Below are 72089 nucleotides of genomic sequence, written 5' to 3' on the forward strand. Positions count from 1 at the left end.
TCAATACGCTTATTGGTTGAGTCATTGATCATTTGCACAAAGCCCTTGAAACTATTCTCTTGTTGCGTGATAAGATCTTTATAGTAGGACTTTTGTTGGTCCAAAAGCTCACAAACAACTGAGAGAGAAATAAGGTCTTCTTCATTTTTCTTAGGTGGCATTTTATCAGATTGTCAATGCCCCTCTAGACAGTTAAACAGTTACAACTGGCCTGATGGTGACGCCTGGGCCTGGCCTGATGGTACAGCCTGGGCCTGGCCTGATGGTGGTAGCTGTGCTGGTGGAGCCTAGGCCTGGCTTGATTGTGATGCCTGGGCCTGGCCTGATGGTGGTAGCTGGGCTGGTGAGGCCAGGGCCTGGTCTTATGGTGAAGCCTGGTCCTGGCCTGATGGTGGTAGCTGGGCCTCTGCTGAAGCCTGGTCCTGGTGGAAGTAGGGCCTCTGCTGAAGCCTGGTCCTGGTGGAAGTAGGGCTTCTGCTGAAGCCTGGTCCTGGTGGAAGTAGGGCCTCTGCTGAAACCTGGCCCTGGTGGAAGTAGGGCCTCTGCTGAAGCCTGGTCCTGGTGGAAGTAGGGCCTCTGCTGAAGCCTGGTCCTGGTGGAAGTAGGGCCTCTGCTGAAACCTGGTCCTGGTGGAAGTAGGGCCTCTGCTGAAGCCTGGTCCTGGTGGAAGTAGGGCCTCTGCTGAAGCCTGGTCCTGGTGGAAGTAGGGCCTCTGCTGAAACCTGGTCCTGGTGGAAGTAGGGCCTCTGCTGAAGCCTGTGCCTCGCCTGGTGGAATTAGATCCTCTGCTGAGGCGTGGGCTTGGTGGAAGTAGGGCCTCTAGTTCAGAGTTAGCCAAAAACCAGGGCGTATTTATTTCCAACAACAGGGAATAGCAAAAACAACAAAAAGTACAAGTGGGGAATGTTCTTGGCAGAGTTGTCTGCGGCTCTGCAGCTCGTCTCAGAACAGAGACGGCACGGTGGCGTTGCGCCTCTGACTCTGCGGCTCTGCAGCTACTTGAAGATCCACTCGGGGAGGAACAGAGAGAGAGAGAGAGTTGTCAACAAACAAGCGAACGGAATGCAAGGCAGTCCAGTCCTCCTTAGCTGAGTCCAGTATAAATACAAGTGACAATCTTCAGTGTCTACCAACACACAAGTTTAGCTGAGTCCAGTACAAACAAAAACGGCACATCTTCAGTGTCTACCAACACACAAGTTTAGCTGAGTCCAGTACAAACAAAAACGGCACATCTTCAGTGTTACCCAAACACACAAAAAACGGAAAGGTCACGAGTCAGGAAGATGCGAGGAAAACAGAGTATCAAAAAAATACGTTCCAAAACTCACCAAGGCGCAATTGCGCAAAGCGGGCAACGAGGCACAGATCCAACGGATCGCAGAGCAAAGCAACAGCGGCGACTTCCATAGACGTCCTGGAGAGAAACAGACGAGGAACAACACGGGAGGGAACAAGCAGCAGCCAGTGGTAATCCAAAACGACCCGACACAGAACGTTAGGAACACCAGAGTATATAAAGGGCTCCACCGAGCTGATTAGAACTCACTTCAGGTGCGCGAAGGTAATTGGTACCTTGAAGCGTGTGGAATCGGACCAATCCTCACAGTACCCCCCCCTCCACGGGAGCCACCCGGCGACCTGCCCGGCCTCGGCTTCCCCGGATGGGACCGAGGGCGGCTCAGAATGGGAAGTGGCTGTAATAGCCCGGAGGGTGCCTGGTGGGAGGCCTTGCTGCGGGCGCAGACCGTGCAGGCCAGAACAAACCCCTTGACGTCGCTCCTCATGGTGGGCCACCAGAATCGACGAGCCAGGAAGGAGAAGGTGCGGTGAACACCGGAGTGGCAGGCAAACCGGCTGGTATGGCCCCATCGGAGAACCAGGGACCGGACTGAGTCGGGGACGAAGAGGCGACGAAAAGGAACGTTGCTGGGAGCGGGATGGAAACGTAGGGCACGCCTGACCACGGTTTCGATGCCCAAGGTGACCACTCCCACCACCCTGACCTCTGGGAGGATGGGAGTCGGATCCCCAGTGGTTGGAACCCCCTTGGAGTGTAACCGGGACAGAGAGTCGGCCTTCTCAGGGACGGTCAGACTGTAGAGGCGGCTGCCGGGAAGGGGGGCCCCTGAGCGGAGGTTGACGGCACAGTCGTAAGGCCGGTGAGGAGGAAGGGCCAGAGCCCGGGACTTGCTGAAAACCTTCCCGAGGTCGTGGTACTCGGGGGGAATAGTTGAGAGGTCCGAGGGCGGCACACAAGGGGAACTCCGGCGTGAAGGACTGGACGCCGCCTGAAGACACTGGGCATGACAGGAGGAGCCCCACCCCCTGATGGTGCCGGAGGACCAGGCGATGTGGGGCTCATGCAGCGCAAGCCAGGGCCGACCCAGGACTACTGGGACAAGAGGGGATCTGGTAATAAAGAACTGGAGTCTCTCAACGTGGTTACCAGCAATGGTGAGGAGGACAGGACAGGTGCGTTGGGTGATGTCAGCCAGGTGGTGATGATCCAGCGCGAAAACCTCCAAGGGCCGCTCGAGGTCCTCAAGTGGAATGTTGGCCTGGGTGGCAAACTCAACGTCCAGGAAACTCCCCTCAGCACCAGAGTCAATGAGTGCACCCACCGTCGCCCGCTGGTCCACCCAGGCTAGGGTGACGCTCGTCAGACGGTTAGGTGGTGCACGGGTGTGGGAACAGGAAAAACGGCTCACCAGGATCTCCCGGGGTCCCGGCGAGCCTGGTCCTTCTGGCCGGGTAGGGCAATTGGAGATACGGTGTCCATCCCGGCCGCAGTAGAGACAAAGGCCGGACCTGAGCCTGGACTCCCGTTCCGCCGGGCTAAGGCGGGCGCGTCCCAGCTGCATGGGTTCCTCCTTGGTCACAGCTCGGGAGGGAAAAAAGCCACCAGTCGCGGAGGGGGCAGGACGGTCAGCAGAACAGTCACGAGTACGGGGGGTCTGGGGAACATCTGGGGGTCCCAGTCGTGCTCTCTCACGCCTTCTCTCCCGGAGGCGGCCGTCGATGCAAATGGCGAGGCTGATTAGGCCCTTGAGAGAATCGGGCTCCTCTCGGGTCGCGAGCTGGTCCCTTACAGCGTCGTTGAGCCCCTTCAGGAAGGTGAGATGAAGCGCCCGATCATTCCAACCGCTCTCGGTTGCGGCCAGTCTGAACTCCAGCGCGTAGTCGATGACACTGCCACTGCCCTGCCGGAAGGTGCCCAACCGAGCTCCCAGGTCCTGGCCACGAGCTGGGTGGTGGAAAACCCTTCGGAGCCACGAAGTCTGGGTAGGAGAAACAAAAATCGGCCCTCATAGACCAGGAAGCAGTAACCCACTGTGCTGCTCGGCCTGTGAGCAGGTTAGTCATGTAAGCTAATCGGGCTCCCTCTGACGTAAATCGGCTGGGTTGATGAATGAAAACCAACTCACATTGCATGATGAATGTGGCACAGTCCTCGAAGTTACCGTCGAACAAACGTGGTTCGGAGAGACGGGGCTCCCGAGGTGCGAGGTCGGGAGGTGCGGGGTCTGTCGCGGCGGCGGGTGGTGATCTGGCTGGGACTCCTGGCACAGGTTGGGTTAAAAACAGGGTGTTAAATGCTGCACTGAGGGCCTGTAGCTGGTGCAGAATATCAGCCTGCTGAGTACCCTGGGTAGTCTGCTGGGTGGCCAGAGTGTCAAGGGAATCCAGAATAAGCTGGACCTGGGCCCGGAGGTCCTGCACAGCAGCCGCAGCCGCACCTAACTGTTGGGTGTGGTCGTTGGTCAGCTGGATCTGGACTGCCAACGCTGCTCTAACTCTGTCTGTGTCGGCTGGGGTCGACATGGTCGGGTCGTAATGTTATGGTTTGTCACCAACCCCAACAGCACGGCACAGACAGGTAGTTCAGAGTTAGCCAAAAACCAGGGCGTATTTATTTCCAACAACAGGGAATAGCAAAAACAACAAAAAGTACAAGTGGGGAATGTTCTTGGCAGAGTTGTCTGCGGCTCTGCAGCTCGTCTCAGAACAGAGACGGCACGGTGGCTTTGCGCCTCTGACTCTGCGGCTCTGCAGCTACTTGAAGATCCACTCGGGGAGGAACAGAGAGAGAGAGAGTTGTCAACAAACAAGCGAACGGAATGCAAGGCAGTCCAGTCCTCCTTAGCTGAGTCCAGTATAAACACAAGTGACAATCTTCAGTGTCTACCAACACACAAGTTTAGCTGAGTCCAGTACAAACAAAAACGGCACATCTTCAGTGTCTACCAACACACAAGTTCAAGTTCAAGTTCAAGTTTCTTTATTAGTTGACATGCAAAGATACAGAATACCTTCACATGGAATGCTCTTTTCTGTTATGCTCCTATGAGGATCATAGGACGCTTGGATCATACACATACAGCTCATTACAGTAATGTTCCACAATTATTACATTTTAGATAGTAATAATGGTACAGAGCCTTGAGACAAACATAATGCATATTCACCACCGCAAACAGACTGGCAGCCGTCATAGGCAGCGCCATTTACGGAAGGAGGGGGGAGTGGGTTGGGGTTGTTACAGGGCTGTAGGGGGGGGGGGAGTGATCCCTCACACGAGTGCAGCGTCAATGCAGAGGAAGGGGGGGGGGGGGCGGTGGGACTGGAGGGGGGGGGAAGGTGGGGGGGAGTGCACAAGCCAAGTCCTGGGTGGGGGAGGTAGGGATTGTGGGTGTGGGAAGCCGCTCGCCACTCTTATCTCCCAGAGGGCCTTCGACTCCACAGCTCTCTGGTTCGACCTTGGTCCAGGAATTTGTTTTGGCTGACTGGCACAATTTATCCCAGCCACGTCACTTTAAATTTGATTTGAATAGAGTGGAATATAACTCTATTGATTTGAGTGGAGTGAGTTTTAAGAACTCCGTCCAAATGACTGAATGCATTATTAGTCCAAGTGTCCAAGTGTCTTATCAGTTCATTTTGGTAGATCCTGTGTGCGGTAAACAGATCCAAAATCTTCTTATTGCAGTCCAAAAGCTTCGATAATCCAAAAATGACCACGTCTTCAAGTTGGTAGCCCGATTATGATGTCCCAATAGGCAGAGAGGGTTAGCCTTATTCTGCTTCTTGAAGAAAATATGCAATCCACTGATTAGATCCATTTAGAGTTGATTTGAGTATAGTCCGGCCACCGGCACGAAGCAGAGCATAGCAGCGTCGGGCTCCATGGAGCAGTAGAGGCGGCGGTAGGAATGGCCTTGAAGGCCTAGGGAGAGAGGAAAGAAATGCGACTTGTCTCTGCAAGAGGTGGGAAGGCAGTTTAGCTGAGTCCAGTACAAACAAAAATGGCACATCTTCAGTGTTACCCAAACACACAAAAAACGGAAAGGTCCCGAGTCAGGAAGATGAGAGGAAAACAGAGTATCCAAAAAATACGTTCCAAAACTCACCAAGGCGCAATTGCGCAAAGCGGGCAACGAGGCACAGATCCAATGGATCGCAGAGCAAAGCAACAGCGGCGACTTCCATAGACGTCCTGGAGAGAAACAGACGAGGAACAACACGGGAGGGAACAAGCAGCAGCCAGTGGTAATCCAAAACGACCCGACACAGAACGTTAGGAACACCAGAGTATATAAAGGGCTCCACCGAGCTGATTAGAACTCACTTCAGGTGCGCGAAGGTAATTGGTACCTTGAAGCGTGCGGAATCGGACCAATCCTCACAAACACTTTGCAACTGTGATCTCCTCTGGCAGTAGTTGGATATTGTAATGTGTGGCGAGGGGTTGCAGCAATTCCACTGAGATAAACTGGTCTGAGGCTGGATAACATGCCTGTATGCGTTGTTCTCCAACTCATGAGAACCTGCTCTCAAGCATTCTGCTTGCAGCATTCTGTCGAGGACTGGATAGAACAGTCTCTGTCTCAGCTGATCTCCTGAGCTGAGGTCTGAGCTTGTGCCACAAGATGACTCAACTACATACTCATCCATCCTTTTCTGCTTCCTCCTTTGGCTGGTAGTATGTTCCTCAATCCCAAGGCCATTACATATGGCCTTTGTCCTGTCATACATGTCCACTGCAATCTCTGAGGTGCGATAACCTTTGAGTGTGTCCTGCACTGTGCTTTTAAATAGTACAAATAGGTATTGAAGATGTGCACTTTAACGCAGCAGCACCTGGAGCCATCCATACCCATGTCCAGTGTCCACTGACAAAGACATGCTCATGATACTGTGATAAACTATAATAAGCTTTAATCTAACCCTGGTGTGAGGATTCGCCTGTCCCTGGACCTCTGTCCCTGTCTCCAGCCCGCCTCTCCGGGCCTCTGTCCCTGTCCCCCTCTCCAGTGCCCCTAGTCCATGGGGTCGGCAACCTGCGGCCTCGAGGCCGCATGCGGCTCTTTAGCCAATCAGTTGCGGCTCCCTGGCCCCCCAAAAAAAAAATTTTTTCTCTTATTTTGGAGATCGATGTCATACTGTGACACTGAAATGAAAAAATATTTCATCAACTAAGATATTTAGTCAACAAAAGGCTTGCCTGTATGCCTGATATGTGGTGCGAAATTTGCGAACAACGAAAAATTTACTTTTAATTTTATAGATTTTCCACAAATAAGGGAAGGACTCTAATTGAGCTGCATAGTTCAGGGTTTTATTTCAAAGTCGGTCTACAGATGTCAGTGTTTTTTCTTCTTTTCTGTGTTTTATTTAAAAGTAGGTCTACACATGGTAGTCTTTTTTCAAAGTGGACTACTTTTTATTTGATAAATGTTCCACAAATAAGGGAAGGACTCAAATATACCTGAATAGTTCAGGGTTTTATTTCAAAGTCGGTCTACAGACACCAGTGTTTTGTCTCCTCTTCTGTGTTTTATAAAAAAATAGGTCTACACAGCCAGTATTTTTTCTCCTCTTCATAAGAGTTTGAGGTTTTCCTTTGTTATAACAGGTAAAAACAGCAATTAAAAAGTCAAAATGTTTCTTTTTGTTGCTTTATAATCCCATTAATGCAACAAACTGTGTGCTATAAGTATAAAGTAGGGATGCTCGATATTGGCTTTTTTACCGATACCGATATTCCGATATTGTCCAACTCTTAATTTCCGATACCGATATCAACCGATATCAACCGATACCGATATATGCAGGGTTTCCCACCCCAAAAAACGGAATAATTTCAGGTAATAATTTCACTGGATATATATATAACAAATATTGTTATTGTTTTTTGTTTTTTTTTAAACCGATACCGATATTTTCCGATATCACATTTTACTGCCGATATCGGCCGATAATATCGGTCGGCCGATAATATCGGACATCCCTAGTATAAAGTATAATAAATCGCAAATTACTTTGGGTATGCAATTGTCAGGCATTTTATGCTAAATGTGGGGTATGCTTGGGGATATATAAAACGTTATACACTGTGTTATCTTCATTTTAAGGGTAAATAGGTTGTGCGGCTCCCTGAGCATTTTATTTTGTGGGACGGGGGAAAAGTGGCTCTTTTGATACTAAAGGTTGCTGACCCCTGCCCTAGTCCCTTAGCCTGTTCGCCTGTTAAAGGCACAGTGCCGCAGTTTTCATATTTCATGGACTCATGTGTTTTTTGTGTTCTCCCTTAAAGGGACTGTGCCGCTTTTTGTTATATAATAAATATTGCCCTGTTTTGGCTTACTCTAATACCTGTCTTGTGTTGTGCTACTGGGGTCGGTTTCAAACCATAACACCTGGTTCATTTCCTCGGATAGTCCGGTTGGTTTGGGGTGGTGTGAAAGCTCATTCACTCTTGCAAGTGAACCCTGCTGCGGTTGATTTGAGATGTGAATGCAAAGCGGACCAAAGGCAGGAAAAGACCCCAAAATCTAATATTTTTTTTACGAGAAGACTGAAACATTATTTATATAATTTTTTCGATTGCTTAAGCATGATTTTGAAAACAGGGCCCGGTGTTTCAAAACACTACACACAACTAGCACAACCACACACACAATTATCAGAACACCTCAGATCCTTTGCTAAATTAAACACAAACTATACACTAATTTATAAAAACTACATTTTGTTACCACATGTGTAATTCTGTTTGAACCAGTTACACACTGCTGTGCTTAACCTAAAACACATTTAGCAATTCTACTTCTCAGTGATTAGAGTACTGTAAGTGAAGTACACAGAGAATGTGCAAATATACAATGAATTCACCAAACACTACACAAGACCAATGCTGTAGACTGATGAAAATATAATTTATTTATCTCCATATACCCAAATCAATGATGCAGACTGATGAAAATATAAATGTTCTCTCCATATAACCAAATCAGTCAACATTTCAACATGGAGAATCACAACAAAACATGTCCCAGTTTTCATGCTACTACAGTGTGCATAACACAGTAAGCTCAGCAAATATCAGACAAACATAAAATACTGTATCCAGTACAGGTTAAAATTACAGTAAAACAAAAATAGAAACAATTTAAATAGAGTACAGAAAATACTAGACATTATCTCTTTGCCTAGCTGGATCTGGCAAGAGATTTTTTTGTTGTGATTCTCCATGTTGACATGTTGACTGATTTGGGTATATGGAGAGAAAATTTATATTTTCATCAGTCTGCATCATTGGTTGTCTTGTGTAGTGTTTGGTGAATGTATTGTATATTTTCACGTTCTCTGTGTACAGTACTTCACTCTCCTTCCATTTTGGTTGAAGACAGGTGAACTCACCTGCTGCATTTTTATAGTGCTTAAACCTGATTGGTGTATCTACAATTGAGCAATGGTGTGTTTGTGCAGTGTTTAACCAATTGGCTCATATGTGTGGTAATTTGACATTCTATGTGTAATGTAATGCAAGTGTGTTTAGTGTTTTGCAAATCACTGTGTGTATTGTTTTGCAAAAGGTGTGAGGCTGACTTTGTGCTTATAGGGGTGCAAATCTGGGCCTATGTTTTGCTCCTTGAGTGTAAGGTTTTGATAATTGTGTAATACTTTTGATTTGAGTGTTTATGCAATTGAAGAAAACTGTAAAGACTAGAGATTAACTGTTTATTTCTTTTGTACATAATGTTTATTTGCTTATGTGTATGATTCTTAACTGTGTTTTTATTTTGTGATTCACTTTAAAAAACTCTAATCTAGTTCTTCAGTATTCGTCTCTAATTACTTTAAAATTGCGTATTTCTGTGTGTAAAAAAAAAAGAAAAAAACGGGGGGGGGGGGCCCAATGTTTTCTAACCCTAAAAACGCCCCTGAAATACAGCCTTTGCTATTTGAATTCAGCCTGTATGAATGGGGTATTTGTTCGTCACAACATCACTCTCAAGGGGCGTTCTGTAAATGCTGGGCCACAGAGCCATGTGGTTATTCGTTGGTATCTACTGCTCTCTACAGGACAACAGAGCTCTAGCATCCTTACATCACACACATTATGTACCTACTGTAACTACCACAGACCAGTAATAAATAATAATATAATAAGACATTATTTGTATAGCTCTTTTCATACAGAGTGCTTCACGGCAGTAAAAGAAAATACAGGCATAAGTGAGCATAAAAAAGATAAGAGGTAGCAAGGTAAGGTAAATCACAGTTTTTCACATTAGGATCTAACATCACAATAGGCCTCTCTGTTTACGGTTTCATTCAGTTTAAAAATAGGCAGTAATCAAAATAATAAAATAGAATAGACGGAGTAAAAAAGTGCAGTTTGATTCAGTTTAAAAATAGGCAGTAATAAAAATAATAAAATAGAATACAGAGTAAAAAAGTGTGATAAAATTATTCAATAATAATATACAATAACATTTACAACAGAGCAGTGCATCGCTCATAACAATTAATAGAACAACAGAGCAGTGCATCGCTCTTAATACTTTGAGTTTCTTTACAAAGTTCAGTTCTAAATTACCTTATAGAACAGAGCTGTGCGTCGCTCTTAACTTAACAACAGAGCAGTGCATCACTCTTAACACTTTATAGAACAGAAGTAAGTACGTTTTTATTTATATAGCACCTTTTTCAACAATGTTGCAAAGTGCTTCACATAACACAGAATGGCACGGTGGTGTAGTGGTTAACACTGTCGCCTCACAGCTAGAAGGTCCAGGGTTCGATTCCCGCTTGGGGACCAGGTTTCCACGTTGCCAGGTACCCAGGTGCGGTATCTCCCGGGCCTTTCTGTGTGGAGTTTGCATGTTATCCCTGTGATCGCAAGGGTTTCCCCTCCCGATAAGATAAACCCAATGGAAAAACATGCACAACAGATCGCTAACGCTGTCGCGTCCCTGACGAAGATGGACAGGAGCACTTGGATTGGTCCCTGAGGCGCGGCCCCACGCCGCAGCCCCTATCTGCTCCCGGCTGCCCTTGGGGGGGAAGGACGACGGGATGGGTCAAGCGCATCGGCGACCCAAAAAACAATTGCATGTGTGTGTGCCGCCCATCACATGCGTGTGTCACTGCATGACGAATAAAGACTTCTTCAAAGTCCAGTTATTATTATTATTAATAGTGCATCACATAACACAAGAGTACAAAAACAGCTAAATGCAAGAGAATAAACACATTACAGGTATAGATGTTTTTCTTTTTTTATAAGCCTGCTAATCTAACAGAGGGTGAGGGAGTTCCAGAGGGGCGGGGCCCTAACAGCATTAACCCTTTCACTGCGACAATACAGAAGGTTAACGCAATCACCTTGGATTTGCAGAGGGAGCTGGGTATAAACAGGAGACCTTGGTTGGAGAATCTGAGTGGCTTAGAGGTGGAATAAGGTTGCAAGAATTCAGTGAAATACGAGGGGGCGAGATCATCACCTTGTATGTGATGAGAAGTATTTTGAAGTCAATCCTATACCTTACCAGTGAAGGGATGTGAGACTGGGTGTGATGTGGGATCTACGGCTGGTTCCAGTGAGCAGTGTTTTGTACGAGTTTATAGTATGAATATGATAGATCAATAGAAAAACAGATTACAATTAGTTGCCAACCACAAATGAAAATTACGACATGGAAATTCAATGTTACATTTTCCATATATTAATTTAATTATTGCCATATTAAAATGCTACATTTTGTTTTTTTACCCAGTACTTTCCTCACATGAAGGTGTGGTGGTGCAGACTAGAGCCTATTCCATGCCAACATAAATAGATATGTACAAATCTCATCCTGAAGGGTTTGTGGTTAAATCATATTCACAACTGAAGAGGCATATGGGTTATTGTCCCACCATGGCTAGACGATATCCGCATTTCGTTGAAAAACACAGAATCTTCCACAAACACCACAGGAGGCTTGTTACAATCATAAACACTTTATTCATCAAATACAGTGAATATACATGAATTTGTTGTGGTCACACTAAAAAACAACTTACAAAGTTCGACCGTTATTCCAACAGAGGCCTCGCACGGAATGTGTGGGTAGTTCTTTCTTCCAACATGGCCGCCTGTAACCATTGGTAACCGTTTTTTGAAAGAAAACACCCGCCTTCTGAGCAGTGGTAATGTACAGTAGGTAAAACACTAGAAAAGCATATTACTGTTCTACTGTGACTCGTCTAGAAGCTCATTTATTTCTCATGTATTGACACATAGCAACCGTTTCTTCCAATATGGAGGACAAATAGTCATTGTAAACATTCCGTGAAAGCCCTCTATTGTTGCTGGTCCACTGGTCCATGGCGTCGTCTACAACAGTAGTAATGTGATACTAATACTAATAGCAGTTAGTAATGCTAACTTCTAGTGAATAAAATAGTAGTGAAATTAAACTATTCCCCATTTCTCCGGGGACAAAACTGGAACCCTCTCGAGGGCCCCTGGTGGTCCCCGGACCCCCACTTTGAGAACCATTGGTCTACCGTACACAGAGATCAAATAAATATGAACAAAGGCAGAATAATCTAATTATTTGTCCCATAAAGGGACAGTTCATGTTTTTTTTAAGCAGCCTAGTCTTGATTTGTCATAAACCTGGGAGTCATGTCACTCCCTTTAACTGGAACCGCTGGTCTAAAAAGCACTTACTTTATTTTATTTGATTGGTAGGTCAATTGATTAAAAAGGAAAAAATTAATCTTTTTTCTTTAGAATTTTTATTGGGGGTCTAAAACCATTTCAATGTGAAGGACCCCGAGCTGATACACGATCAGCATGGACCCTGTGTGATGAGACGTTGTGCCAGGGAGCCCAATCTGAGATGATTCCAATTCAAGTCCAATTCAATAGCTGTGAAACCTATGATCAGAAAACCTCCCTCTTAGGTGCGGCCGGGTAGCGCAGCGGACTAAGCGTCTGTCTACCACCACACAGACAGTGGGATCGAATCCAGCTGTGGTGCCTCCGGCTTGGCCGACCGTCCATACTAACACAATTGGCAGTGTCAGCGGGTGGGAAACCCGGCGAGGGTGGGTCCTGGTCGTTGTAAACGGCGACTCCTACAGTTCGGTCGGGGAGCCTGCACAGCAAGGGAAGGATCTAGGAGAGGTAGTGTGACCTTCCACACGTTACACTCTCAGTGAGAGTCCGCGCTGCCAGGTGAAAAGAAGCGGTGGGCTGGCTACACATGTGTCGGAGGAAGCATGTGATAGTCTCAGCCCTCCCAGACCGACGGTAGGGGGTAGAGTGCGCAACGACCAGGAAGGGGATTGTGAATTAGCATAACGACTAACATTGGGATGGGAGAAAAACATGGAAAAAGAAGGGGGGAAAAGATAATTAAATTATTATTATTATTAGTCATGCCTCCGTGTGTGCGTGGGTTCTTCTACCTTCAGGTCACGTTCTGCTGTTGACCCGGAGCCTACTGTCAATCTTTCACTAGAACTCACTTTACACCAGTGGTTTGGTTTTCTGACACAATGGAAGCATAAAGATGAGCAGCAGAGCGGAAGCTGGAATGACATCACCTGACATCCCCTTTAGGAATTAGAACGTCAAAATCGATTATACTGAAATTCAAGACCTGTCAAGAAATTCAAGTCTATGCTTTTTTCTGTTTTTAAGAACATTATATGTGGAGGAAAATCGTTGATCTTTCGTTAAAAGACCCAAAATAGTACAGTGAAATATAGCACAATGCTGGCCCGCACGTTATCGATGCTGGCCCGCACGTTATCGATGCTGGCCCTCAGGTTATCGATGCTGGCCCTCAGGTTATCGATGCTGGCCCTCAGGTTATCGATGCTGGCCCTCAGGTTATCGATGCTGGCCCTCAGGTTATCGATGCTGGCCCTCAGGTTATCGATGCTGGCCCGCACGTTATCGATGCTGGCCCTCAGGTTATCGATGCTGGCCCTCAGGTTATCGATGCTGGCCCGCATGTTATCGATGCTGGCCCTCAGGTTATCGATGCTGGCCCGCACGTTATCGATGCTGGCCCTCAGATTATCGATGCTGGCCCTCAGGTTATCGATGCTGGCCCTCAGATTATCGATACTGGCCCTCGGATTATCGATACTGGCCCTCAGGTTATCGATGCTGGCCCGCACGTTATCGATGCTGGCCCTCAGATTATCGATGCTGGCCCGCATGTTATCGGACATACAATGATTAGTGATAGACCTGTTTTGAAATCAACATTGGCCGATAACTGTGCCCACATTAACCAATTAACATTAAAAGAATATTGGTTTACATGTAACCTGTATTATTTTCAACGGTCCTCTCCACACGCAAAAACAATTGTTTTTTTCTCTTAGTTATAACAAGATTGTGTAAGATGTGTTGTATTTTTGGGTGAAAGAAATCTTTGGCAAACTGGTTTAGGTGGAAACAGAGAGAGTTAACCGGTGTGGGGGAAGGCAAATTAATTGTTATTCAATATACAGCAAGTGTTGAAGTGTTAAGAACATGTGTGGAGGGGATCTTCAAAGTTTTCCAAACGGTTCAAAGGGACATGTTACCAGATGGCTCTGTGTAAACGGGCTCGATATCCTCCCCCTCTGCGGGGGGGGGCCCAGCGGTGAAGACTTTGTGCGAGGCCATGTGAGCGGTCAGCTCTTCCACCGAATCGAAGCGCTGCGTGCACTCGCCGCAGGGGTGCGGTTTCTCGGCGCTGTGGGTGCGCATGTGTCTCTTGAAGTTGGAGTTGTCGCTGAACCTCTTGCCGCAGATGCCGCAGCAGTACGGCTTCTCGCCCGTGTGGACGCGCATGTGCTTCTGGAAGCCGTCCAGCCGCGTCAGCCTCTTCCCGCAGATGTCGCACTTGTAGGACTTGATGTCGAGCTTGCCCAGCATGTGGGCCCTCATGTGCCGCACCCAGTGCCCCCGCTGGACGAAGTCGATGCCGCACGTGGAGCAGCCGTACGCCCTCCTCTCCCCCTCGGGGAGTGCCTCCTCGTGCCAACCTTCGACCAGGGAACAGTCCGGGGAGGTCAGCCGACCGTCCGACAGGCCGCAGTCCTCCCCGTCCGCCTCTCCCTGCACGTGTTCCGCCGAGGTGCCGGGTTGAGGGTCGCCTTCTTCTTTGATCTGGTAGAACGGGTACTCGTCCAGCCCGTGAAGGAGCTCCTCCTCTCCCTCCTCATCGTCCTCCTCCTCCCCTTCCTCCTCCACAGCCTGAAGCTCCTCCTCCTCCTCCTCCTCTTTGACCCGGGGGGGCTCCACGTCCAGGTGGGGGCTCCATTCCTGTGAGGTGGGGAGCACTGGAAAAACATAGAACATAACAAGCTCTTCATTACAGAGTATTTTTACATGGACGAGGAATTCATCCTCTGCACTTAACCCATCCTAATTATTTAGTTAGTAGTTATTTTGAAACGTCTGGTAACTTGTAGAAGACGACAGAAAGGCAGACTTTGGTCCAGAGGAAAGGTCAAACTAATTCCATCGTCATCATAGGATGTTCTCAAATCAATTAGTGTTTAATAATCATGATTTTCAATATCAATCAAAATAACCGTAATTATGATTTTTGCCATAATCAAGCAATCCTAGTGCCAGCCCAGTTGGTCTGTTTATACAACCTGCGGCCGCAGCATGAGTCACTGAGTGAGAACCTTGTTTTCAAATGCCAGGAAACTCAAAGACCTGCTCAAACTACTGCTCCACAGGAGACTAGTCCAGGAAACTCAAAGACCTGCTCAAACTACTGCTCCACAGGAGACTAGTCCAGGAAACTCAAAGACCTGCTCAAACTACTGCTCCACAGGAGACTAGTCCAGGAAACTCAAAGACCTGCTCCAAACTACTGCTCCACAGGAGACTAGTCCAGGAAACTCAAAGACCTGCTCCAAACTACTGCTCCACAGGAGACTAGTCCAGGAAACTCAAAGACCTGCTCCAAACTACTGCTCCACAGGAGACTAGTCCAGGAAACTCAAAGACCTGCTCCAAACTACTGCTCCACAGGAGACTAGTCCAGGAAACTCAAAGACCTGCTCAAACTACTGCTCCACAGGAGACTAGTCCAGGAAACTCAAAGACCTGCTCAAACTACTGCTCCACAGGAGACTAGTCCAGGAAACTCAAAGACCTGCTCAAACTACTGCTCCACAGGAGACTCGTCCAGGAAACTCAAAGACCTGCTCAAACTACTGCTCCACAGGAGACTAGTCCAGGAAACTCAAAGACCTGCTCCAAACTGCTGCTCCACAGGAGACTAGTCCAGGAAACTCAAAGACCTGCTCCAAACTACTGCTCCACAGGAGACTAGTCCAGGAAACTCAAAGACCTGCTCCAAACTACTGCTCCACAGGAGACTAGTCCAGGAACCAAGGGGTTCGGGGCAAAATAATTACACCAAATGTAGCAGGGTCTGTAACATTATGTAACAAGTAGGAAATAGCATAGACCTGTTCGCCGACGACGTCATGACAAATATGCGCACAGAAAAAAACGTAATCCTGGTCAGAACAACGGGACAGACTACAATATATTTGCATTTGTTAGCCATGCTAGCGATCTAAACAATCAATCCATGCCAAAGCTAGATGTGTAAAAGGTGAAAGACTCACACTCACAGCCATGCTGATTTGGCTAAATGACATCCAGCCGTTTTTGTTTGAAACAACTATTAGTCAGGGGAGTGCCATGGTTTCTCCAGAGCCCCATTTGTACTTATTTTGGTGCAGCAGCTCGCGCAGGTAGGGGGCAACTTAGTCACGTGACTCAGTTGGTGTTGCTGTATTACAAACGCTGTATGTTTGTAAACAGCGAACAGGTCTATAACACTGTCTTATGTCTAGGTGTTTGTTAATGATATGTAGGCTAAGGCCTACTTAAAATGTTGAGAACAGTAACTACATCTACCGTAGTTGCTGTACCCGAATAGATTTGTTTGAATCTTTTACGTATGAAAAGTGTTGTTAAATGTTTTACCTTCCTGTTTAGGCTTGTAGAATAAACTTCACAGTGAAATTAATTGAGTGTAAACCTTTTGTTATAATTGACTCTCAGTCTACGTAGCTGTTTTCCCTCCTAACACAGAAGCAGCAGCTATGAGGAGAGTTCTGCAACGACACTCAAACATTTTCAAAGTTGTACAGACTGTACGAATATAGGCTACATTTCCTGGTATCCCGTTTCCACTTTATCCAATCAGGAGAGAGAACCCTAGTTATATTTATGTATTTCAAGTAAATCTTGCCAGGTAAAATTTGCTTACTCCACTGGCAGATTAGTTTACTTGTTTCAAACTCATATTTGCTTAAAACGATTTGCTTCTTATTTTTGCAGTGTGGAGTTCGCTCTCCTGATTGGATAAAGTGGAAACGGGATACCAGGAAATGTATTTTCCGTTTACTGCAGGGTGGAGGGACTGGAAGACCCATGTTACTGACCAAACACTCAGTGATGGCTGTTAGAATGTAGAGATATTATTTTAACATGTAGACAACTTATTTTAACAACAAAAAACACAACAACAAAGCACCTTTAACTACCTACCTCAAATTATAGTCGACCCATATAACTGTAACTGTATGATATAATTAGTGCTGTCAGGCGATTAAAAAAATTAATCTAATTAATTACAGGATTTGTAATTAATTTATCTAATTAATCACATTTTAATCGCATACCCATTTTATGCCTGATATTCTATATTCTATAATCATATTTCAAATTGCATGTGTCCGGATGGCAGAATTCAGTACTGTATCTACAAAACCTTCCGTTTAATCATCTTCCATCTATTAATTTGCTTAGATTTTTCAGGTCTGGTCAATTTGAGCATAGTGTTATTCACAGTCAAAGATTTAAAAAAAAAAAATGATATTCTCATTTGGTTCATTACAATTTACTCAAGCCTAGTAACAGACACAGTATTTCTGACACTGGGAATACATTCCCTGAGATCCATCGATGTCCCTAGAATCAGATACCAAGAACATGCAAATGGACCATATAAGAAAAAAAGTCTGTAAATGTGTATTATACGTTCTTATGGAATGAATGAGATAAAAATAAGTTTTTAAATATATATATATATATTTATTTTTGTAATACATTTTTAGTTAATTTTCATAACGCGATAATTTGCTGTGTAATTAATTAATCTAATTAACGTGATAAACTGACAGCCCTAGATATAATGTACATTAGTGCTGTATATATACATTTATATATTTACCGCATATATATACATATCTTTCTGAATATAATACTTTGCATATAACCAATAAGCCTGTATGATAGCATGTACAATAATGCTGTATATTACTGTATACAGTACATAGTTATCAACATTTGTTTGTACATACCTGCCTGCATATAACCCTTGTTACATGTAGATACTAACTATCTGTGTATATCCCTTACCTACTCTTACTACCTAGGCCTCTCCTCTGTCCTGATTCTCCTAGATCTATCTGCAGCCTTCGACACAGTCAACCATCAGATCCTCCTCGCGGCCCTCGCAGGAATGGGAGTGGCTGGATCTGCGCTGACATGGCTGACATCATACCTCAATGACCGCTCCTACCAAGTGTCATGGAGAGGGACTCTGTCGGCCACCCGCCCCCTGAGGACGGGTGTCCCCCAGGGCTCGGTCCTAGGACCCCTTCTCTTTTCCCTCTACACTAAATCACTGGGTAACATTATCACGTCTCATGGCTTCACATATCATTGTTATGCCGATGATACTCAACTCTTCCTCTCCTTCCCTCCCTCCCTCAGATATCCACGTCTCTGAGCAGATCTCGGCCTGTCTGTCCGACATCTCCGCCTGGATGACGACCAACCACCTGAAACTGAACCTAAGCAAAACAGAATTGCTCCAGCTGCCGGCCAAATCCTCCCCCCTGACCGACCTCTCCATCACAGTCGAGAATGCAGCTGTGACCGCGTCCCCGACCGCCAAGAACCTTGGTGTTGTCCTCGACGACCAGTTGAACTTCTCTGCTCACATCGCAGCGACAACCAGAACCTGCAGATTCCTCCTGAGCAACGTCAGAAGGATCCGCCCCTTCCTGACAAACGAAGCCACCCAACTCCTCGTCCAATCAACAGTCATCTCCCGCCTTGACTACTGCAACGCACTGCTAGCTGGCCTCCCGGCCACTGCCACCAAGCCTCTTCAACTCATTCAAAACGCAGCGGCCCGCCTGATCTCAAACCTACCGAAGTCGGCCCATGTCACCCCACTTCTTAGGGACCTGCACTGGCTCCCCATTGCTGCACGTATCCGCTTCAAGGCCCTCGACCTAGCATACCGTGCGGCAAAGGGAACCGCTCCCGCCTACCTCCGGTCAATGGTCTCTAACTACACACCCTCAAGACCCCTACGCTCTGCATCTTCTGGCCGCCTCAGACCTACTCCTATCCAAGCTCCGGGAGGGTCATCAAAGAGAAGCCGCCTATTCACAGTCCTTGCCCCACAATGGTGGAATTAACTACCCCACCCCAGTTAGGACAGCCGAATCCCGTCCAATCTTTCGCCGTCGACTCAAGACGCACTTCTTCAACCATTATCTGAAATAATAATAAAAAATCAATAAAAATAAAAAATCTAACCCTAACTAACCTTACTGTCATGCACTTGTCCTAATAAACTAACCTACACTGTAACACGCAACACTTTGATGAATATTGTTACTCAGCTGATAGTTGTACCCTTCCTGATGACCTGTCGTACAGAACTTGTAAGTCGCTTTGGATAAAAGTGTCAGCTAAATTACTAAATGTAAATGTACTACACATACAGCTGGCCAGTGTCTTTATACCTGTATCACTGTGCATAATACTATACCACTGTACATACTTACTTACTTACGCCTTTTACCCGGTTTGGGGCATAGGCCGTCAACAAGGGTTCTCCAAGCATCCCGATCCTGAGCCAACCTCTCAAGCTGGCCCCAGGTGTGTCCCATCTTCTTGTACATACATCTGATACTATTACTCAGTAGTTTATCACCCGACTGTACATTGTATATTACTACTGCACTTTACTGTTACATTTGCACTCTGGTTAATGCAAACTTATTTTCGTTGTACTGTATAATGCCAATACATTTGAATCGAATGTATTTACCTTTTAATCTAATCTACGCTTGTAATGAAAACGTCTCCCCGTGGGATACACAAGCATGCGTGTGTCATGTTGTCATTCACACGCACGAATAATCAGTCAACCCCGAGGAACCCAAGGAAGCATTACTAGGACAGGACTGCTACTGTTCCTAACTTATGCAAATGACATGTCGTCAGCTTGTGACTGCAACTTGTTCCTGTTCGCGGACGACTCAGCCCTGCTGGTCTGTCTCTGACAAGAACAAGTTACAGGTTGAAAAAAACCTCAGCTCTGAACTAGGCAAAATCTGTACCTGGCTCGCTGATAACAAACTAGTATCATTACACCTGGGTAAAACAGAGTCCATTCTCTTCGGTTCAAATAACAAACTCAGCAAGACAGACGGCTTCTCAGTTACAGTGGGTGACAATATTGTCACAAGGAAAGATGAAATTACATACCTAGGTTCCATCCTAGAGGCAAATCTTTCCTGTGTGACAAAATGGCATCCAATGTAATAAAAAAAAATTAAAAATCAATCAACGAACTAGATTCTTGTACCGGATCTCCTCTCTGGTAAACAAGAATACCCTGAAGACTCTGACAGGAGGACTCATTCAAGGGTACTACGACTATGCTTGCACATCATGGTACCAAAGCACCTCAAAGGCGCTAAAAACAAAATTACAAACATCACAAAACAAACTGGTCAGACTACTGCTTGACCTTACTCCTAGAACCCACCTCACCCCTGCCCACTTTGACAACCTAGGATGGCTTAGAGTAGACGACAGAGTACAGCAACTTGCAATGGGCCTGGTCTACAAGATACACTACACCACTAAGGTACCCATGTACATGTCAAAATACTTCCCAAAGGTCAGTGAATACCACAACCACAACACCAGAGGGAGCTCCACAAATCATGTTAAACCCAGATTCGGCTCAAACAAGGGACTAAACACTTTTCGCAATTATGCCACAACAATGTGGAACGCCCTACCCACAGCTGTAAAGTAATGTGAATCACTACCCACCTTCAAAACCGCTCTCAAAGAGCACCTACGGGAGGCTGCAATTAGAAACTGGCCCTTGTAAATGTCCTAACGCAACCCGCTCAAATGTACAATAAATGTCCTATTAAACCCGATAATACACAAGACCCTCTTCTTGGGACCAAGTAAGGTTTCGTCAATAATCGAATGTACAGTTACCCCCCCCCCCCCCCCCCCTCCCCTCCAACCTCCTCCAATGTAGCTTCTTCGTCAAATGTATGTACTCTTTTTTAGACTCTTTTGTATCACAAACAGTACTGTATTTGAAAAATCTGGTATGTCATAAATGTATAGATGTAGCAGTACTGTCTACCTGTATGTCATGTATGTCATAATATGTTATGATGAATTGAAAATAGGGGATCCTGGTGTAAACAAGACAAACGTCTTTCTCTGGTCTGCATCCCCTTAACAATTGTGTGTATTGAGCCGTACTGTATTGTACCCATTCTGCAATCTGTTAATACAATGCTCAATCAATTTCAATCAATCAACCCTGTTGCCCCTGACATGCGCACTGGGGCACCGCCGCCTGGGGAAATAGTCCTAAGGGGGAAACAAAAAAACACAGCTAGCGCTAGCTAAATGTCCTCGAAGAAACGTGTAGCATAAGATTACAAAAGGATAAACGTATGAATTTACACACCGGCTATATTGTCTAACTTTATCTCAGGTTTCCGAGACATGGCCAACAGTCTGCGCTGTCGGGCAATCTCCAGCGTTGACCGGCACAGTTCCTCTTCATATTCCACTATTGTCCTCCCAAAGACCTCAAATATCTCCTCGGCGGCCGAGGTTAGTCGCTCTTTAATCAGCTCTCTCAACATTTCTATTTTAGACATTTCCTAGACGATGAAATCCCACCGTTATTTAAACGGCACGGTTCACGATGTTTGTTTCGCTTGTTCGATTACTTCCGGATCAACAACGCGTCGTCGACTCGTCGGGAGCATAGATATCTATGGTCGGGAGCAGCGCGTTAAAGGACAGTCAGAAATATTTTTGTCGCCACCTGCTGGAGTGGAGTCTGCCGGTACCTGTATTATGATCTCTAGGAGGCTAGAGATCCTAATGTAATGCTGTCGTGTTGCATCATTACATACATTGATACTATATCAATTAATCAAACTTTATTTGTTTAGCACATTCCATACAGTAATTGCAAATAATTGTGCTTCAGACAAGAAACAAACACATAATAATAATAGTAATAATAAAATGAATAAAAGCAATGCTAAAAAGGTGAGTCTTAAGATTTATTTTCAAAATGTCCAGATTCAGAAACCCGTAGATCATCCGACAGGCTCTTCCAAAGACTAGGACTATAATAGCTAAAAAGCTGCCTCTCCATGCCTTTTGTTCTAGCCAGGCCACAGGCCCCCATTTGATAAGATGTAGTTATTCCATGTCTATACTGTAGGTGGGCAGAAAACAGTTAAGAGAGTGACCAACCCTATGACTTGTGTCTATATTCTCTAACTTCTAGTGAATCTAAACCATTTTTCTGGGGGTCCCGTTGAGGTAGATTGTCCCTGACAGTGAGTTCCACTAGTGTCAACAACCAACAAGCAAATACCAACTGATTCAATATTTTATTTACAAATAAAAAATATAATATTTGGACTATCACTGATAGTCCACAGACATGGTATATATTTTTATTGTAACAGACTTCCGTGGGTATGCATGCACATATTCCAGAGTGTGTTCTTTGGTATGTGGATATAGTGTAGATTCTAGGGGTGTAAACCACAGCCATGGGAAACTGACAATTTTTAGCAGCCATTTACCCAGTTGCTGTACTCCATGTACCAGTGTTGTAGTACTGGAATCCAAGTCCTGGACTGATTTTCAGGACTCGTGACTCGACTTGGACTTGAGCACTGATGACTCGGACTTGGACTCGACCATTGACTGCATTCGGACTCGGAAGGTGCAGATGAGGACTTGTTAATTGATTAATACAGTTATTTATTTTCATTCTTTTTGTAATAGGCCCTATTCATTTGGCATAAGATATTGATGGTTAGTGTATTAGTTTGGCTATTGTGTCACAAAGTAAATAAACTATCTTTGAAATGGTGACCGCTGTGTTATTTATGTTTAATGTAGACCTATTTTTATTTATATTGTATGTCAGCTTTTTGACTGCCAGAGTGGAGCGGACTCAACCTTGTCGACTTGGGCTCTTCTTTGGTGACTCAGATTTGGACTTGGACTCGAACACTGGGGACTCGAGACTCGACTCGGACTTGAGATTTAGTGACTCGACTACAACACTGCACTGTACACATGATCTCTTACAATGGTCTTGTTGTTGATGGCAGTGACCCCCCCCCCATACACACACACTGACTTATTTCTTAATCGTTTTATTTCTTAATCGTTTGTGTATTTGTTTTGTATGTTATTTTATCTAATTATTTATTTTATTTGCACGTCTGTCAGTTTGAATGTTTATTGTGAAACATTTGGAAAAATTGGAAATAAATCATTATTTAAAAAAGAATAATAATAATTCTGTGGCAAGCCGCCACTTGTAGTGGGTCGTTCCCATTGACTGTGTGTCGACGGGTGGATGTTTGGATTAAAAGATGGCTTGGAAGTCACGCTGTGTGAAAAGCTGCTACAAGAACCTCTCACCACCATCACCTCGCTCCACCCTTCTTTTTCTTCATCCCTTCCTCCATTTTGTAGTTTTAGTGATTCCTCAATACATGTTGATGTTAAGTGATTCTCCCAAAGATGGTGACCGGTGTCCGTAACGACCATCTTAACTTCAGAAGGAAGGGTTGCCACGTATACCAGCGGTCTATGCTCTGCTTGGTGCCAGTTCTAAAGTTTCAAGTTTCAAGTTTTGTTTTTATTGGTCACATATAAGGTACATTACAGTGAAATACTTGGTTCTATATGAGCTTATATTGTGCTTCAGTAAAAAAGAATAAAGACCAAACACAAAATATACAAAATGCAAAAATGAGGTAGAGGTAGTGCAAATATCTTTGTAATAAATATATCAAATATAGTGTAGTGTTAAAATGTGTTTAAAGTGTCTAGAGTGAATGTTAAAGGTGAATGTTTAAAGTGAGTGTGTGCACGTGGATGTGTGTGCAATGAATGTAGAATGGATAGGTTAGTGTCGCATAGAGTGATAGAGTCCACATTGAGCATCATGACGGCCTGGGATAGAAGCTCCTTTTGAGTCTCTCCCAGATAGCAAAAAATGAGTGAATCAACGTTGAAATAGGGTTCAGCAGAAATATTGAATCTATGTTGAAGCCTGACATCTAAATTATATAGATCGCTGTCTATGACTTACACGTTGAATCAACGTTAGGTGTCAACCATAGCTGATACTATATCAATGTTGATTCAACCATCTAAATGGTAATCTACATGCACATTTTAGTTGATTTTATATTGAATCAATGTTAGACATCAATGTTTATTCAACCATAATCTAAATGGTAATCTACATGCACATTTTAGTTGATTTTATATTGAATCAATGTTAGACATCAATGTTTATTCAACCATAATCTAAATGGTACTCTACTTGTACATTTGTAACTTGTACATCTACTTGTAACTTGTAAAGTTAAGGAATCAATACTGATTAATGTACATTTTACATTAAAATATTGCTGCTGATATGTATACATCATAACATTACATGTTTTTTTCCTGCTGTTAAACACACTATTGTTAAATAAATAATAATACAATTCTTATATGACCATATTTCCAAAAATGTGTGAACAAAAATGACAACATGGCTTTAATATGAAAATTTATTTTTTTCTAGGGTATCAGAACTTCCAGTGACTAAAACTTTTTACAAAAAACAAATAACAGACCTTATAACAGGCTTTCATTAACAATATAGCCACTGCCAGAATAGTGACACACATATTGTGTGTGGTGAGCACACGCATTCATGCACAACGAAGACAAGATTGCGTTGTCTCAATCATTTTAACTATAAATTTATGAGCTCAAAGTATGAGCTCACTACTGACTGAAATGTCCAACAAAAAGCATCAATTGTCAAATAATATTGATCACATTAACTAGACTAGATGTTTGAGGAAATTAGAAAGGGAACAACAACTTAACCCTTGTGTCTGATCAGATTCGTATTTGTTTGATAACTTTGCAGTGATGAGCCAACATAATATGTGGCATAATCTTTTAATTATCTTGTATTTTTTTTTTTACTCTTCATAAATTGTTTATTCCACTTCAGCCCGATCATAACCACCACATATTATTTTTTTTGTCATATTTAACAACTCTTTTCAGAAAAGTGGGAGTATTTCATTACAAAAATAATATAAAAAATGGTTATGATCAGGGCTGAAGTTGAATAAAATATTTATGGAAAAGAAAGTGGGAAATTATTTCAACATAATCTTTTTATGGAGTTTTTCAATTTAGTCCCCTAATAAGAGTATAATACTTTAGTTTTCAGACACAAGGGTTAAATAACAATGGCATAGGATTTGAATTTAAACACAGTGGAGCTTAGATGATCTACAGTTGTCCACGACTTATCCTCCAAGGCATCTGCTATATAATAATCTTCAGATTTACTTAAGTGTTATTAGTAGGTTACAGCAGTAAGCATTAGTTTGCTCAGTCAATTATGGCCAATTCGTTTTATATTGTTTAATACAGTTAAATAAATAGATAAATGAAAAGCAATTTTTTTTGGATTGACTCTGGTTCGCTTGACAAGTTTGGGTCACTTCGGTTCCAAGAACAGGCTGAAGCAGCATGTCATTCAAGTAGATGCCGTCCATGGAAGAACAGTGTCCATCAGGGTAATTCCTTGTACTGTATGAACCAGGGAAACAGTGTGTGCTGTGCTGTGCTGGGGTACCCTAAGTTTGACTCTGGTTCGCTTGACTTAAGTTTGGGTCACTTCGGTTCCTTGAGATGCCTCCCTCCCGGTCTGGCGCATAACGAAGCCACTTCTTGACAGTTTCGCTGTAGTCCTGGTCGGTCAGCTTGGGGTCAAACTGTCGAGCAGCAGCTGATAGACACAAAAATAAAAAAGGGAGGAAGAGAGGTGGGTGAGATGATGTACGATGATAAGAGCACCCCTCACTTCACACGAGTGCGATTTTTTTTAATCACTCAATTACTCACTCTGTAGGTCTACAGTAACAAGCTACAGTCAGCATCCAGTTAGACTGGACAGGAAAGAGAATTAAGCAATCGCCTAGCCTGACACCATCTAGGCAATACAATGTGTATCCATGCACCTCTAAAGCTCAATTACGTTGTCCATTTCTTATAGGTTGCACTTTCATCACTTTATTCCAACATAACACTTTTTTTTTAAGTTTTTGCAACAGCATAATTATATTCTGAATCACCAGCATCACCAGCATCACCACCTCACTACCTAAACTTAACCTATGAAGTAGTTTGCAGGGGAGGAAGCTCACCAAACATGCAGGCTTGTAGTGTGGTGTGCTTGAATGGCTTCTTGCTTTCTGAACAACGCTTGTCTTTCTTTCCAGCCCAGTTGAACCCACTGGCCAGGGCGTTGGTCATAGCAGTTTTCAACATCAGTCTGATCAGGTTCTCTGAATTGGTGCCTCCTACCAAAGCCAGGCGAGAAATCTAAATCAGAGAGAAGAAAATGAAGGCCCTGCGTTAGAAACAGCATAACGTTTATTTTATGAACACAGAGCAACCAACTTGTTTATACACACACTTTATGCATGCACTGATATTCCAGCCCATGCCAGTCATTAGGTTTAACCACATTAACCCTCCTGTCCATATGTAAACGGTATATTTGAACAATTTCAAAACGTTTCATAAATAGCAGATATACAAGCTCTAACACGTTTTGAACTAGAAAGTGCTAAACACATTTTCCCCCTGAACAAGACCACACTGAAACGATCTACATTTGATAAATGAATGCAGTTCAATAAATTACCATCTTTTGACGGACTGATTGCTCCATCAGTAATGATTCTGCCTCATTGAAGTCTTGTTCACTGGCGATTGGCAGCTGGAAGGGGAGCATAGTGGTTGTGGTGGCCACCCCGTGTCCCCTGGTCCCACCAGATATGTTGCCCTCAGCCAACTCGGTCTTGATGAACTGCACATCTCTCGATAGATCCTTCACCACGAAAAGTAATTCAGCCAGCATTGAATTATTCTTCTGGATGGTAAGGTCTTCAGAAGAAGAGTTAAAATCATTAAGTGAGAAATAAAAATAAGCAGCAAATCACACGAGGAATTACACCATGTCCAATAGACTTGCCTTTCAGAAGCTGCCCGTCATCGCCGGCCATCTGTCTACGCTGTGAAACACCAGATTGCCCTGAGCTGTGTCCTGACATCGCTGTAGAAACAAAATCATAGTTATATATTTCACTAGTTTGACTGCATTGGATCAAACTGGTGGTAGTTCCCTCTAAAATGGCATACCATTTTGTGCATGTTGTGAGAGACCAGGGGGACTGTAGTATTGCCCCGAGCTGCATCCCGACATCCCTGTAGAAACAAATCATTATATTTAAAAATACAAAATCTGACTTGTCAGTCAAATTAACATACATGTCATAATCACTAACACCGGTTCCTGACAGGCAGCAAGCGAGCGAACTGGAGACGAAATCGCACACGACACTGTCCTGATATGACACAGCGCGTGTCCGAGTGTGTGTTACCTGGATTCTCTACCAATAAAAAGTGTTTAGGGGCGGGACTCGGCCGCGTAATCGCTCAACTAGAGACACAGCGAGCGAATATTTGAGGGGTGAACGACATCGCTGCTCAGTTCACTGTCGCTCGCGGCAGGTCAGGATAGTCTGATTGAAACGAATACATTTTAATCACTTTTTCTCGCTCGCTCGCGTCGCTCTATGTCAGGAAGGGGTGTAAGGAGTTGTATCCCCGTCTCTCAAAACACTGTTACTGAAAGAGTACAGTATCATACCACTACTTGCACTTTGTCGATCTTGCAGCTGCTGGACATGTGAGGCCTGCTGCTGCTGGTGATACTGAACAATATCAAATCCTGGCATCTCGGCTGAAACACAGTAGGAAATACACAAAGTTATTAGCAAATGACGCTATTGTAATCCCCCATGTGAGAAAATGTTTGATTTCCATTCAGCTGATTTCACGTGCACTGCCAAATACTACTTTAATAAAAATATCAAAGACAATGCGAGACAATACAGATATTTTAAACATGCCAGAATATTATGTTATGAGATTGCTTGATAACTCACCATTATGTTGAGTTAGCGATTGCCGGTAGTTGCTAGTAACCAGATCTACAAAGGGGAAATGTAAAATAAGTTGCGACTCAAACATGGTGGAAATTGTGCTCAATATAAAAGCATTATGTACAACTACACATTTTTATTGTGACATTGCTTGCAAGTTGTGAAGGCTTTGAATTTTTGTAGTGGGCTGGCATGCACATTGTAAACATGTATTCTGTTGCATGCATGATGCCAGCGACCTGCCAGCAAGCTCCTCACAAGAACACAGATATGGGTTCACTTACTGTTATTTGGATCAGGAGTCTGCAACGAATCTAAATAGCTGTAGATCATGCCACCATCCAAAGAATCTAAAAAAGGTAAGCCAGGGTGAGAATTGAAGATGCTACAAATCATGTTTAAACAGTCTGAGATCCAGACGACACCGTACACCACTTCCCAGTATATTGCTAGCCAATGTACAATCAATAGACAATAAACTGGATGACATCCGAGCAAGGATTCAATATCAAAGAGACGTTAGGGACTGCAATGTCCTTTGCTTCACCGAAACATGGCTAACACCGGAGGTTCCAGATCACGCGATTCAACCAGCGGATCACTTCTTTATCCATAGGAAGGATCGGACACAATCAGAGTCCGGTAAACAACGTGGTGGAGGTATTGCCTTCATGTTTAACAAAAATTGGAGTGATCCAACGAATGTGAAGGAATTATCCAACCACTGCTCCCCAGAACTGGAATATATAACCATCAAGTGTCGTCCTTTCTTCCTCCCGAGGGAGTTAACGGCGATCGTCCTGGTCGGAGTGTATATTCCACCGCAAGCCAACAACAACGCCGCGCTCTCCAGACTCCACGACGAGGTAAATAGTATACAAGCGACGAACGTTAACGCCGCCATTTTAGTACTGGGAGATTTCAATAGCGCCAATCTGAGAAAGGTATTGCCTGATTTCTACCAGCATGTGACTTGCAACACCAGAGGCGGTAACATCCTAGATCACTGTTACACGCAATTTAAAGGTGGCTACAAGGCTCATTCTGATAGTGGCTTTGGCAAGTCAGATCACGCATCCATTTTCCTTACACCAAAGTACAGACAAAGAATTAAAAGTACTCCCGTAGTCTCGCGAGAGGTGCAGAAATGGGATGTGACGTCAGAGGATACGATCCGGTCAGTGTTTCACAACACAGACTGGATTGTATTCCGCGACACAGATAACATTAATGCCTACACGGAGACAGTGCTGGACTATGTCTGTACTAGGGTGAAAGAAACAATCCCCACTACCAAAATGAAAGTTTACCCAAATCAAAAACCCTGGGTAGACAAATCCGTCCGTGAAGCTCTGAGAGAGCGCACCAAAGCATACAATGACGGCCTAGTGGCAGGCAACATGAATGACCACAAGGTGGCGCAACACAACGTAAGGAGGACAGTGTCAGAGGCCAAACGGCGCTACAGGGATAAAATTGAACTCCAGTTTGAACAAGCTGACTCTAGAGCTATGTGGCAGGGGCTCAAAACGATGACAGACTACAAAGGCGCCTCCCTCAAACTGAACAGTGACATCTCCTTAGCAAACGACCTCAATACCTTCTATGCGAGGTTTGATGCTGGTAATAACAACACCAGCTCACAAGCCTCGGCAATGGGGGGGGGGGGGTCGGCTGCTGATGGAGGCGCAGTGTTCAGGGTAACAGAGCATGAGGTGAGGCGGACCTTTAAAAAAGTGAATATCAGGAAGGCAGCAGGTCCGGACGGCATCCCCGGCCGCGTCCTAAAAGTCTGTGCCGACCAACTGGCCCCAGTATTCACTGACATATTTAACCTGTCCTTAGAACAGGCTGTCATCCCCACCTGCCTGAAGAAGTCCACTATTATCCCTGTACCCAAAAAATCCAAGCCTGCTTGCCTCAACGACTACCGCCCTGTAGCTCTCACCTCCATAGCCATGAAGTGCTTTGAGAAGCTAGTAAAGGGCTACATCTGCTCCTCCCTCCCCATCAACATGGACCCCCTGCAATTTGCATACCGCCCCAACAGGTCCACGGAGGACGCCATATCCCATGTGCTGCACACAGCAGCATCACACCTGGACAAGAGGCAGGGGAACTATGTGAGAATGCTATTCATCGACTACAGCTCGGCATTCAATACCATAGTCCCCTCCATACTCATAGCCAAGCTCAGGGACCTGGGCTTGGGCTATGACCTCTGCCAGTGGGTCTTGGACTTCCTGACTGGCAGACCCCAGGTGGTGAGAGCAGGCAACTGCACCTCCTCATCCATCACCCTCAACATAGGGGCCCCCCAGGGCTGTGTTCTGAGTCCCCTCCTCTACTCCCTGTACACACACGACTGTGTGGCTCAGCGGAGTAGCAATACAATCGTCAAATTTGCTGACGACACAGTGGTGGTGGGCCTGATCTCTGCCAACGACGAGAGGGCCTACCTGGAAGAGGTCAAGGTCCTGGCGGGATGGTGCCAGGAAAACAGCCTCTCCCTGAACGTCAGCAAAACAAAGGAGATGATTGTGGACTTCAGGAGGTCGGGGGTCAAGGACTACAGCCCCCTCAGCATCGACGGGGCACCGGTTGAGAGAGTCAACAGCTTCAAGTACCTCGGAGCCCACATATCCGAGGACTTGACATGGACCATACACATTAACAGTGTGGTGAAGAAGGCACGACAACGCCTCTACTTCCTCAGGCGCCTAAGGAAGTTCCAAGTCAGCCAGAAGATCCTTAAGAACTTCTACTCATGTACAATAGAGAGCATCTTGACCGGCAACATCACCTCCTGGTTTGGGAATAGCACTGCAAAAGACCAAAGCAGACTACAAAGAGTGACACGTTCAGCCGAACGCACAATTGGAGGGGGGCTCCCCACCCTCCAGAACATTTACTACAAGCGTTGCAAGGGGAAGGCTAAGAGAATTATTAAGGACTCGAGCCACCCGAACAACTGCCTCTTTGAACTACTGCCGTCAGGCAAGCGATACAGGAGTCTCAAGGCGAGCACAGAAAGACTCAGAAGTAGCTTCTATCCCCAGGCCATCAGGCTGCTAAACGAACAATGAATGAACACTACACAACAACAACCACCAAACACACATAGCACACACATCCACACGCACACACTCACTTTAAACAAACACACTGTAGCACCCACTACACACACTTTATAGCACACACCCACTTTAAACAAACACACTGTAGCACCCACTCCCCACACTTTATATTTATGGATGAAGGATTGCACTACAACTCGTACACCTTACTGTAAATTGTACCTAAAATTGTACCTCATCCCATTTCTGCTTTGCACTAGATAGTACTGTACATTAGTACACTGCATAGTATTGTGTATTGTATATTATATGGTAACTCAGAACATTGTACATATGTCTATACCGAACAACTGTGACCTCATTTTCTTCTTCTAAATTCATGCTATATTATGTTATTATGTTATTTGATACTATCTTGTCTAGCACAGTCTCTGGAGCGTAACAGTAAGAAGCATTTTGTATGAAAGTATTCTGTACTTCTGTATGACAACTATTAAAGAACTTGAACTTGAACTTGATCTAGTTGGCATTTTAACATGCATAGCAACATACCATTCATTGTAGGCTCTTGGCCAACAACTGGAGGGTTGACGGATCTTAGCGCCTTACGAGATTTTGGAGTCTGTCCTACAACATATTTTAGTTGGCATGTTATTCACAATGTATATATTTTGGGCCAACTATAGAATAACTGCAAGAAATGCAGAAGTCCAATCAAATTAAAATGCTCAATTTGTCGGTACATGGTCAGACTAATTTGTTTAACTGTTTATTATTATTATTATTATTATTATTATTATTATTATTATTATTATTATTATTATTATTATTATTAACTGTAGCAGTGATCATTTCCAAAGTGCCTATATAAAATAAATGCATTGCATCAATACCTGGGAAACCCACATCAGGTGCTTTGGCAAAACGTTTTCTTTTGGCGTCGCCACTCGAGTGGTCATCAGAGTCCGTGTGCACATACTGCTGATTTGGCCTAAAAAAAAGTATATATATACACACATGTAATAAATGTAGTTATGATACTACGTTTATTAGTCAAGGCTAAAGTCTGAATACATAGGCCCTCAGGCCACTGTGTGTTATCCTTTTAGCACTACTTGCAACTACAACAGCAGTGCAATTATTTACAACACCCTAGGGAGAGTTGTCCCTTTAACAAAGTGAACACTGTACCTGGATCTTCTTTTCTGGGCGGAGATCTCCTTCGTCCTCAGATTCAATTTCAGAGGTTGGACACATAGTTGAGGTGTACTTGGTCTCTCGTTTTTTGGCCTCATCATGGGTCTCTGGAAAGAGCAGAGAGAAAATGACAATTAACATATCTGCAGTCCAGTGTTTAACGAAAAAATATATGTACCTGGACAGGAAAGAGAATTAAGCAATCGCCTAGCCTGACACCATCTAGGCAATACAATGTGTATCCATGCACTTCTAGATCTATCACAGTGTTTAGAGGGTCTATCACACCCTCTAAACACTGCTAGACCCTCTAAACACTGTGACAGACCCTCTAAACACTGTGACAGACCCTCTAAACACTGTGACAGACCCGACAAACACTGTGACACCTCTAAACACTGATAGATCTATCAGTATTTAGAGGGTGTGATAGACCCTCTAAACACTGTAATAGACCCTCTAAACACTGATAGACCCTCTAAACACTGTGATAGACCCGACAAACACTGTGACAGATCCTCTAAACACTGATAGACCCTCTAAACACTGATAGACCCTCTAAACACTGTGATAGACCCGACAAACACTGTGATAGATCTATCACAGTGTTTAGAGGGTCTATCACAGTGTTTGTCGGGTCTATCACAGTGTTTGTAGGGTCTATCACAGTGTTTAGAGGGTCTGTCACAGTGTTTAGAGGGTCTGTCACAGTGTTTATAGGGTCTATCAGTGTTTAGAGGGTCTGTCACAGTGTTTAGAGGGTCTATCAGTGTTTAGAGGGTCTGTCAGTGTTTAGAGGGTCTGTCACAGTGTTTAGAGGGCCTGATACAGTGTTTAGAGGGTCTGTCACAGTGTTTAGAGGGTCTATCAGTGTTTAGAGGGTGTGATAGACCCTCTAAACACTGTGATAGACCCTCTAAACACTGATGGACCCTAGGTTGAGAAACGCTGGTATATGGTGTGGCTCTTTGTGGTACCACAGTCATTTTTTTGTGGCTCTTAGTCTCTGACTGGTTGGCCACCCCTGGTTTAGAGGGTCTGTCACAGTGTTTAGAGGGTCTGTCACATTGTTTAGAGGGTCTGTCACAGTGTTTAGAGGGTCTATCACAGTGTTTAGAGGGTCTATCACAGTGTTTAGAGGGTCTATCATAGTGTTTAGAGGGTCTATCAGTGTTTAGAGGGTCTGTCACAGTGTTTAGAGGGTCTGTCCCAGTGTTTAGAGGGTCTATCAGTGTTTAGAGACCCTCTACGAGTGATTACAAACCCTACAAACACTGTGATAGACCCTCTAAACACTGTGATAGACCCTCTAAACACTGTAATAGACCCTACAAACACTGTGATAGACCCTACAAACACTGTGATAGACCCTCTAAACACTGATAGACCCTCTAAACACTGTGATAGACCCTCTAAACACTGTGATAGATCTATCACAGTGTTTACAGTGTTTGTCGGGTCTATCACAGTGTTTAGAGGGTCTATCACAGTGTTTGTAGGGTTTGTAATCACTCGTTTAGCATTTCAAATATTTTAATATTTAAATAAATAAAACTTACATCAACTCCGAGCAGCAGTTTCTCCGTAGGCTCCTTGAAGTACACCATAATGAGTCTTCTTCGAAGCCTCTGGATCATATCTGGCCAGAACTTCCCTGATCTCCGGGTTGTCCAGTTTCTGGCAGAACTGCAGGATGGTCCGTCCTCTCTGACCCAGGGCATCTTGGATCTTTTGAAGGGCATCGGTGTCTGTCAGGAGGCCAAAGTGGGAGAAACAATTAGATCTGAAATTAGTTTCAAAACGGTTGCACTGTGGGGAAAATTTAAAAGTACAGTAGATTACAGTAGATTATTATCTGTTCTTATGCATGCCTGGTGATACTAAATCCAAATTGAACTCAGGCATTTGAAAGATAATATATATATAAATGTGCGAATTGGCTATAATAAGGTCATTTATAAGCATCATATTCTATAATAATATTTCAAATTGCATTGGTCCGGATGGGAGAATTCAGTACTGCATCTACAGAACCTTCGGTTTAATCATCTTCCCTTTATTAATTTCCTTCGATTTTTTTTACACATGACCTCAAGAGGGGACTGAACGAGATCAGTGGCAGTTTTTAATGTTTGGTCATTATTAGCATGGTGTTATTCACTGTCAAAGATGCAAAGAAACATCATAATTCATATTCTCATTTGTTTCATCACAATTTAAGCAAGCCTAGTAATAGACACAATATTTCTGACAATGTGAATACATTCCCTGAGGTCCATAGATGTCCCTAGATACCAATAATATGCAAATGGACCTTTCGATTTTGATTACTATTATTGTGAAATAATAATTAAATGTGAAATATTGCTATGTTATTGTGAGATTACAAAATCTGATGTGATATTACAGAGGATTTTGATTACAGTATTTTATTGTGAAATAATAATTAAATTATGTGAAATCAAAGGATACTGTATGAATGTCACTGTAATATGACACTCATAGCAGAATTAGTTATCAATAACCTACCTGTATAAATGTTAAAAGTTGTTGCAAATATTTTTTTCCCCTCATAAATATACCACTATATACATTAATTTCTTATATTAGTTTTAAAATGACCATTTAACAGTTTAACAGTGCTCTGAAAATGCTCTGAGAACATGCGGTCATCACTGTTTTAAGCACAAACACATTAGGGAGGGAGGGAGAGAGACAGGCCCGGCCTGTATGCCTGCACCCTGGTTTACCATGACTTTTTAGCAAGCAAGGTAGCAGCAATGCTAAGCTAACTGATTGTGCCAGTGTATCCTGTTAAAGAATACATCATAAGCCACATTTTGAAACGTTACTGACGTTAGCCTACATAAAATGTATAACAGTATTAGGGATGCACGATATTGATTTTTTTACACCGATAAATTTATGCTCCTCAAGCCGATACCGATAACCGATATTTATTGTATTATAATATTTTTTTAACTGTATATATATATATATATATATATATATATATACGCTGCAATTTTTCTTTTGCCTAAGTACAAACAGTGTCTCAAGCGAACGCCGGTGGTCTCGCGAGAGGTTAAACGTTGGACCGTGACGTCAGTAGAGTCACTCCAAGCAGTGCTGGGAAGCACAGAATGGAGTGTACTCCGTGATAACACAGCCAATATTAACGAATACACCGAAACGGTGATTGACTATGTCTGTACTCAGGTAGAAGTAATAATCCCCACCACCAAAATTAATATCTACCCAAACCAAAAGCCCTGGGTAGACAAATCCGTCCGTGAGGCTCTGAAAGTGCGCACATCAGCATACAACACCGGGCTGGTGACAGGCAACATGGAAGAACACAAGATGGCAAGATACAACGTCAGGAGAGCAGTAATAGAGGCAAAACGGCGTTACAGGGATAAAGTTGAACTTCAGTTTGAACAGGCTGACTCTAGAGGCATGTGGCAGGGCCTCAGAACAATGACAGACTACAAAGGAACCCCCCTCAAACTGAACAGTGACATCTCCTTAGCAAATGATCTCAACTCCTTCTATGCGAGGTTTGAGGCTGTGAATAACAACACCAGCCTACAAACCACGGCAATGGGGGGGGGGGGTCTGCTGATGGAGACTCAGTGTTCAGGGTAACAGAGCATGAGGTGAGACGGATCTTTAAAAAAGTGGATATCAGGAAGGCAGCAGGACCGGACGGCATCCCCGGCCGCGTCCTAAAAGTCTGTGCCGACCAACTGGCCCCGGTATTCACTGACATCTTCAACCTGTCCTTGGAACAGGCCGTCATCCCCACCTGTCTGAAGAAGTCCACCATCATCCCTGTACCCAAAAAATCTACGCCCGCTTGCCTCAACGACTACCGCCCTGTAGCCCTCACCTCCATAGCCATGAAGTGCTTTGAGAAGCTAGTGAAGGGCTACATCTGTTCCTCCCTCCCCATCAACCTGGACCCTCTGCAATTTGCATATCGCCCCAACAGGTCCACGGAGGACGCCATAGCCCATGTGCTGCACACAGCAGCATCACATCTGGACAAGAGGAAGGGGAACTATGTGAGAATGCTGTTCATCGACTACAGCTCAGCATTCAATACCATAGTCCCCTCCAAACTCATAGCCAAGCTCAGGGACCTGGGCTTGAACTATGACCTGTGCCAGTGGGTCCTGGACTTCCTGACGGGCAGACCCCAGGTGGTAAGAGCCGGCAACTGCACCTCCTCATCCATCACGCTCAACATAGGGGCCCCCCAGGGCTGTGTTCTGAGCCCCCTCCTCTACTCCCTGTACACACATGACTGCGTAGCACAGCGGAACAACAACACCATCATCAAATTTGCTGATGACACAGTAGTGGTGGGCCTGATCTCTGCCAACGACGAAAGGGCCTACCTGGAAGAGGTAGAGAACCTGTCACAGTGGTGTCAGGAGAACTGCCTCTCCCTGAACGTCAGCAAAACAAAAGAGATGATTGTGGACTTCAGGAGGTCGGGGGTCAAGGACTACAGCCCCCTCAGCATCGACGGGGCACCAGTTGAGAGAGTGAACAGTTTCAAGTACCTCGGAGCCCACATATCCGAGGACTTGACATGGACCACACACATTGACAGTGTTGTGAAGAAGGCACGACAACGCCTCTACTTCCTCAGGCGCCTAAGGAAGTTCCAAGTCAGTCAGAAGATCCTTAGGAACTTCTACTCATGTACAATAGAGAGCATCCTGACCGGCAACATCACCTCCTGGTTTGGGAATAGCACTGCACAAGACCGTAGCAGACTACAAAGAGTGACACGTTCAGCCGAACGCACAATTAGAGGGGGGCTTCCCACCCTCCAGAACATTTACAACAAGCGGTGCAAGGGGAAGGCTAAGAGAATTATTAAGGACTCGAGCCACCCGAACAACTGCCTCTTTGAACTGCTGCCGTCAGGCAAGCGATACCGGAGTCTTATGGCGAGCACAGAAAGACTCAGAAGGAGCTTCTATCCCCAGGCCATCAGGCTGCTAAACGAACAATAATCGCTAAACGAACAATAATCACTATGCAACAACCATCAAATGCACACAGCACACACACCCACACGCACACACACACTCACTCAAACAAACAACACACTGCAGCACCCACTCTCCACACTTTAGATCACACAAACACACTTACACTTTATATTTATTGATAAAGGATTTGCACTACAACTCGTACACCTACTGTGAATTGTACCTAAACTGCACCTTGTCCATTTATGCCTTGCACTATATAGTATTGTATATTAGTACACTGCACAGTATTGTATATTGTATGGTAACTACGTCTACGAACATTGTACATATGTCTAAACTGAACACTGTGACCTCTTTTTTTTCTTCTAATTTTTACTATGTTTTTATTTCATACTTATCTTGTCATGCACAGTCTCTGGAGCGCAACAGTAAGAAGCATTTTGTACAAAAGTATTCTGTACTTCTGTATGACAACTATTAAAGAAACTTGAAACTTGAAACTATATATATTTTTTTTTTAATCAATTTTTTTTTTTTTTTTTTAGTATTTATAAGCTCCGACGTCATCGGTACTGCTATCGGTACTCGAGAAATTATGGAGGTTTTTTTTGAGGAATTTAAACGTCGCAAACTAATCTTGTTGGCCGTTGTCTATTATCTCTCCTGCCTCTGTCTCTGCCTGCTGCGAGCAGGCTCCCTCCCACACACACACACACACACACTCACTCACTCACACACACACACACACTCACTCACACGGGTGCTGCGCTGCCGACTCAGTACAGACAGCTCTGCTCTCATAATGGCGGAGAGAACGAAATGTTCAAAAGTCTGGGTCTATTTTACTAAAGTCGAGTGCAACAAGACATTTGCCAGTAATGTATAAGCGCTGGTACTTGTCAATGTGGCTGGCGGGGAGATAACGTTAGCTCCGAGTAGAGTAATGGCTGACAATCCGGAAGTAAATAAACGAACGAGAGCTTCTGATTGGTGGTAAGAAGAAGAGGTGGGTGCAAGCCGTGGGACGTAATTGGCAGATCGACTGTCTGTCTCCGAATGTAACGTGACTACGTCACAGCCAAGAAAGGGAGCACTCGATTTGTGAAAAACTCCCTGTTCCTAAACCACACGCTATCAGTTTTACCACAGTACTGGCAAAACGGGAGGAGGCTATAATAAAAACAAGCGCCCTTCATCCAAATCCACCCACACCGGATTTCTTTTAACCAAAAAATTTATTATATGTTATCGAAGCTATCAATAACGTTATCGAGTTTATCGGGATGACGTCATAATTGCTGATATCGGCCTTATCGTGCATCCCTAAACAGTATATGCAACAGGTGGAAACATTCATCATAGCTAACTGCTAACGCTACTAGCTAAATTAGCTTCAGCTAGCAGGCATGAATAACGGTTAATATAATATTCTCTACCATGTAAAGTACTCACCAGTCTTAACGATGCAGAGAGACATGAGGTAGCAGCCAGGAAGCTGCCGCACAGGTGCATTCTGGGAGGCGGCGCAGCACAAGTGCAGTGCAGTCTGGGTGATGAGACACAATGACGACAGCATACGTTGAGCAGCATACGTTGATTCAACATTTATTAGATATTGGCATTTCAATCATTAAAATGCAACCACAAAACAATATTGATTCAATGACATGTTTTCAACATTGGCCAAGTGGTTCATCGGTTAATGGTTGATCCACCATCAATCGTCGACCTTAACCAAAAATCAAGCATTTTGACCATAACTCAACATTGAATTAACATCTTTTGCTATCTGGATCTGTACTGGCCATGAGACTCTGGTAGCGCTTGCCTGACCGCAGCAGTGCAAAGAGGCAGTTGGTAGGGTGGCTAGAGTCTTTGACTATTCTCACCAGGCCCTGCAACGCCTGGTGTAAATGTCCTGGAGAGTGGGAAGCCCACCTCCAATTGTGCGTTGGACTGATCGAGCCACTCTCTGCAGTCTGCTGCGGTCGACTCGTGTGCTATTCCAAAACCAGGAGGTGATGTTACCAGTCAGGATGCTCTCTATTGTGCACGAGTAGGAGTTCTTTAAGATCTTCTGACTCACTTTGAACTTCCTTAGACGCCTAAGGAAGTAGAGGCGCTGCCGTGCCTTCTTCACTACACTGTCTACGTGTGAGGTCCATGTCAAGTCCTCGGATATGTGGACTCTGAGGTACTTGGAATTGTCCACTCTCTCGACCGGTGCCCCATAGATGCTGTAGTTCCTTGCCCCAGACCTCCTAAAATCCACAATCAGTTATTTTATTTAGCTGACGTTCAGGGAGAAGCTGTTATCCTGGCACCTGGGGGGCACCTGTGTTGAGAGTGATGAATGAGGAGGTGCAGTTACCTAGAAGGTACCTATTTTTGCCTGTATTAAAATTCTAAATAAAGCAGCTATCTGAGGAAATAATATCAAACGTTAGCTAGTTAACAATGCAACAAATTGCTGATGATACTGACATCTGAGGTAATAACCTGTTTAAATGACGGGACATTGTTGCAAGCTTATTTGGCAATAAAGGGCGCCTCTGTCCTCTCTAATTTCAGGCCTATCTCCAAGCTCCCGTTTTTATCCAAAATTCTGGAAAAAATTGTACTTCCTTGACACATGGCATTCTGGAGGTCTTCCAATCTGGTTTTAGAGCACTGCACAGTACAGAGACTGCACTTTTAAGAGTTGTTAACCCTTTAATCGCCGTTGACACTGAAACACGTCATTCCCCGCCATGCTCATTCTGCCGATGACGCTGGACAGCGTCTTTGATATCAATATTTAAAAAATCATATTTCTCCCCCGGAGACATTATATGTACTGGTGAGCCCCTGTCAACTCTCTAACGGTTCAAGAGCGCCATCTGGTGGCCGATCGGCCTGATCGCCCAGGGAAGAAACAGGAAGTGGAAGCTGGTGCTCATTTCAATTTGATCCGATCACTCGCTATAGGTCCCGGGACTCTAGCTCGACACAATGGATATCGATCCGTTGCCAATAACTCGATAAACAACATGATTTGGACGTATATACTATTATACAACCTGGAAATGGATCGGATATTTCGACATCCCATAATAGAAAAAATTCTGTTCCACGCTCATCTCCCAACGGCAAGAGGAAGGAGTTTCAGCGTTATTTTTTAATGTCTTCTATACTAACTGCTCTAATGATCATATCACCCACACTAGATGAATGATATAACGTTGCCCACGGAATTATAAACGACCCCCCGCCCATCCGGTCAACATCAGATCATACGTAGTAACTTCTAAAAGTACGTGCAGTTGAAATTTTGTATCTCGCGCCGATTGCTATCAAACTGTATACAATCATCAATATAATGCATTTAGGGCTATAAATCACGTTCTGGAGAAAGCTGCAGAAAGCGATAAAAACATACTTATACTTTAGACCGTATTTTAGTATGAATATGTGAATGAAAAAGTATAACGTTGCTACACCCTGAACAATAGATATAGGACTTTGAATGGGCCATGGTAATGTCAATTTAGCAATACAATTTAAAAAGTTATAGCCCTGCAAAGAAGGGGAACTTCTCCATGTTAAATAGGGCTGGCGAGGGATGGTAAATTATGAATTTAACCCCGGCGATCCTTCTCGCCACTGACTCTGGTGACTCCCTTATCCTCGTACTTTTAGATCTGTGATCACAGTATTCTGCTCTCCCGTTTGGAGCACTGGGTTGGCATTAAAGGCCAAGCCCTGGAGTTTTTTTTAGATCATATTTGTCTGAGAGAAGTTTTTGTGTTAGCCTGGGCGACGCTGTATCCTCCACAGCACCTCTCCCCTGCGGGGTTCCCCAAGGCTCAATTCTCGGGCCAATTCTATTTGTGTTGTACCTGCTCCCCTTAGGGCCTATACTTCAAAAACATGGCGTCTCCTTTCACTGCTACGCAGATGACAGCCAGATTTACATGCCATTAAAAAGAAACATTAGCAACCCGGTAAAACCACTATTAGCATGCCTTGACGATGTTAAGGCATGGCTGGCATCAAACTGTCTTTGTCTCAATGACAGTAAAACAGAGGTCATGGTGTTTGGTCCCAACAATGGTCATGTGCCTCCTCCTGGTGACTTGGGCCCTCTTGGGCTTTTTGTGAAGCCAAGAGTCACCAACCTAGGGGTAAAATTTGATTGTGACCTAAAGTTGGACAAGCAGATCAATACTGTGGTGGGAAGGAGCTTTTTCCAACTTAGGAGGCTGTCCAAGGTCAAACCTTTTTTATCCCGTTCCGTTCTTGAAACGGTTATCCATGCTTTTATGACTTCTCGCCTTGATTACTGTAATGCCCTGTACGTGGGCGTCAGTCAGGCCTCCCTCTCTCGTTTGCAGTTGGTGCAAAACGCCGCTGCCCGTCTGCTGACGGGAACACGAAAGCGGGAGCACATTTCCCCTGTGCTGGCTGCCCTCCACTGGCTTCCTGTGCGTTTTAGGATTGATTTTAAGGTTTTACAGTTTGTTTTTAAATGTTTGAACGGCTTGGCACCGGGTTACCTCTCAGACCTGCTGGAACCCTAGGTTCCTCCAAGGTCCCTCAGGTCCTCTGACCAGCTCCTCTTGGCCGTTCCAGACTCCAGGCTGAAGCTTAGGGGGGACCGTGCTTTTGCAGTGGCAGCCCCAAAGCTCTGGAATAAGCTGCCACTGCATGTTAGGCAGGCCCCCACTCTGCAGGTGTTTAAATCACGCCTCAAAACACACTTATTTGCTCTGGCTTTTGTTTTTTAAACAGTTTTTGAGAGACTGGCCTTTTTTATGTGACACATTGTACTGTTTTATTGTGTGCTTTTATTCTATTTTTATGTTTTATCCTATGTTTGTGGACTTGTACAGCACTTTGGTCAACTTTGTTGTTTTAAATGTGCTATATAAATAAAGTGGATTGGATTGGATAAAGCCCTTTCTGATTGTTAAACGAGGAGACAGTGATCCCATTCAACTCAATGTCGGCAAAACTGAGTTTTCACATTTCATGCGCTACTCAGTGACATGATGACCCTTCCTTCTTTTATAATTTCCTTGAGTCTAACACATACATATTTAATTCTTAAAGGTGAAATCAGTACTATTATCACTGTAGCATAAAAGTAAATCACTATTATGTATCAGAGGGGGTTGGACAGGGTTGCTGATCTTTCTAAACTTGCATTCCGGTGCAAGATTCAATTATGTTATTATTGAATGTAATTTGTGTGTGGTTGAGTCTACAAGGTCCTCATTCCAATTAAATTACATTATTGTTGAATGTCATTTGTATGTGGTTGAGTCTGCATGGTCTGCATTCCAAACGATAGAAAATTTAACAAATAATAATAAACTATTTGTATAGCAATTTTTTTTTTTTTTTACTTTATTTTTTAGCGTTTATCGCTTTTTCTGGTCAAGCATGACCAACAGAAACAGGTTGAAATGGGATGTAGAGCAGTGGAAGACATTCTGAGAAATGACGGTGGGTCCGGGAATCGAACTCGTGTCCCCCAGATCCGTGATGAGCACGGTTTTCCCCGACGCAGAAATAGCGCCGAGATATGCGGTGAGCTACGGGAGCTCCCCTGTATAGCACTTTCTTACAGAAATTGCAGTACCTTTAGGCCGGGCAATTCAATTCTTGCCAATACACACATTTAGCTACAATTCAATATGATTCAAAAGCACTGGATCAGTTACCACAATCATGATATACAAGGTTGTATTAAAGGGTCACATCACCAAAAATGATTTATTTTGCATATAATCTCACATCCAAAAACTCTAGACAGCTTTGCACACATTCATTTAGTTTGACAATTATTGAGAGTAAATACGTTTGAATGTGGCCACCAGTGATGTTATTGGGTTATTGAACCCTTGTGTTGTGTTAAGGCCTAACAAAAATAATGGTTTGGTTCCGGTTGCCGACCGACCCTGCCGATTTAGGTGCGACACAATTTATTTTATGAGTCTAAAAAAAAAGAATAATAATAATAATTTACAATAAAGTTTCATAAAAATCTTAGTCAAACCTTTAGTTATATGGATATTAAACATGCTGGCAGAGTACATGCATCCATGTTGTCGTGAACATTTTAATTAAATAAAGAAATTCCCTATCCGTGGGAAGAGATAAAATAAAAAAATTAAATTAAATAAATTCCTTAACTGACAACCAACAGGAACCAAACAATATTTTTTTGTATGCCTAATGACAGCTCAGTGAGACGATATGGTAGCAGTCTTTATAAGACAAGGCATTGCTATTTCTTCTTACATAGCAATCATCTACATCATTTCATAGAGCTACATCATAATGGGGATCACTTTACAGAATAAATCAGAGCTAGGAGCGCTAAAGATACAATAACAGTCGATTCCCCCGAAACACTCATCGTAAAAGATCATCCGACTCAAATGAGCAGGATTGTTCAGAATGTGCGCCCTCTACAGGCCAACGCAGTACAGCACCCCTGAAGCAGTTATAGGATTAGTGTCTTGCCCAAGGGCCAGCCACCCTCCGGTTGCCAGCTCACAGCTGGAATACACCCTCCTGTTGACGTTAGGGATAATTGAACCAGTGACCCTTAAGCTGCAGTATTTAGATCACCTTCCACTCACTGGTGGACACAATATGGGGGGGGGGGGCAGTGACTCAGGTGCTAGAGCGGTTGTCTGGTAATCTGAAGGTTCCCAGTTCGATTCCGGCTTGAGCAAGACACTTAACCCCTAACTGCTCCCGGTGAGCAGGTCGGCACCTTGGATGGTTGCCTCCGCCGTTGGTGTGTGAATGTGTGAGTGAATGGGTGAATGTGAGGCATAAATTGCAAAGCGTTTTGGGTCAGGTCTCAAGATAGACATTGTACCTTGACTGTGGAAGCATTCACCCCAAAATGATATCTGCTAACTTGTGCAAAATCACATGTTAAAAAAAATCCAGTTGATGTTCATTGCATCGAGCTGCATTGTGCTGCAAGGTGGTCCATATCATCACAAACATGTGCATTTTGGCAACAGAAGTGGAGTTTTGCCTCGGCCTGGGAGGAGATGAAATGGTAAATGGACAGCATTTATATTACTCTTTTATCCAAAGCGCTTTACATCTTATGCCTCACATTCACCCACTCACTCAGACATTCTCACACACCGACGGTGGAGGTGAGCATCCAAGGTGCCAACCTGCTCATCGGGAGCAGTTAGGGGTTAAAGTGTATCGCTCAAGCACACTTCCGACACGGAATATTATGGAATATTAAATGGGGGTGGCCTAATGGCTCCTGATGAGCAGGTTGGCACCTTGCATGGTCTGCCATCGGTGTGTGAATGTGAGGTATAGGTAAAAACGCTATATACTGTAAATGTAGTCCATTTTTACCATTCTACACTGCCATCTCTCATTTGCCAAAATGCAAACGTATTCTAATATACATACACAGCATGTGTTTAATCAAACTGTTAAAAGGGTTTATTATTTCATCTTTAATCTTAATTCATCAAATTCCAGCTGACCGGGTCTCCAGTTAATTGTTAACAGCTGGACGGGACAGGTCACCACTGGGCGTAGCCGTGACCTCCGACCTCTGCAGCTCCACCGTCCGCTGCGCCGGCACTCTCGGTACGGCACTTGTGTTTTTTCAAGTGCGGCATCTGATTGAATCTCTTCCCGCAGCTGTTGCACCCGTATGGTTTCTCACCCGTGTGGATTCTCATGTGTTTCTGTAAATTCCCCTTTTCGGTGAAACCTTTCCCGCAGACCGAGCAGCCGAAGGGTCTCTCCCCCGTGTGGCTGATCATGTGCTTGTTCATGTTTCCCTTCTGACCGAAACCTTTGCCGCAAACTGGGCAACTGAAGGGCCTCTCGCCCGTGTGAGTTCTCATGTGCACCTTCAGATTTTCCTTCCAACTGAACGTCCTGCTGCAGATGGAGCAAATGAAAGGCCTCTGACCCGTGTGAGTACTCATGTGCCTTTCGAGGTCCGTAAAAGACGCAAACCTTTTACAGCAAACGCTGCATTTCCTGTGAGCCGCGAGGTGAATTTCTAGGTTTTCCCCCGGCTCCAGCTGCTTCCCGCACAAACCACAGTTGCTTAAGTGGACTCGGACGTGCCTGACCAGGGAGCGCTTGCTAGGGAAGGATTCTCTGCACACTTTGCAACAAAGAGCAAACGGAGCGTTATTTGACGATTCCAGTTCACACTGCAATTCTGTATATCTGTGGAAATCGTTGCCGATAGACCAACTTTGTCCTTCCTCTGGGTCCGCGGTGTTTAGTGGGTTTAAATCTGACTGAGGTTCCCTCGTCTCCCTCCAATAATCATCCCTATCTTCAGTCTCCGTGTCAGACCAGTCAGAAGAGAGGAGCTGGACGTCACCAGTTGGTTCTAAACCAACAGCTGGATTGAAGTTACTGAATGGTTCTGATACTCCACAGTGCTCTCCATCAGGTTCTGTTTTCATCTGCTCAGTTGAGGTGCTGGCTAGAGGGTCCGTCTCTCCCTTTCCCTCGTCTGGAGTCCGGCTGGGCTCTGAGGGCTGAGTTTTCTCTTCATCACTTTCACATTTTTCCAAGACTACCGTCAACGTTAAGTCGCCAGCATTCTCCATCTGTTGAAATAGTTCCTCCTCTTTGATCTGTAGGGGCTCTGGCTCCTCCTGGACCAGACCAGGGCTCCTCTCCTGCTGCTCAGGAGCCGCCTCCTCCTCTTCACAGACAGGCAGCTGCAGGTGGTCTAGAGAGGGAGGAACACAACATTATGTCAATAGAGCTAATGTTTTGTTTGTTGCTAACTTGCTACCGTCGCTACTTTTGTTTTGTTTTTATAAATAAATCATGCTAACAGGACGGGTCACCCATTTCACATTATTTTACAAACCTTTTTTTGCGATTTTAATATCCTATACACTCTCACGGGCTTCGGCGTTATCATTGGAACTCATTCTGAGACCCCGAGAGTGCAATGCCGGCCGAATCCTGCTAGGTGGCAGTATCGCCCACCCTTTGAAACCTTATTTCACACTGTATATTACATTATGGTCCGGGCTGGAGAATTTGGACTCAGGCAAGTTAAACGCTTCCTACTTTGATCGAACAATGATTTCACATCGATCGCAATGATCATATGTAACGTACTCCAAAACGTATGCCGTTGCTGACGATCAGAGCATCAAAAAACTACCCCCCCCCCCCCCCCCCCCATTGATGCATTCATGATGAAACATAATACCTATTATATACCTTTGATTTTGAAATAGTAACGTGTCCAGGCGAGCAACGTGAATGACTTCAGCAGGAATTTGCCAGGATCACTCTGAAACTATACAATATTCACCATGGGATAACACGCAAACATATACGTACATGAAAACATATTTTTTACATGTTGGACGAGAGATAGTGACTGTCAAATGAGCCATAGTATTGTCTCCATAGCTATAGAATATATAGAATATAGATATAGCTCTGCAAACATTGTGACGCACAGTGAAAATAGGCAATGGAAAGCTGGCGCATTGACTACAGAGATGAGGGTAATAGCTGGCGCCAGCGTTTCCGTTAGAACATATTCGTGCCGGTCTGAGTGTCCTGCAAGATTTCTATCACCGGACATATTCGAGATATTCCGGTCAGAGTTTTAAACAGCAGTCTATTATAATCACATTTTTATGAGCTAACGAATTCCGTTATAATTGGACATGTGTATTAATTACATCAAGCGAAGAATGAGAAATTGATTTGCAGAATCAAATTACTATCTCTCGCCTCTCAAGTTAGTGCGATACGCTACCAGCATCAAGCTCCCGCTGCAGCAGCTCTGTCACACGCACCCCCAAATGAATCTCGAGTCGACATCGCTTCACCTCGTTGTATCAGACACGTCACACATATCATAATGTTCAACTTCACGTATACAGTCATTAATATATTCCAAATAAAATAAGTCCCTCGATACTCCGTGCTGCTGCTGACTTGAAATAAAATAGACCGATACGCAGTCGGTCCGACACTAAACAGCAGTCTGTTATAATCACATTTTTATGAGCTAACGAATTCCGTTATATTGGACATTTGTATTAATTATATCAAGCGAAGAACTGAGAAAGCAGAGAGACGGCAACATTATCGTGGGTTTGCGTGACGACTCTCTCCACCTCGCAACGACTTATTTGCAAAGAGTATGGCGCTGCAGAGAAGCTGTTCAGCTGTTATTGGCTCTTTTCTGGGAACCGCACAACAGCGCCCCCCACCCAACATTGGCTGAAAATGGCTGAATTGGAGTACTGCTGGAATATTGCATTGTACTGCTGGTACTGCGGCTCTACAGCTTCAGAAAAGTCCGCACACCCAGCACTAAGCTCTCGCCGACAACGTCGTTGTCATTATTAGAAGCAACGAGGAAACAAATGTAATGATCGTTTCGTTCATCGCATAGGCTATTTAATTTTAGCCTATTTTAATACAATTCAAATAATCAAATTGTGCTTAGACTCAGGGAATTATTTTCACCGGACATTAAGACCGGAGAGATAAAATATGTCGGACTTAAACAGATTTTGCCGGTAAAATACCGGTAATTACCGGCTAACGGAAACGCTGGCTGGCGCTGAATGAGTTAAAGGAACACGCCAACATTTTGGGAAATTAGCTTATCGTCTTCTCCAGAGAGAGACAAGATATATACCAGTTTCCTCTCCGTGCGTTCAGTAGAAAGCACGTTAGCCTAGCTTAGCGCAATGAATGGAAGCGGACATGACCGGTTAGCCTTCGGGAGAGTTGGACAATGCCTAGGCTAACCGGTCATGTCCGCTTCCATTCATTGTACTAAGCTAGGCTAACATGCAGCCAGATAGCTTTCTACTGAACGCACAGAGAGGAAACTGGTATCTATCTTCTTGTCTCTCTCTGGAGAAGACAGTAAGGGGCAATTCCATGCAAATGTCAACCTCACCATGAACAAATTTAAACAACATGATCATAACCAAACCAATTTCAAATGCATCATCAAGGTCTATATTTTGAAGTACAAAATAGATTTGATCGTAATATTTATGAGAATGCATGTTTTTTCACACTACAGGAGGAGACACAATGATGTACACATTTATTTTTCGATTAACCTAATTGTATGACTTTCTGAATGGCCAGAATGGCACAAAAAAAAACAGATATTTTTCTAACCTCACCTTTGATCATGAAGGGCTGTTGTATCAATATGTGAATCAATTATGTACTTTGTGTCTTTCCATTGGCAGGTGAAGCATGCTGTTATAATGCCCCTTTATGGGACAGGAAAAGTTGTCATAAAACATGCATCTGGAATGCAATGTCAACCAAACTTCCTAAGCAAAGCTAACTTTTATAAAGATGACATATTAGCTACAATTAGTCATTCTGGTCTTATTTTTTGTATTCTTTACAAGTGTTATGGATGTTACCGTTATGGATGTTACATTGCAAGTGACGGATGTTACATTGCGACTGTGTGTTGTTAAGTCCGATTATGACCCCTTTGTTTGAAGTATAATTTACACATTTTAGTTACACTTATTGTGAATATCTTTTTCAAAGAATAACATGTTTACTATCACTTTGAGGTACCCAAAAAGCACATTCAGGAAAACCTGGCATTTCCTCTCAAGGAATGAATCACAAAAAAGTGCTGTTATGGATGTTACATTTTTGCGTTATGGATGTTACACGTCTGAAATAGACAAAAAACACTATCAAAAATGTGTGTTGTTAAGTCAGATTATGACCCCTTTGTTTGATTTAAATCAGAAGTATTTTATGACTCCTTGTTTGATTAAAATCCAACATATTTCCAGACACAACTTTTTCACACATTGTTGGTCTTGGCAGAGCAGTGCCAAGTTAGCCTACTGCTAATCGGCTGCTGTCGGCCATCTCCCCCTCGCGTCTGCTCAGCCTACATGTGAACTTGTTATTGTTTTGCCGAGTATCGTGACAAGAAACCCACCCCAAAAAACACAGAAACCCCAAATGAAACCAAACAGAAAGTAAATGAGTATTATTCCAGGGACGACATTTCAAGACAGGCCCCAGGAATGAAGGATGCCGTGACCATAAGAGAAGGAGTCAAGCAGAGGGTTCAGAAACGCCACATGTCCATCCTTATGGAGGCTTACCGCTGCACTTCCAACCAAAGAGGACAAGTCCTGGGTCAGTTATGATCAGATTCGTGAACACTTCAATCCTCACATGGATAACAGAGGGAGATACCATTTCTCTGAACCTGAGTCCAGGCAGAGTGTTGGACTTGATTTTTTATAACTTTCTTTTTCATGGTGAGGTTGACATTTTCATGGAATTGCTCCAAAACTCATTTTCTGATTTAACTGATATTAATATTGCTGTTCTCTGTATAGAAAACACTTTTTTATGTTAATCAAATAAAGAGATATTTTCCAAAAACTTTTTGTAATTTATTTTCAGAAGTGACTGATATTTTGAAACTATTTAAGACCAAAAAAAAGAAGATTATTATTTTTTGTGTGATTTTTGTGATGTCACAGTATGATGTCATAATAGACATTTGTGATGTCACAGTATGATGTCATAATAGAACATTCTAGAACATTTGTGATGTCACAGTATGATGTCATAATCGAACATTCTACAACATTTGTGTTCTATATATTCAACAATTCTCTCAGCATTTCCTGGCATTTTTTTCAGACTACAACACGAATTCAGACTGGTTTGACCCTCAAAATGGTCCACCGAAGTCAAACACATGTGGGTAAAGCCCTATTTTTTTTATAGTGTTTTTTGTCTATTTCAGACGTGTAACATCCATAACGCAAAAATGTAACATCCATAACGGCACTTTTTTGTGATTCATTCCTTTGTTTAGAGGAAATGCCAGGTTTTCCTGAATGTGCTTTTTGGGTACCTCAAACCCTTCCCTACAAAGTGATAGTAAACATGTTATTATTTGAAAAAGATATTCACAGAGTTTTCATCATGTGTTCAGTGAGTCCGAAAAGCTTAACATCCATAACGCTGTGTATTTTGTCACCTATCAAAATCCAAAAGGTCAAAACATTTGACTGCAGGCTCATCTTTATCTCAATAAGTGTAACTAAAATGTGTAAATTATACTTCCAATTCAAATCGATGCCTTCGTCAATGTTAAGTTAAGTTTCCAATGTTCTCTCTGAATGTAACATCCATAAGTACGCTGGAATTGCCCTAAGCTAATTTCCCAAAATGTTGGCGTGTTCCTTTAACGTAAAGATAACAAGTTGGGACGATCCACTTTTTGAAGGAGCCTGTCTGATTAGTCACAAACTGGGTGTAATTTCAGAATATTGAAAAAGCACCTGTGTTTAACCCACCTGGATTCAAACCCAGCTGCCCATGCATTGGAAACCAAACACTACCACTCAGCCAAAGGAGATTCCACCATGGCCAAGAGATATATCGGTCTAAGTTACTATAGGCTTCAGGCCAAGGGAGATGTTAGGCTTTCTAGGCTTCGGGCCAAGGGAGATATTAGGCTTTCTAGGCTTCGGGCCAAGGGAGAGGTTAGGCTTTCTAGGCTTCAGGCCAAGGGCGATATTAGGCTTACTAGGCTTCAGGCCAAGGGAGATGTTAGGCTTACTAGGCTTCAGGCCAAGGGAGATATTAGGCTTACTAGGCTTCAGGCCAAGGGAGATATTAGGCTTACTAGGCTTCAGGTCAAGGAAGATACTAGGATTCAGAAAGAGATAAGCAGCTTCACTTGCACCAAATCAAAGCATGTCTCTGAAAATTCACAAATGGCACCTTCAAAACAGCTTCCTTCCAGTCTCACAACCTATAGTCACCTCACCGTGACCCCAATTGACTTTGAAAACAAATGCTGGTTCTGCATTGAATAACAACAACAAAAACACTGGAGCAAGTTTCCACTGTGTGGAATGAAAGGACTCTCGGTGTGTGATCATTCAGAATTTCAGATATAAGTGAACAGTGGACTCGCTGTTCCTCTATTTCCCTCGGTTCCTCTTTTTTTAGTTTTGTTTTTGAGTCCCGTTTAATCACTGCGATTAGCAGTTCGACATAAACCGCATTACGTTAAAATAAGAATGTAAATTAATTGGAATGGGGACCGTGTGTTGATTGAAAACTTTATTAACAGATTGCAGAATGGGTACAGTACAGTACAGCTCAATACATACAATTGTTAAGGGGATGCAGACCAGAGAAAGACTTTCGTCTTGTTTACATCAGGGTCCCCCATTTTCAATTCATCGTATAAGACTTAAACTCTATAACAATTATACATGGCTAACGAGTAAACCGCCCGTCCCCCTGCAGCACGACATCATGTCCCTTTAATTAGATCGACCATTATTAATTCACAAACCCGTCTGTATCTTCTTCATAAAGACATCCAGCATCTTGCGCTGCCGCTCGATCTCTCCTTCGTACTGTAGCACCGTCCTCTCGAACACGCCGAGGATCTCCTCCGCAGCCGCGGTCAGCCGCTCGTTGATCAACACCCTGACCACTTGTATTTTTAACATGTTTTTGTCTGAGAGTGAAGGGAAGTAGAAGAAGCGTGGAAAAGTGTCGGCTAGCTACCTGCGCTACTCTTCTTCTTCTTGTTGTGAATTTCCGTCGTATTGCTCTTCTTCTTCTTCTTCTTTTTGGTGTTTTACGGCGGACGGCCACCATAAATGGGGCATTTACCGCCACCTACCGACCCGGAAATCGGGCCAGTCTTCCATTCTCCCCTCTTCTTTTCTTCTTCAATGGTTTAACAAAACAAAACCAAAACCCATCCCTAACATCACCACCATATCCAAACCTAATCTATGAGTCACTCACTCTAACCACTAGTCTACCTAACTACCTAACCTACAAACACCTTCCTACAACCACACTGTTCACCATCCCTATCAACCTCCATCTACATTATACTACATATCCCACTCTCTGACTCACGTATATTTCAACTTTCTATCTACCTTCCAACTCTAACCCTTTCCCTCAAACCCTATCATACACCCCCACATTTCTCAAAAACCCCATCACCACCCTCGCCTTATCTCCCCCTCCCCCACTCAGTATTTCCGATATCCCCAGCTCCCTAACCCCCATCTCCCTCAATCTTCCCTTCATCTCTCTCCTCCGCACCGTATAAGCCCTACACTCCAACAGTACATGCCCCACTGATTCCTCCTCCTCCTCACACCCCTCACAGAGCCCACTCTGATGCTTCCCCACCAGCTTCAGGTTTTTATTAAACCCACAGTGCCCCAGCCTCAACCTCATCCACACTATTTCCTCCCTCCTATCTCTCAAACTACCCCCCTCCCGACCCCTAACACTGCGTTGGACCTGAAAGAAATTACGCCCTTTTACCCCCCCCCTCCCACCTCTCCTGCCACATCTGAACTGCCCTCTCCCAAATCATCCCCTTCGCCTCAGCCTTACTAACCCTGACCTGCATTTCCACCGCCCCCTTCCTCAAGGCCCCCTTTGCCAACTCGTCCGCCTCCTCATTTCCCCTCACTCCTACATGCGCCGGGACCCACAAAAATCTCACCTCTTTCCCTTGGCTCACACACCTAGTCACACTCATCAACACCTCATACAGCAGATCCTGCCGGCTACTGGATCGAAAAGACCTCAAGCTAGCCAACACTGACGCTGAATCACTGCATACCACCACCCTCCCCACCCGAGCCTGCTCCACCCACCTCAGTGCCACCAGCACAGCCACCATCTCAACCGTGTACACACCCAGACCGTTCGTAGTCCTCCGGCTTACCGCCACTCCCCTCCCTGGGACCACCACTCCAAACCCTGACACCCCAGACTCCGGATCCTTCGACCCATCTGTATACACAGCTGTAAAGTCCCCATACGAATCACGCATCAATCCCTCACAAGCACTAACCACCTCCACCCTTTCCCCAGACCTCTTCACTTCCATCATCCTCCAATCCACCTCAGGCCACTCTAACAACCACGGAGCCACGGCTGGATATACCACCGAGGGGCTTATATTAAGACCCCCCACTCCAAACTCCACCGCCACTCCCTGCCCTACCCGGCCAAAATTCTCCTTCTTACCCTTCCCATTCTCCCAGCAATCCCTCAGAACCCCCTTAGTCGGGTGAGAGTCCCCATGTCCCTGCAGACTCACCCAATAATTCGCCATTAACTGTCTACGCCTAATCTCCAAGGGCATCTCCCCCATCGCCACCTGAAGAGCCTGAACTGAAGTGGTCTTAAAAGCCCCACTACAGATCCTCAATGCCCGCGCCTGAAGCACATCCAACTTCCTCAAATGCACCTGGGCCACTGACCCATACGCCAAGCACCCATAATCTATCATAGCCCTAACTAACCCTACATATACTGACATCAACGCCTCACTACTACTTCCCCAGTCCCTACCAGCCAAACACTTCATTACATTCAACACCTTACTCCCCCTTTCCCCTATCCTCCTCACATGGCCCTCCCACGTAAGATGAGAGTCAAAAACCACCCCTAGATACTTAAAAGTTGCTACCCTCGGACTTCCGGTATGAGAGCAGACGGGTAACACACGTGCGATAGAGCTCCTGGTCAAATAAGCGAAAAAACTGATAAAAAAGGACCCGAAAAGTGATTAAAAATGAAAATGCACACGAGAAGTAAGGAAGAGACAACGATTGTGAAGGAAAGAGAAATGGAGAACACACGAGAAGAGGAGAATTTGAAGAAACAGAGTCCCTGAAGCGAAGCCGAGAAGAGACAGGCGGAAGAAGGGGGAGGTCCCGCTGAGGCAGGCACGGGAATGCCAGGATGGGCCGTGGTCATGCAGGCCGGGATATTGGAGAACATAACAGCGGTGATAAAACTGAACACGGACACGATAAGGAATGATATTGGGAAGCTACGGGAGGAATTGAGGAAGGAACAGGAGGACTTCAGAGGTGAAATGAATACAGAACTCAAAAGAGTGGAGGAGAAGATGGCGGAACAGGACAGAAACGTGACCGAGTTACAGACTAGAACGGCGCAAGCGGAGGAATGGAACACAGAGATACACGAGGTATTAACATGTGCGATTCAGAAACAAGAACAGATGGAAACAAAGATGTCGGACATGGAAGGGAGGTCACGGAGAAATAACATCAGAATATGGGGATTGAAAGAAGGAGTCGAAGGGGAATCGGTGACCCATTATGTAGAAAAGCTTATCAAGGAGCAATTGAAGGAGACGGGACTGGAAAAAAATGGAGATTCAGAGGGCCCACAGGGCGTTGGCTCCGAGACCGAAACCGGACAGACCTCCGAGAGCGGTGATTATTAACTTTCTGAGATTTGAGATTAAGGAACTGATACTCAGAACCGCGTGGACCAAGAAGATTAAAATCTAAGGGAAAAGACTATCGTTTGATCACGATTACTCGACAGCGGTAACAATAACACGCAGGTCCTACGCGGGACTGAAGAGAATTCTGAAAGAAAACGGAATGAGATTCCAATCACCCATGACCTCGCTAAGGATTCACTGGGAGGAAGGGACGGTGACGTACGCAACGGCACGGGAGGCGGCGCAGGAGATGAGACGACGGGGGATGCAGATGGCGGAACCCGTCTGTATCTTCTTCATAAAGACATCCAGCATCTTGCGCTGCCGCTCGATCTCTCCTTCGTACTGTAGCACCGTCCTCTCGAACACGCCGAGGATCTCCTCCGCAGCCGCGGTCAGCCGCTCGTTGATCAACACCCTGACCACTTGTATTTTTAACATGTTTTTGTCTGAGAGTGAAGGGAAGTAGAAGAAGCGTGGAAAAGTGTCGGCTAGCTACCTGCGCTACTCTTCTTCTTCTTGTTGTGAATTTCCGTCGTATTGCTCTTCTTCTTCTTCTTCTTTTTGGTGTTTTACGGCGGACGGCCACCATAAATGGGGCATTTACCGCCACCTACCGACCCGGAAATCGGGCCAGTCTTCCATTCTCCCCTCTTCTTTTCTTCTTCAATGGTTTAACAAAACAAAACCAAAACCCATCCCTAACATCACCACCATATCCAAACCTAATCTATGAGTCACTCACTCTAACCACTAGTCTACCTAACTACCTAACCTACAAACACCTTCCTACAACCACACTGTTCACCATCCCTATCAACCTCCATCTACATTATACTACATATCCCACTCTCTGACTCACGTATATTTCAACTTTCTATCTACCTTCCAACTCTAACCCTTTCCCTCAAACCCTATCATACACCCCCACATTTCTCAAAAACCCCATCACCACCCTCGCCTTATCTCCCCCTCCCCCACTCAGTATTTCCGATATCCCCAGCTCCCTAACCCCCATCTCCCTCAATCTTCCCTTCATCTCTCTCCTCCGCACCGTATAAGCCCTACACTCCAACAGTACATGCCCCACTGATTCCTCCTCCTCCTCACACCCCTCACAGAGCCCACTCTGATGCTTCCCCACCAGCTTCAGGTTTTTATTAAACCCACAGTGCCCCAGCCTCAACCTCATCCACACTATTTCCTCCCTCCTATCTCTCAAACTACCCCCCTCCCGACCCCTAACACTGCGTTGGACCTGAAAGAAATTACGCCCTTTTACCCCCCCCCTCCCACCTCTCCTGCCACATCTGAACTGCCCTCTCCCAAATCATCCCCTTCGCCTCAGCCTTACTAACCCTGACCTGCATTTCCACCGCCCCCTTCCTCAAGGCCCCCTTTGCCAACTCGTCCGCCTCCTCATTTCCCCTCACTCCTACATGCGCCGGGACCCACAAAAATCTCACCTCTTTCCCTTGGCTCACACACCTAGTCACACTCATCAACACCTCATACAGCAGATCCTGCCGGCTACTGGATCGAAAAGACCTCAAGCTAGCCAACACTGACGCTGAATCACTGCATACCACCACCCTCCCCACCCGAGCCTGCTCCACCCACCTCAGTGCCACCAGCACAGCCACCATCTCAACCGTGTACACACCCAGACCGTTCGTAGTCCTCCGGCTTACCGCCACTCCCCTCCCTGGGACCACCACTCCAAACCCTGACACCCCAGACTCCGGATCCTTCGACCCATCTGTATACACAGCTGTAAAGTCCCCATACGAATCACGCATCAATCCCTCACAAGCACTAACCACCTCCACCCTTTCCCCAGACCTCTTCACTTCCATCATCCTCCAATCCACCTCAGGCCACTCTAACAACCACGGAGCCACGGCTGGATATACCACCGAGGGGCTTATATTAAGACCCCCCACTCCAAACTCCACCGCCACTCCCTGCCCTACCCGGCCAAAATTCTCCTTCTTACCCTTCCCATTCTCCCAGCAATCCCTCAGAACCCCCTTAGTCGGGTGAGAGTCCCCATGTCCCTGCAGACTCACCCAATAATTCGCCATTAACTGTCTACGCCTAATCTCCAAGGGCATCTCCCCCATCGCCACCTGAAGAGCCTGAACTGAAGTGGTCTTAAAAGCCCCACTACAGATCCTCAATGCCCGCGCCTGAAGCACATCCAACTTCCTCAAATGCACCTGGGCCACTGACCCATACGCCAAGCACCCATAATCTATCATAGCCCTAACTAACCCTACATATACTGACATCAACGCCTCACTACTACTTCCCCAGTCCCTACCAGCCAAACACTTCATTACATTCAACACCTTACTCCCCCTTTCCCCTATCCTCCTCACATGGCCCTCCCACGTAAGATGAGAGTCAAAAACCACCCCTAGATACTTAAAAGTTGCTACCCTCGGACTTCCGGTATGAGAGCAGACGGGTAACACACGTGCGATAGAGCTCCTGGTCAAATAAGCGAAAAAACTGATAAAAAAGGACCCGAAAAGTGATTAAAAATGAAAATGCACACGAGAAGTAAGGAAGAGACAACGATTGTGAAGGAAAGAGAAATGGAGAACACACGAGAAGAGGAGAATTTGAAGAAACAGAGTCCCTGAAGCGAAGCCGAGAAGAGACAGGCGGAAGAAGGGGGAGGTCCCGCTGAGGCAGGCACGGGAATGCCAGGATGGGCCGTGGTCATGCAGGCCGGGATATTGGAGAACATAACAGCGGTGATAAAACTGAACACGGACACGATAAGGAATGATATTGGGAAGCTACGGGAGGAATTGAGGAAGGAACAGGAGGACTTCAGAGGTGAAATGAATACAGAACTCAAAAGAGTGGAGGAGAAGATGGCGGAACAGGACAGAAACGTGACCGAGTTACAGACTAGAACGGCGCAAGCGGAGGAATGGAACACAGAGATACACGAGGTATTAACATGTGCGATTCAGAAACAAGAACAGATGGAAACAAAGATGTCGGACATGGAAGGGAGGTCACGGAGAAATAACATCAGAATATGGGGATTGAAAGAAGGAGTCGAAGGGGAATCGGTGACCCATTATGTAGAAAAGCTTATCAAGGAGCAATTGAAGGAGACGGGACTGGAAAAAAATGGAGATTCAGAGGGCCCACAGGGCGTTGGCTCCGAGACCGAAACCGGACAGACCTCCGAGAGCGGTGATTATTAACTTTCTGAGATTTGAGATTAAGGAACTGATACTCAGAACCGCGTGGACCAAGAAGATTAAAATCTAAGGGAAAAGACTATCGTTTGATCACGATTACTCGACAGCGGTAACAATAACACGCAGGTCCTACGCGGGACTGAAGAGAATTCTGAAAGAAAACGGAATGAGATTCCAATCACCCATGACCTCGCTAAGGATTCACTGGGAGGAAGGGACGGTGACGTACGCAACGGCACGGGAGGCGGCGCAGGAGATGAGACGACGGGGGATGCAGATGGCGGAGGACGGAGAAGGAAGGAGACAGGAGGACCAGACGCGGAGCCTGCAGCAGAGATTGGAGGGGGCACGCAGATGGACCAGAGTAGGAGACCGAAACCAGGGAGAGGAGGGAGGAGAGAGGAGAAGGCCGAGGTGAAACGTGACAGACCGAGGGCGGAGACGGACGAGGAGGCCAGAGACGGAGAAGGAGGGGAGAGGAGGCGGGAGGAGGCGAACGGATGAGTACACGCACAAGAGATTGAAAAAACTATCCAAATAGAGACAAGATATAGAAATAACATATGCATAAACACACATTCCCAGGTAGAGGCAGGATATAGAAATGAACATAACGTATACATGGACACATAATACACATGCTGATGGAGGAAATAAATGGAAATATAACTAGGTATGATAGACGAGACACAGAACATACTGAAACAAATACATAGACACACGCTGCGAGTAACACAGTTGGAAGGGATTAAGGGGATAAATGGACATCACATAGAAAATAGAGGGGAGGAAAAGAAAGTAAAAAGGGGCACACAGGAGACACCACACACAGGTTTGGGAGGAAGGAGGGACATTGAAACATATGAGACACATTGAGAGGGACCTAGGAAAAGAGGGTCTTTGGTCAGAAGGAAGGACAGAGCGCTTTTGACCAGGAGCTCGACAGCAAAAAAAAAAACAGTAAGAAAGCTGGACAAATATGACGAGCGATTGGGGGTAAGGGTTTCAAACCCCCAAGCCGTCAGGAGGGGGCCTCTCGCTAGGAGAGCAATTACCCCTCACCCACCAGCAGGGGACAGGGGGGGACACAGGGACCCCCCGAACGCCTTGGGAGCACTTTATGTAAAGTTTATGTTTTTTATTTATGTTAATCATTATATGTATTCGGTGAAGAGAGCGGAGGCTCCAACCGGAGGGGGGAATGAATGTGACATGGGGGTGACTGACAGACGAAAGAAGAAGAAAGATGACAATGGTTAAAGGTATAAAAATGATGTCGTTAAACGTTAATGGAATGAATAATGCGATAAAGAGGAGCAAAGTGATGTTGAAATGTAAAAAAAGTGAGATGGAAGTGATTTTTCTGAAACTGAAGAGATTTGGATATGAAAATGCATACTATAGTTCCTTTAAACGGAACCCGAGGAGAGGAGTAATCACGTTAATCAAAAACACAGTCAAATTTGAATTGATCAAGGAAGTAAGAGACAAGGAGGGAAGGTTTGTTCTGGTGAAGGGGAAAATGGAGGGCCAAATGGTTACGTTAGTGAATGTTTATGCACCCCCAGAGAGTGAGAGGGATTTATATGAGACCATTTTTGATATGATAGTGATGGAACTAGAAGGGATATTGATATGCGCGGGAGATTTTAACGTAGTACTGAATCACGACCTAGACACCACGAGTACTAGAAAAGGACGAGCACCCATCAGTAGATATATGAATATTCAGATGACGGAAATGGGAATTACAGATGTTTGGAGGGGGATGCACGCCATGGACAGGGAATACACACATTACTCACACCCGCACGTGACATATGCGAGAATAGACTACTTTTTGATGACGACGGGGGACAGTTACAGGGCACGGGAGAGCAGAATAGGAGTAGCGGACATATCGGATCACAGTGCCATATATCTGACAGTAGATCTAGAAGGGAGACGGAGGAACACGATCTGGAGACTAAATGTAGGAATATTAAATAACAAGGGGGTGGTGAGTCAGATCAAGGAGGAGATAGCCAGATATAAGTAAGAAAATGACAACGGGGCGGTAGATCCGAACATTCTATGGGACACACTGAAGGTGGTGATAAGGGGGAAATTGATGGAGAAGACAGCAATGCTGAAGAAGGCCAGGACGGAGACATATCACAATCTGATAGGGAAGCTGAAGAAGCTAGAGGGGAGACACCAGATATCAAAAGAACAGGAAACGCTCGGAGAAATCAAAGAAGTAAAGGCCAGGATAAATAGGGAATTATTGACGGAAATAGAAAAGAAAGCGAGGTTCATGAAACAAACGTACTATGAAGGGGGACCAAAAGCGACCAGACTGTTGGCTAGGAGAATTAGGACGCAACAGAAGTTGAACACGATACACACAATAAGGGATACAAAGACTAATGAAATATTGAGGGACCCAGCTGAAATAGAGAGGACATTTAGAGAATACTATGAGAAATTATACACACAGCCAAAAGCAGCGGGAGAAGAGGAAATAGAAGCATATCTGGAGAAGCTAGAGATACTATCGATAGGGAAAGAACAGAATGAAGAATTAAATAAAATAATTACGGAACAAGAACTGGAAGAGGCAATTAGTAGAGCTAAAAACAACAAGTCTCCGGGGAGCGACGGATTCCCATCGGAATTCTACAAGACATTTAGAACTGAATTAGCACCCATGTTAGGGACGGCGTTCAGACACACGATGGAAGAGGGCAAAATGCCCCCCTCGTGGAAGGAAGCCATAATCACCACGATACCGAAGGAAGGGAAGGATAGGGAATTATGTAGTAGTTTCAGACCTGTGTCCATACTCAACGTGGATTACAAGATGTATACATCGATAATATCAAAGAGATTTGAGACGTTTATGCCAGACATTATAGATGAAGATCAAACTGGATTTATTAAAGGGAGACAGACACAGGACAACGTGAGAAAGACATTACACATAGTAGAGGAGATACAAAAACAAGGGGGTAGCGCGGTACTGATTAGCCTAGATGCAGAAAAAGCATTCGACAGTGTGAGCTGGACATTTTTATATAAAACATTGATGAGGTTCGGACTGAACGGGAGGGCGATGAAGATGATCAAGGCGCTATATCAAGAACCGACAGCGAGGGTTAAGGTGAATGGCAGCTTGACGGATAGAATCAGATTAGAGAGGGCCACCAGACAGGGATGTTGTCTCTCACCGACGCTCTTCGCCGTTTTCATAGAACCACTGGCACAACTGATCAGACAGACCGAGGACATTAGGGGAGTAAGGATAAAGGGAACGGAATATAAACTAGGCCTATTTGCAGACAACGTGATAGTATACATGAGGCAACCAGGCAAGAGCTTCCCGGCACTGATGGATCTACTGAAGGAATATGGCCACTACTCAGGATACAAACTAAACGTGACAAAGACACAGACCTTAGCATGGAACTATACCCCAACGACGGAAATTAGAGAACAGTACGGGATAAGATGGGACATGGACAAGATTAAATACTTAGGGGTGAACATCATGAGAGGGGTGGAGAAACTGTTTGAGGCGAACTATACACAGATAAATCAGAACATCAAGAGAGACTTAGAGAGATGGACAGTAATGCCCTTGGACTTCAATTCAAGAATAGAGGTCATTAAAATGAACATACTATCAAGGTTACTGTACCTATTCCAGTCACTACCGATACAAATACCACAGAATCAATTCAGGGAGTGGGACAGACTGATATCGAGATTCATATGGGCGGGGAGAAGACCACGGGTCAGATATAAAACACTACAACTGCCAAAGGAAGAGGGAGGGATGGCAGTACCCAGCCTACAAGATTATTACTATGCAGCACAACTGAGAGCAGTGACGTGCTGGTGTAACGACAGATATGAGGCAAGATGGAAAGACATTGAAAAAGAAGGGGAGGGATACAAGGTACAAGCTCTGGTGGGAGATAGGGAACTATTTAAAGAAAAAGAGGGACTATTAGATCCAATCACCAAAATGCACCTTGACCATATGGAACAGAGTAGTAAAAACACACAAATTGGAGAAGCAGTCAGGGGTCCTGAGATGGGTAGCACATGACAAGAGATTCAAACCAGGGAGGTTAGACCATGGATTCAGACGGTGGGAGAGGGGGGGGGGGGGGGGGGCAACAGCGATATGCAAAATGATAGAGAAGGGGGAAATGCAAACACTACAAAAATTAAAGGAGAAATTTGGACTAGAAAACAAGGACCACTTCAGATATCTACAGATTAGAGATTACTATAATAAAGAAATAAGAGGGGACAAGGAAGAAGAACAGAATGGAATAATTAGGATGATAGTAAGGGCATACGAAGGAGGGAAAGGAAGGGTAATATCAGCACTGTACCGGGCTATAATGACCAGCAAGGGACACACGACCGATTATATAAGGGAGAAATGGGAGAGAGAACTAGAGATGGGAATAACAGGGAAGGAATGGGGGAACATATGCGAGGTGCAACATTCAACAACAGGATCGAGGATATGGAAAGAGTTTGGATGGAAAAACATAATCAGATTCTTTATAACCCCAGAGCTGAAGGGAAAATATGCACCATGTGTGGGAAGGAGGGGGCAAATCACACGCACATATTCTGGGGATGTCAGAAGCTGAAGGGGTATTGGGAGGAGATAGGGGAGGCAATGATCAGAATATTAGGATACGGGTTACCACAAACAGGACTGGTGCTTTACTTAGGAGACCTGACACACGAGGGAATACAAGGGGGGACAAATATTTGATAAAGATAATGTTGATAGCGGCCAGAAAAGCAATAACGAGACTGTGGTACAAGGAAGACCCACCGACAATAGCACAATGGGTAGGAATAGTGGAAGAAATACAGGATATGGAGAGGATAACACACATGCTGAGGTTACAGGAAGAGAAATTTGGGGAAAGATGGGGAAAGTGGGAGGATTATAAAGGGAACGAAAACGACATCACAGAGGAAGAGCCAAATGCAACACAAGAGGGCGAAGGGTAAAGGAGGAAAGAAGTTCAAGGAGGGTCTCTGAACCCATGTCACACACCTATGCTTTAGTTAGTATTTTCATTTTTTTTTGGGGTATTACAATTGTTTTATGTTTTTATACTTTATTATTTATGTCTGTTTAACAGTGTTATATTAATATTCAGGGATGATGTGGTTTGTGTATGGGTGAATCAAAAGGCAAAGTGAAAGTTAATAAAAAAAAAAAAAAAAGGACGAAGGATAAGGGAAGAAAGAAGCTCAAGGAGGGTCTCTGGACCCATATCACACATGCATGCCTTAGTCAGTATTTAATATCTTTGAGTAGGAATTATATTTTTATACCTGTTTAAGGGAGGTACACAATCAGCCTTTGTATTAAGTACCTGGAAAACAACTGTAGTGGAACCAGACAACTAACCATGATGCCCATGTAACCATTTATGTGCAGTTTTTTTTTGTTTTTATTGTGTTGTTAGTTTATCTTTTTTGTAAGTGCTGTTTGTCTATAAGTGTTAATAAAAATTTAAGTTTAAAAAAAAAAAAAAAAAAAAAGTTGCTACCCTCTCCAGCTCCTGACCATACAACCTAAGCTTGATCCCTTCCTGCACCCTCTTCCTAGTAAAAACCATAAACTTCATCTTTTCCACTGAAAACCTACACCCCCAATCTAACCCCCACTGCTCTACACTATCTATTGCTTCCTGAACCTTGCGTACCCCATACTCTACACTCCTCCCCCTCTTCCATAAAGCGCCATCATCCGCAAACAAAGACCTTCCAATCCCCCCCACTACCCCTCCAAATACATCATTTATCATAACTACGTAGAGGAGTGGGCTAATCACACTCCCCTGCGGGGTTCCATTACTAACCTGGACCTGACTTGACAGCACCCCCCCCCCCACTTTAACCTGAATCTTCCTACCCGACAAAAAACTCCTCACCCAGTTAAAAACCCTCCCTCCTATCCCCAAAGAATGCAGTTTAATTAATAAGCCCTCCCTCCACATCATATCATATGCTTTCTCTATGTCAAAATATACACCTACCACTGACTCCCTATTACACTGAGCCCTCCTAATCTCATCTTCCATCCTCAGCACAGCATCCATAGTATTTCTCCCTCTCCTAAACCCACTCTGATATCCCTCCAACACCCCTCTCCTCTCAAGCACATGCGTCAGCCTATCCGCCACCATCTCCATTACCTTACAAATATTAGACGTTAATGCAATAAGCCTATAACTCGTTGGCTGCGTCGGGTCCTTCCCTGGCTTTCTAACTGGCACCACCACAGCTTCCTTCCATGCCCCCGGCAACTCCCCCTCCTCCCATACCCTATTGTACAGACTCAACAACTCCCTCATAGCTCCCCACCCCAAATTCTGCAACATTCTATAACACACTCTATCCTTACCTGGAGTGGTAGGCTTAGCCCTTTTTATAGCCCTCACCACCTCCCCCAAGGAGAACGGCTCATCTAACTCACCATTCCCCCCCTCCTTCCTACCCACCACCCCCGGGTGAAGACTCAACGTTCCCTCCCGCCTCCTTATCCCCTCTTCCGACAGATTTTCAAGCCCATGCACTCTAGCAAACGTCCTAACAAGCAACTCCGCCTTCTCCCCATCCAACACTGCTAACTCTTCCCCACTAACTAATACCGGGAGTCCCCACTCTCTCCTATCACCTCCCATCTTCCTAATCATCCCCCACACTTCCCCCAACGGAGTCATCCGCCCTATCCTGCTACAGAATCCCCTCCACGCTGCCCTCTTCACCGTCCTCCTCACTATCGCCTGTGCTCTCCTATACTCGTTCACATACTCCTCAGTAAGATTCCTCTTTAATACCTTGAACGCCCTATTCCTTTCCCTCACCGCCCTCTGACACTCCTCTGACCACCACGGGACCAACTTCCTCTCCCTCACTCCCCTGCTCTGGGGAATAGCTCCCTCCGCTGCCCCTATAACCACCGCAGTGATCCTTTCATTAATTGCATCAACTCCCCCCCTCAGATCAGCACAAGCCATCTTCTCCTCACTATTTTTCTGAAAAATATCCCAATCTGCCTTTCCCATCACCCATCGCGGATTCCCACATCCTGAAACCCTCCCCACCCTACCTCCCACCACGCACCTCACAGGGTAGTGGTCACTGCCCACTGTTGAATCTGACAGTACCTCCCACTCACACCTCCCCGTCATATGGGCCGACACCAACGTCAAGTCTAGCACTGACTCAGTTCCCGCCACCACATTCACCCTGGTTCCCCTCCCATCATTAACACACACCAATCCCCTTTCATCCATCAACTCTTCAACCGCTTCTCCGTTCGCGTCCGTATGGGACCCCCCCCCATAACGTACTATGGGCATTAAAATCCCTGCACCAAATCTCCCTCCGACTGTCCTGCCCCCCGACCCCCACTAGGACCCCAGCCTCAAGCCTCTTACACAGATTATAAAAATGTACCACCACTACTCGCTCTCTCTTTTCCCATACCTCCACAACAATATACTCCAGCTCCTCCCCCACTTTCACAACCCTAAATGGAACACCTTGCCTAACGAACGTAGCACACCCCCCACCCCTACCACTGCCCTCCCTATCTCTCCGCACCCCCGAATACCCACATAGCACAAAATCCAAACACGTCTTCAACCAGGTCTCCTGAATACAAATGACATCTGGCTTACCTTCCATCTCCCTCAAAAATTTTTTAAACTCCTGTCCATTGGCCAACAAACTTTGCGCGTTCCATTGCAGCAAAACAACCATTCATCCCTCACACATTCTGTGATTCCCCCCCATAAAGCACCCTATGCACCTCCTCCCACCTCAGCCCCTCTACTCCCAAATGACTCACTGCTGCGTTCACTACCACCTGAACCTTTGCAGTCCTAGATGTAACCCCAAAAGCCCTATTAATCACCTCAGCTATAAAAAACACAAGCGCCTTCTTCTCCACTAATATCCTACCAGCCATCTGCCTATCCACCTCACCGACCACTACCTCCCTCGCCTCCCGCCCCCTGGCCTCTCCACCTTGTCCCCACTCCGCCCTCACTGCCTGAGCATATGAGAGCCGACCTTCCACTCTCACCTTCTGGACATTCGTCTCCCTCCTCATGACCTCACAATCCCCAGAAGCCACATTATGCTCCCCACCGCAGCTACAACACCTATGCTTTACCTCCCTGCAATCCCCATACTCATGGTCCCCCCCACACCTCGCACACCTCCTACTTTCCCTACATCCCCGGGCCATATGGCCAAACCGCTGGCAGTTAAAGCACTGCATCGCCCTCGGCACATAAGCCCTCACAGAGTAGCTCACATACCCCAAATTCACTCTTCCAGGCAGCCCCTCCCCCTCAAACTCCAGTAATACTGCCTCACTAGGCTCCTTCTTCCCATCTCTAGTTATTTGCAACCTCCTTACTCTAACTAGCGTACCTCCCTTAAGGTTCTCCTTTAATTCTTCCTCACTCAAGCCCTTCGGCACCCCGGCTATCACCCCCTTACTGCCTGCCCCTCTCCGCTCCCCCACCCTACCCACCTGCACCACTGCACAATTCACTACCATCTTCAACTCTTTAGCCTTCTCAGCCTGCCCCTCACTCTTACATGAAACCAACAGGTTCCCATCAGGAAGGACCCTCGCATACTCTATACTCCCCAACTGCTCTTTTAGATTATCAGACAGCACCATCGGACTCATCTCTCTAATCATTTTCTGCTCTGCATCCCCAAACCGAACTACCACCACAATTTTCCTCTCACTCCTCCCTTCACCTTCCCCCACTCTCCCTGCTCTACTCCCCTCTTCACTAACCTGTACTCTAGCTCTTTTCAACCCAGCCCCTTCCTCCTCCTCTAATCGGCTCGGATCAGCCCTCTTCTTACTCACTCGATTTCCCCCACCATCCTCCATCTGCACCTCATCCCCCCAGCCAACCTCATTGCCTGACCCTCTCCTCCCTATACCTGCCCTATTCTCAGCAAACTCTCTGCTCATACTATTGCTTGACGGAGCCGAATGCGACTCACTTCCCTTACCACGGTTCGGAACCGCGCCGCGACCGAATGTCGCCATTCACCTAATTCCACTCTCAGCCCACCCAACTGGACACCTAACACCGATCAACTTTAACCAAAAGAAAAGAAAAGAAAACCCCCCAGCTCTAATACTGCAAACTTTATCCACAATTTACACTCTAGTGCTCCTGTGTTACTCAAACTAGCCGAACCCGCGAATCTCAGATTTCCCGGGAACATTTCGAAATCCGCTCCTCTCTCTCAGTCACTGACAGCTGTCAGACTCTCCTTCCCGCTCCGGATGTGACGTCCCGGCGTATTGCTGCCTAACTACAATCTATTTTACACTCTTCTTCTTCCTCCTCTTTGGAATTAATGGCGGTTCTCAATCACAAAATGGCGCATACCGCCACCTACTGTACATCCCAGCAACTAGGCGGCCGGCCTAACAAGATATGCGCTACTCTGCTTTTTTTGGTAAACTTTATTTAAATTGTCAACATACACAGACAGAATGAATGAATGAATGAAAACTTTATTTAACAGATTGCAGAAATGGGTACAATACAGTACGGCTCAATACATACAATTGTTAAGGGGATGCAGACCTGAGAAAGACGTTTGTCTTGTTTCCATCAGGGTCCCCCATTTTCAATTCATATAGACATTTATGACATACACAACATACATGACATTTATGGCATAGGGACATATAGGTATTTAGTACTGATACATTTGTGACATAAACGGTATTCAAATATACAGTACTGTTACCCCTAGATCCTGACAGAGTATATACATATGATGGGGAGGGGACTGTACATTAGGAGGGGGTGGGTGGGTGGGAGAGAAATATACATACGGCGGGGAGGGAATATATACATGCGGTGGGGAGGAGACTGTCTATTAGGAGGTGGTGGGGGTTTTGGGCATTTACGGTGGCCAGTTTCGAATTGCAGCCTCCCGTAGGTGCTCTTTAAGAGCGGTTTTGAATGTGGGTAGTGATTCACATTCCTTTACAGCTTTGGGTAGGGCGTTCCACATTGTTGTGGCATAATTGCGAAACGTGTTTAGTCCCTTGTTTGAGCCGAATCTGGGTTTTACATGATTTGTTGAGCTTCCTCTGGTGTAGTGGTTGTGGTATTCACTGACCTTTGGGAAGTATTTTGACATGTACATGGGTACCCCGGTCGTATAGTGTATCTTGTAGACCAGGCCCATTGCAAGTTGCTGTACTCTGTCGTCTACTCTAAGCCATCCTAGGTTGTCAAAGTGGGCAGGGGTGAGGTGGGTTCTGGGGTTCAGGTCAAGTAGTAGTCTGACCAGTTTGTTTTGTGATGTTTGTAATTTTGTTTTAAGCGCCTTTGAGGTGCTTTGGTACCATGAGGTGCACGCATAGTCGTAGTACCCTTGAATGAGTGCTCCTGCCAGAGTCTTCAGGGTATTCTTGTTTACCAGAGAGGAGATCCGGTACAAGAATCTAGTTCGTTGGTTGACTTTTTTTATTACATTGGATGCCATTTTGTCACAGGAAAGATTTGCCTCTAGGATGGAACCCAGGTAGGTAATTTCGTCTTTCCTTGTGACAATATTGTCACCCACTGTAACTGAGAAGCCGTCGGTCTTGCTGAGTTTGTTATTTGAACCGAAGAGAATGGACTCTGTTTTGCCCATGTGTAATGATAGTTTGTTATCAGCAAGCCATATGCAGATTTTGCCTAGTTCTGTGCTGAGGGTTTTTTCAACCTGCAACTTGTTCTTGTCAGAGACCAGCAGGGCTGAGTCGTCCGCAAACAGGAACAGGTTGCAGTCACAGGCTGACGACATGTCATTTGCATAAATTAGGAAGAGTAGCGGTCCTAGTATGCTTCCTTGTGGAACACCACAGCTCACTGTGAGGGGGGGGGGATAGAGTACCGTTTACCTCTACCATCTGTTCTCTCCCCTCCAGGTAGGATTGCATCCAGCTCACTGATAAGCTATCAAAACCAATTGCTTTTAGCTTGTCCATCAGAATGGAGTGATTGACAGTGTCGAAGGCCTTTTGTAGGTCCAGCATGACCATGCCGCAGTATTTGCCCGCGTCCACCTCTTGTTTGATGTGGTCGTTCAAATAGAGGAGGCATGTGTCAGTGGAGTGGGACGTTCTGAAGCCAGATTGGAATTCGTAGATTAGATTTTTTCCGCCAGGTACTTTTCGACCTGTTCGTAGACTATTTTCTCCATGACTTTCGAGATGGAGGTAAGAATAGAAACAGGGCGGTAGTTGCCTGGGTCTAATTTGCTGCCCTTTTTGTGCAGAGGGGTCACTCTCGCAATTTTGAAGTCCTTGGGGACGTGTCCCTGTTTTATAGAGAGGTTTATTATGTGTGTGATGACTGGGGTGATGGCGGCTGCTGCATCTCTGAGGAATTTGGAGGGGATGTTGTCATGGCCAGTGGCCTTGTTAGGTTGGAGGGCGCTCAATTTTTTGAATACCTCATCAGTTGTTACCATTTCAAGTTTGAAGTCATCTTTGTGGACCCCTAGGTTTTTGTAGTATTCTACTATGTGTTCTACCCCATAATGCCCTGAGTGGGAGGGTAGTTTGTTTACCAGTGTTGTGGCTATGTTTGTGAAGAAGATGTTTAAGTAATTGGCTACATCCAGCTTGTCTGTGATGAGCGTGTTGTCCGTCTTTATGTTTATGTTTGAGAATCTGGTTTTAAGTTTTTTACTGCAGCCTAGTTGATTATTGAGTAATTTCCAAAGTTTGCAGGGTTTGTTTTTGTTTTCCTCAGTTTTGTCGTTGATGAAATTTCTTTTTGCGGTTCTGATCATGGTGTTTACGTCATTTCTTAGTCTGTTTCTTTGAATTTTTAGTTCAACCACGTGGGCTTGGAGTTCACTGTTTGAGCTTTTGGAAAGCTTTGTCTGACTTTTATGAAGTTCAGAGCATTTTTTGTCTCTGGTTTTCATAGCGGCCAGTATTTCAGTGTGCATCCATGGCTCAGCGCGATTTTTAACCCTGGTGGTTCTTATGGGTGCCATGTTGTTGAGTATTGCTGTGAATTTGGTTTTGAATCCAAGCCATGTTTCTTCAACCTGTGTACCACTGAGTTCATCTGACCAGTCCAAGCTCCCCAGTTCTAGGTTAAAGGCCTCTCTAGAGTAAGTTTTGAGGTCTCTAGATGTGACTGTTTTGTGACAGCCGGCCTTCTGTTTTAGCTTTTTGTGGGTACAGAAAATCATATAATGATCACTTAACCCGCATGCTATCACCCCTTTATTGGAGATCATGGACTTGTCAGAGGTCAAAATGAGGTCAATGGTGGTTTGTGTCGAATCACATACTCTTGTGGGTTGGGTGATTAGCTGGCTGAAACCGTGCAGATCAGAAAATCTACTGAAGGCCTTGAAGACGGGTGCTGCTTTACGCAGCATATCCGTGTTCCAGTCCCCACTCTGTTCTGGCGGTCTATATATTGTGCCTACTAGTACTGGTTTCGCCCTGTCTAATAAGATTTCAATCCAAACAGTTTCAATTTCATCATGGTTAAGGTCAGTACGGTTGATGTATTTGGTATCCTTGTGTATATACACGCAGACGCCACCTCCATACTGGTTTCTATCCCTCCTGACTATTGAGTAGTTTTCAATTTCAATCTCTGGATCTTGTACAGATGAGTCTAATTTTGTTTCTGTGAAACACAATATGTTAGCCTTACCGTTTAAAAACAACTGTTTGATTTCAGCCAGTTTAGGTCTCAGGCTATTTGTATTAATGTGGAATATGTGAAGTCCATTTTTGCTGGTAATCTGATCGATGTTGTCACACTGGAGGTAACTCTGTTCATTTGTGTCCTGTCCTGTGGTGGGGGGAGGGGGGGCGTTGTTGCTGTTTGTGCCGTGAGTGGGGAGGGGGTGATTCTTTGTCCTTTGCTGGGCCCTATTCCCTGTACCTGGTTCAACTAAGTCGATCAAGAGTCCCATTATCCAGATTCAATTAACCCGATGTTTGAAGCCGGGATTTTCCTGTTCCTCGAAGGTGGATTCAGTCTCGTTAACTCGAACCAGACTTGAGACCCAGGATAAGTGCGCGCGGCCGCTTCAGTTGAAAAGCCAGCAAGTATCGAGAGCAGAAATCCTGATTTTCTAACGGCATTGATTGATTAATTGATTTAAAACTTTATTAACAGATTGCAGTACGGCTCAATAGCCTCGCCGACAAGTTAAATGCATAATCTATAGGCTAATTTTAAGTCCCTCATTACCCCAATCAATCAGATTATATTTCTTTAAACTTGCCTGCTGGCAGTAGGTTTATGGAATGGATAATCAAATAAGATCTTGCTAGCGAAAATAATTAGTTCAACTGTTTCAGAATAAGGATACGGCTCTCTTACCCATTGATTGATGTATGGTGGATGTTTTACTTATCTGCACTGTGGTGTGACGGTTTGTGCTTTTGACTTTCACGCAGACGGCCCGGGTTCGAATCCCACTTCTTCTAGTCTTTTTCTTCTTTTTGCAATGTAGGAATAATTCAATTTGGTGCACGTTGAGAGCTATATAAAGAATGACATCCTCAATGCATGTAGATTTATAATATTTTAACTTAAAACTAGGCTACTTTTGCCTATAATCATTAATATTATATTCCAAAAAAATTATATTGGAAACGCGGGGTTTCGAACTACGGTCGCCCGGTTGACAGGATTAAGCACTAGCCGCTGCACCACTGTGCCAGACAGGATATATTCATTGTTTATCCATTAATGGACGAGAGACCCGTGTTTAGAATATTTTTCTTTTGAATGAAGTTTTATCTCTTTATTCTCAAATGCATTAATGTGACGTCAACGGCTCATTCAATTTCTCAAATGTGTCAAACAGCGCATATCATCAGTTACAATATCACACAAAAACCACAATCCACGCATAGACACTTCAATTTTATGCTTGAATGAAACACAATCCGGGCGCTCCGTTAAGCAAATCTACAGCGGAGAATATATTAAACTAATCAGAGCCAAACGGCCGATAGGTTTCATTCATTAAAAATATCCCCGCGGGATCCACATTTGCAATGCACCGTTATTAAAATAACCACATGCAGCGCGTATCGCGACTCCGAGCGCCGTATATGACGCACATTATTTTATTTAGGACAAAGTAAATCTATAGGCTCAATATGATTTATTATCAGCATTTAGTTCTATTATTATACATTTCAAAAGCCCCCTCTAGGAAAACGAAGCACAGAAACATAATTCAGAATGGTATAAATGGGATCTCTAGACTGTGAGAATCATTTCAGGAAGCAAGCTGTCATTTCTTTGCGGGGGCGTGGCCATGGTTCATCCGGCTAACTGAAGTTAACCCTGCTCTCGACCAGGCTCAAACTTTTTGATCTGTTGTCATGGTGATTTAGACAATCGAGCGTCGGGGAACATAAAGGTCCGGCTTAAGTCAG

The 72089-nt window shown here is 44.8% G+C and overlaps 3 protein-coding genes across 3 annotated transcripts; all 3 read right to left on the reverse strand.

Moving 5' to 3' along the window:
- Positions 1-13354: 13354 nt before the first annotated feature.
- LOC311227757 (uncharacterized protein) lies at positions 13355-21354 on the reverse strand. The gene is made up of 2 exons (XM_084313541.1): positions 21132-21354; positions 13355-14625 (listed from the first exon to the last, which is right to left on the reverse strand). Exons 1-2 carry the CDS (start codon positions 21325-21327, stop codon positions 13868-13870), a joined length of 954 nt encoding a protein of 317 aa, XP_084169667.1. The 5' UTR covers positions 21328-21354; the 3' UTR covers positions 13355-13867.
- A 3618-nt stretch (positions 21355-24972) lies between these two features.
- LOC311227329 (uncharacterized protein) lies at positions 24973-37948 on the reverse strand. Its single transcript, XM_084312934.1, has 13 exons — positions 37787-37948; positions 33578-33766; positions 32013-32125; positions 31715-31812; positions 31374-31448; positions 28029-28094; positions 27748-27792; positions 27450-27542; positions 26939-27004; positions 26772-26852; positions 26442-26683; positions 25939-26116; positions 24973-25520 (listed from the first exon to the last, which is right to left on the reverse strand). Exons 1-13 carry the CDS (start codon positions 37829-37831, stop codon positions 25369-25371), a joined length of 1443 nt encoding a protein of 480 aa, XP_084169060.1. The 5' UTR covers positions 37832-37948; the 3' UTR covers positions 24973-25368.
- A 6561-nt stretch (positions 37949-44509) lies between these two features.
- LOC311226977 (uncharacterized protein) lies at positions 44510-51590 on the reverse strand. The gene is made up of 2 exons (XM_084312451.1): positions 51408-51590; positions 44510-45767 (listed from the first exon to the last, which is right to left on the reverse strand). Exons 1-2 carry the CDS (start codon positions 51565-51567, stop codon positions 44587-44589), a joined length of 1341 nt encoding a protein of 446 aa, XP_084168577.1. The 5' UTR covers positions 51568-51590; the 3' UTR covers positions 44510-44586.
- Between the last annotated feature and the right edge of the window lie 20499 nt (positions 51591-72089).

Source organism: Notolepis coatsorum (assembly GCF_963971535.1).
Source record: "Notolepis coatsorum genome assembly, chromosome: 4".
NCBI lineage: Eukaryota > Metazoa > Chordata > Actinopteri > Aulopiformes > Paralepididae > Notolepis > Notolepis coatsorum.

Excerpts from the sequence above, each read along its gene's own strand:
- LOC311227757 (XM_084313541.1), bottom strand. The coding sequence starts at position 21,327 with ATGTCTAAAATAGAAATGTTGAGAGAGCTGATTAAAGAGCGACTAACC. Across the intron at positions 14,626-21,131 it reads AAAGTTAGACAATATAGCCG|TGCTCCCCACCTCACAGGAA; the intron begins GTGTGTAAATTC and ends ATGTTTTTCCAG.
- LOC311227329 (XM_084312934.1), bottom strand. The coding sequence starts at position 37,831 with ATGAGAGCAGAGCTGTCTGTACTGAGTCGGCAGCGCAGCACCCGT. Across the intron at positions 27,793-28,028 it reads GACTCCTGATCCAAATAACA|ATCTGGTTACTAGCAACTAC; the intron begins GTAAGTGAACCC and ends TCCCCTTTGTAG. Across the intron at positions 25,521-25,938 it reads ACTACAAGCCTGCATGTTTG|CTGCTGCTCGACAGTTTGAC; the intron begins GTGAGCTTCCTC and ends TGTGTCTATCAG.
- LOC311226977 (XM_084312451.1), bottom strand. The coding sequence starts at position 51,567 with ATGTTAAAAATACAAGTGGTCAGGGTGTTGATCAACGAGCGGCTGACC. Across the intron at positions 45,768-51,407 it reads TATGAAGAAGATACAGACGG|ACCACCTGCAGCTGCCTGTC; the intron begins GTTTGTGAATTA and ends CTCCCTCTCTAG.